Source organism: Schistocerca piceifrons, chromosome 2, assembly GCF_021461385.2.
Source record: "Schistocerca piceifrons isolate TAMUIC-IGC-003096 chromosome 2, iqSchPice1.1, whole genome shotgun sequence".
In the NCBI taxonomy this organism is placed as follows: Eukaryota; Metazoa; Arthropoda; class Insecta; order Orthoptera; family Acrididae; genus Schistocerca; species Schistocerca piceifrons.
In genome coordinates, this window is record NC_060139.1 from 279,418,021 (window position 1) to 279,490,109 (window position 72,089).

Genomic DNA, 72,089 nt, shown 5'->3' on the forward strand with positions numbered 1-72,089 from the left:
AAGTGACTTTTATTTCTGTATTCCCGAATTTCCCTGAATATTTTTGTACTTCGTACTTTCATCGATCAACTGAAGTATTTTTTCCGTTACCCATAATTTCTTCGTAGTTATCTTCTTTGTACCTATGTTTTTCTTTCCAATATCTGTGAAGGTCCTTTTTAGAAATGTCCATTCCTCTTCATCTGAACTGCCTACTGAGCTATTACTTATCGCATTATCTACAGCTTCAGAGAACTTCAGGCGTATCTCATCATTCCTTAGTACTTCAGTACCCCATTCTTTGCGTATTGATTGTTCCTGACTAATCTCTTAAATTTCAACCTACTCTTCATCACTACTATATTGTGATCTGAGTCTATATCTGCTCCTGGGTACGCCTTACAATCCAATTTCTAATTTAGGAATCTCTGTGTAACCACGATGTTATCTAACTGCAATCTTCCCGTATCACCCGACCTTTTCCAAGTAAACCTCCTTTTCTTGTGATTATTGAATAAAGTATTCCCTAATACTAGTGAAATTTATTACAGAACTCAATTAGTCTTTCTCCTCTCTCATTACTTGTCCCAAGCCCATATTCTTCTTTAGAAGTTTCTTCAAGTGCGACCCCTGCAACTGCATTTCAGTCCTCCACGACTATTAGATTTTCACCTCTGTTCAGGTACTGTATTGCTCTTTCAATATCCTCATGTACTTTCTCTATGTCTTCACGTTCAGCGACGTCGGCAAATATACCTGAACTATCATTGTCGGTGTAGGTTTGTTGTCGATACTGATAAGAACGACCTGGCAGTAAACTGTTCACAGTAACACACTCTCTGCCCTACCTTCCTATTCACAACGAATCCTGTTCTCGTTATACCATTTGCTGCTGTTGATGTTACCCTGTACTCATCTAATCAGAATTCCTTCTCTTTTTTCCATTTCATTTCATTGACCCCTACCACCTCTAGATTGAGCCTTTGCATTTCCCTTTTCAGATTTGCTAGTTTCCCTACCACGTTCAAGCTTCTGACATTCCACGTCTCAACTCATAGAACGTTATCTTTTCGTTGATTATTCAGTCTATTTCTCATGCTCGCCTCACTCTTGGCAGTCCCCTCCCGGAGATCCGAATGGTTGGCAATTCCGGAATATTTACCAAAGGAGAGGTCATCATGTCCTGTGGATACACGTTATGTGTCCTTAAGGCAGTGGTTTCCATTGCCTCCTGCATCCTCATGTCATTGATCACTGCTGATTCTTCCCCGTTTAGGAGTAGTTTCCCACCCCAAGGACAAGAGAGTACCCTGAAACTCTGTCCGCTCCTCCGCCCTCTTTGACAAGGCCTTTGGCAGAATGAGGGTGACTTGTTATTCCGGAACTCTTCGGCCGCAAATGCTGATTATTAATCGATATTTAAGCGACGGCGGGTTTCGAACCCGGGACCGAGGACGTTTTGATAACAAATCAAAGACGCTACCCCTGGACCACTGGTTGTACTCTATTCATATTTATGTGTGTTACTCCGTGAGGTGTTGAAGAAACTTTCAAATCATAACAAAATCTGACTGAATATTTATCCAGTTTTCACTAGACAGTAATTCATTATAAATAGCTGCATCATCCGCTGATATTCTAAGTTTATCCGCCAGATCATTTATATAAAGACTCTGATTTCAGCAGCCAGAGACTGTGGTCCTGTGTGTGTGAGAGAGAGTTGTGTTTACATGAATGTGTGTGTGTGTGTGTGTGTGTGTGTGTGTGTGTGTGTGTGGGTGTGTGTGGTCTATTTTCTAAGAAGACCTTGTTGGCCGAAAACTCACTTTCTGACAGTCTTTTTGTTGTGCCTATCTGCGACTCAGCATCTGCGTTATATGGGGATAGCAACTATCCATTTCATAATTTTGTCACATTCCATCCTGGATTTTCCATTGTCCTATTATATGTCACATTTACACTGTTCTGAATGACATAACGTCGTTAGTAAAAACAAATGACTCTCAGTGACGGAAATGTTGTGTGATTACAATAGCAACCGTCATTCTCATTAACGAATGGTTTCATTGCGTTGTAAATAAAATGAAATATGTTCATTTTCATAACTAGAAGACAGAAAAGTGAAGACCCTGTCGATTTCATAGGAAATAATTCAGTAGTTTCTTGTCCACAGCGTTTTAATTAAATTTTCAGTATCTGCTGTGATTGTAATTTCTCAGTACAACTAGCCTTTTATTTATTTATAGTCAGCAACCATGGGAACATCTGTTCCTGACGTTCTCGGTATGAACTAGTAATACTGTAACACGTCTTTTAATTAGTCACTGAATACTGTTAAATGTGTTTAAAAAACATTAAAAAATACTAGAGAAAAAAGGTTTCCCAATGTAAAAGTTTAGCTGAAGAGAAAGGATCTAAACTATTGCGAGTACCTCACGAACAAAATAAAAGTGGTGACCCCATAAGGACGTTTCTCAACTCAGAATTGCATATCTCAGATTGGTACACCTTCTTTTCCTTTTGCCTCTTCTTGTTTGCATGCGGGATAGGCTGATCACCGTTATGACGTATTATCGGTTTTGGCCGCGTTAGTGGCATTTGGTAGCTGGGTGCCCTTTCTGAAGCCACCATCTGTGTACTTCCACATATGTGTGTAAAGTAGATGTCATGTTCAAATGTGGCAACGTTTTCTAAATGTTTGTGCAACATGTTTCTGAAGTGGAAAGTGTATACGAGTCCGATATTTATTGTTGTTGTGGTCTTCAGTCCTGAGACTGGTTTGATGCAGCTCTCCATGCTACTCTATCCCGTGCAAGCTTCTTCATCTCCCAGTACCTACTGCAACCTACATCCTTCTGAATCTGCTTAGTGTATTCATCTCTTGGTCTCCCTCTACGATTTTTACCCTCCACGCTGCCCTCCAATACTAAATTGTTGATCCCTTGATGCCTCAGAACGTCCTACCAACCGATCCCTTCTTCTAGTCAAGTTGTGCCACAAACTTCTCTTCTCCCCAATCCTATTCAGTACTTCCTCATTAGTTATGTGATCTACCCATCTAATCTTCAGCATTTTTCTGTAGCACCACATTTCAAAAGCTTCTATTCTCTTCTTGTCCAAACTATTTATCGTCCATGTTTCACTTCTATACATGGCTACGTTGTTGTTGTTGTGGTCTCCAGTCCTGAGACTGGTTTGATGCAGCTCTCCATAACATACAGTAAAGCTGCATGCCCTCGGGAAAAATTACGGCCATAGTTTCCCCTTGCTTTCAGCCGTTCGCAGTACCAGCACAGCAAGGCTGTTTTGGTTAGTGTTACACAACCAGATCAGTCAATCATCCAGACTGTTGCCCTGCAACTACTGAAAAGGCTGCTGCCCCTCGTCAGGGACCACACGTTTGTCTGGCCTCTCAACAGATACCCCTCCGTTGTGGTTGCTACAATCCATACAAATACTTTCAAAAATGACTTCCTGACACTTAAATCTATACTGGATGTTAACAAATTTCTCTTCTTCAGAAACGCTTTCCTTGCCATTGCCAGTCTACATTTTATATCCTCTTTACTTCGACCATCATCAGTTATTCTGCTCCCCAAATAGCAAAACTCCTTTACTACTTTAAGTGTCTCATTTCCTAATCTAATTCCCTCAGCATCACCCGACTTAATTCGACTACATTCCATTATCCTCGTTTTGCTTTTGTTGATGTTCATCTTATATCCTCCTTTCAAGACACTCTCCATTCCGTTCAACTGCTCTTCCAAGTCCTTTGCTGTCTCTGACACAATTACAATGTCATCGGCGAACCTCAAAGTTTTTATTTCTTCTCCATGGATTTTAATACCTACTCCGAATTTTCTTTTGTTTCCTTCACTGTTTGCTCAATATACAGATTGAATAACATCGGGGAGAGACTGCAACCCTGTCTCACTCCCTCCCCAACCACTGCTTCCCTTTCATGTCCCTCGACTCTTATAACTGCCATCTGGTTTCTGTACAAGTTGTAAATAGCCTTTCGCTCCCTGTATTTTACGCCTGCCACCTTCAGAATTTGAAAGAGAGTATTCCAGTCAACATCGTCAAAAGCTTTCTCTAAGTCTAGAAATGCTAGAAACGTAGGTTTGCCCTTCCTTAATGTAGCTTCTAAGATAAGTCGTAGGGTCAGTATTGCCTCACGTGTTCCTACATTTCTACGGAATCCAAACTGATCTTCCCCGAGGTCGGCTTCTAGTAGTTTTTCCATTCGTCTGTAAAGAATTCGCGTTAGTATTTTGCAGCTGTGACTTATTAAACTGATAGTTCGGTAATTTTCACATCTGTCAACACCTGCTTACTTTGGGATTGGAATTATTATATTCTTCTTGAAGTCTGAGGGTATTTCGCCTGTTTCATACATCTTGCTCACCAGATGGTAAAGTTTTGTCAGGACTGGCTCTCCCAAGGCTGTCAGTAGTTCTAATGGAATGTTGTCTACTCCGGGGGCGTTGTTTCAACTCAGGTCTTTCAGTGCTCTGTCGAACTCTTCACGCAGTATCGTATCCCCCATTTCATCTTCATCTACATCCTCTTCCATTTCCATAATATTGTCCTCAAGTACATCGCCCTTGTATAGACCCTCAATATACTCCTTCCACGTTTCTGCATTCCCTTCTTTGCTTAGAACTGGGTTTCCATCTGAGCTCTTGATGTTCATGCAAGTGGTTCTCTTATCTCCAAAGGTCTCTTTAATTTTCCTGTAGGCAGTATCTATCTTACTCCTAGTGATACTCGCTTCTACATCCTTACATTTGACCTCTAGCCATCCCTGCTTAGCAATTTTGCACTCCCTGTCGATCTCATTTTTGAGACGTTTGTATTCCTTTTTGCCCGCTTCATTTACTGCATTTTTGTATTTTCTCCCTTGATCAATTAAATTCAATATTTCTTCTGTTACCCAAGGATTTCTACTGGCCCTCGTCTTTTTACCTACTTGATCCTCTGCTGCCTTCACTACTTCATCCCTCAGAGCTACCCTTTCTTCTTCTACTGTATTTCTTTCCCCCATTCCTGTCAATTGTTCCCTTATGCTCTCCCCGAAACTCTGTACAATCTCTGATTTAGTCAGTTTATCCAGGTCCCATCTCCTTAAATTCCCACCTTTTTGCAGTTTCTATCTACAGATAATAACCAATAGATTGTGGTCAGAGTCCACATCTGCTCCTGGAAGTGTCTTACAGTTTAAAACCTGATTCCTAAATCTGTGTCTTACCATTATATCATTCTATCTGATACCTTTTAGTATCTCCAGGATTCTTCCATGTATACAACCTTCTTTTATGATTCTTGAACCAAGTATTAGCTATGATTAACTTGTGCAAAATTCTACCAGGTGGCTTCCTCTTTCATTTCTTAGCCTCAATCCATATTCACCTACTATATTTCCATCTCTCCCTTTTCCTACTACCGAATTCCAGTCACCCATGACTATTAAATTTTCGTCTCCCTTCACTACCTGAATAATTTCTTTTATCTCATCATACATTTCATCAATTTCTTCGTCATCTGCAGAGCTAGTTGGCATATAAACTTGTACTACTGTAGTGGGCGTGGACTTCGTATCTATCTTTGCCACAATAATGCGTTCACTATGCTGTTTGTAGTAGCTTACCCGCATTCCTATTTTCCTATTCATTATTAAACCTACTCCTGAATTACCCCTATTTGATTTTGTGTTTATAACCCTGTAGTCACCTGACCAGAAGTCTTGTTCCTCATGCCACCGAACTTCACTAATTCCCACTATATCTAACTTTAACCTATTCATTTCCCTTTTTAAATTTTCTAACCTACCTGCCCGATTAAGGGATCTGATATTCCACGCTCCGATCCGCAGAACGCCAGTTTTCCTTCTCCTGATAACGACATTCTCTTGAGTAGTCCCCGCCCGGAGATCCGAATGGGTGACTATTTTACCTTCGGAATATTTTACCCAAGAGGGCGCCATCATCATTTAACCATACAGTAAATCTGCATGCCGTCGGGAAAAATTACGGCCGTAGTTTCCCCTTGCTTTCAGCTGTTCGCAGTACCAGCACAGCAAGGCCGTTTTGGTTAGTGTTACAAGGCCAGATCAGTGAATCATCCAGACTGTTGCCCTTCAACTACTGCTGCCCCTCTTCAGGAACCACACGTTTGTCTGGCCTCTCAACAGATATCCCTCCGTTGTGGTTGCACCTACGGTACGGCTGTCTGTATCGCTGAGGCACGCAGGCCTCCCCACCAACGGCAAAGTCCATGGTTCATGGTCCGATATTTACCTAATAGAATGTGAGAAACCGCCTAACTTGGACCTGAGGCTCTCTCACCTCCCTGTATGCGGAAAGCGTGCGCGCTAGCGCTCTCGACTATCCGCAGGGGTGGGGGGGGGGGAGGAATTTCAATACCCTATTATATTTATGTCTGCTGGAAGCCCATTGAAAATGATACGTTGCGGGAAGTGACAGGAAGTTTAGGCGCGACCACTCATGAGGTGGGACGGCCTGATGAGCTGTGGAAGACGCAATACGTCCGCACCAGGCCCGGCAGCCGCCACGGACTGCTGCTACTGGTAGAGAGGGGCGGGGGTGGGGGTGGGAGTGAGGGTGGGGAGGGTGGGAGGCCCTGCTCTGCTATTGTGAGGAGGCGCGTGCGTGGCCTGCCGCTGTCAGCGGGGCCCTCCGTCGTCGTGGCCTGCCTATTAATAGAAAACCCGGTTAATACGGCCGCGTGCCCAGCCCAAATGTTTGCGTCCACCCCTACTGCTGGAGGGCGGAGGGGCAGCAAGTGGAGCGGCCGATGAGCGGTCCACTCTCCGCCCCCAGGCCGGCGTAATCGCTTAAGCGCGGCCCTGTCCCTGGCTCGGCAGTCTGAGGGTCCAGCCAGTTTCGCTGCGTGTCCTCTGGCGACCTGAGGCGTCAAACCGTAAGAGGCGCACACTAAGACGACAGGTCGCAGTTCACTCGGCCGATCCTGCACGACGCGGCCGGCGACTCACTGGACGATCGTCTAGAGCAGGCCTGGCCAAGATTTGTGCTTCTGGAGTGAGCTCACGCTCTGCGACCGCAGTCGAATCTAATCAGCGCTAGAGGTATTTCTCGACGAACGTCGTAACTTTTGCACATCATGCACAGAAAGCAGGCGGGAAAGGTAGTAACGTAAAGAATAAAATAGGCAATAGGCAATTTCGGCTTCCTTTGAAGAAAAAATGGTTCAAATGGCTCTGAGCACTACGGAACTTAACATCTGAAGTCATCAGTCCCCTAGAATCTAGAACTACTTAAACCTAACTAACCTAAGAACATCACACACAGGATTCGAACCTGCGACCGTAGCGCTCTCGCGGTTCCAGACTGAAGTGCCTAGAACCGCTCGGCCACAACGGCCGGCTCCTTTGAATACAATTAGAGTATACAACCTCTGAACACACTTCAAAAAGAGTTTTGTGTCACCTCGGTTCCGAGAGTTCCGGAACCTGTACAGAAAATTGGAATAGAGATCAACATAAACATCATTTCCGCCCTTTTGATTGCTCATGAAACCACACATTGCATGTTGTACCACCATACAGCGAGACCTTCAGAGGTGGTGGTCCAGACTGCTGTACACACCGGTACCTCTAATACCCAGTATCACGTCCTCTTGCATTATGCATGCCTGTATTCGTCGTGGCATACTATCCACAACTTCATCAAGGCACTGTTGTCCCACTCCTCAACGGCGATTCGGCGTAGATCCCTCAGAGTGGATAATGGGTCACGTCGTCCATAAACAGCCCTTTTCAGTCTATCCCAGGCATGTTCGATAGGGTTTATGTATGGAGAAACATGCTAGCCACTCTAGTTGAGCGATGTCGTTATCGTGAAGGAAGTCACGGACAAGATGTGCACGATGGGGACGCTAATTGTCGTCCATGAAGACGAATACCTCGCCAATATCTGCTGATATGGTTGTACTATCGGTCGGAGGATGGCATTCACGTATCGTACAGCCATTGCGGCGCCTTCTATGACCACCAGCAGCGTACGTCGGCCCCACATAATGCCACCCCAAAACAGCAGGGAACCTCCACCTTGCTGCTCTCGCTGGACAGTGTGTCTAAGGCGTTCAGCCTTATTGGGTTGCCTCCAAACACGTCTCCGACGATTGTCTGGTTGAAGGCATATGCGACACTCATTGGTGAAGAGAACGTGATGCCAATTCTAAGCGGTCCATTCGGCATTTTGTTCGGCCCATCTGTACCGCGCTGCATGGTGTCGTGGTTGCAAAGATGGACCTCGTCATGGACGTCGGGAATGAAGTTGTGCATCATGCAGCGTATTGCGCACAGTCGTAACATGACGTCCTGTTATTGCACGAAACGAATTATTCAACATGGTGGCGTTGCTGTCAGGGCTCCTCCGAACCATAATCCGCAGGCAGCGGCCATCCACTGCAGTAGTAGCCCTTGGGCGACCTGAGCGAGGCATGTTCCTGTATCTCCTCCATGTCCGAACAACATTTCTTTGGTTCACTCCGAGACGCCTGGACACTTCTCTTGTTGTTAGCCCTTCCTGCGGACGCGATCGAACCGCGGTATTGACCGTCTAGGCATGGTTGAACTACAGACAACGCGAGCCGTGTACCTCCTTCCTGGTGGGATGACTGGAACTGATCGGCTGTCGGACTCGCTCCGTGTAATAGGCTCTGCTTATGCATGTTTGTTTACATCTCTGGGTGGGTTTAGTGACATCTCTGAATAGTCAAAGGGACTGTGTCTGCGATGCAATATCCACAGTCAATTTCTATCTTCAGGAGTTCTGGGAACCGGGGTGATGCAATACTTTTTTTTGTATTTGTGTATATTAGCATCGGTCGTAGGATATGGTGCGAGCGTCTGGACTCATAGACTGCAGCTAATGAAACTAGCCTCAATAGTGAGAAGAGTTAAACGAGGCGTGCGACTAAGGTTATCGGGGGCCTATGGCACTACCCTGAATGATGCTTTGTTAGTAATTCTAGGTATGTGACCACTGGACTTGGAAATTAGCAAAAGGCGGACTGGTTAAATAATGAGGATGGAAGTACGAAGGGTGCTTGGAACTGATGTCAGTTCGAAATAAGCAGTAAGTCATCGCATATTACAACTGTGGCAAAATGAATGGGACACTTCATGCACTGGCAGGAGAGCATACGAATTTCTCCCTAACATCAGGGAGGTATTACAAATGAGCTTTCTTAAACGATGGAGTGGATTGATATATTATCTAACTGTCCATGGCCCTTATGTCACGTATCTACACAAAATCAGATGACAGATAAATGATAGCTACGCCTGCGTCAATGTGGGCACATCACAATACACATTGTGGGACTAAGCGGTCTATGAAGATGCAGTGGGTAATGGACGTCAGGTGTTAAGGATGTGGGATCACAAAGCAGCACTAAGGAGCGAGTCGAACTGGTGCGTCTTGAACGATACTGCAGTCGCAGTATCCATGAACACCAAGGAAGACTTCACAAAGCATTCCACCATAAGTCATCAACCTTCCGTTTGGGCTAGACAACATACTTTGCAGATGAAGAGAAGATGACTGAGGTTGGCGAACACCCAGTGAAATGCTGTCCCAAGAATATATATTGCGTAGCTGCAAGTGATCATGAAACTGTGGACTTTAAGAAGTAACGGTGGTGGGTGGAATGATTCGCTACGGTGGAAACGCTGCTGATGTGCTGCCCGACACCCAAGGAATCCATCAGACTATGGCTGTTAGCTGGGGTACCGTGAGGGCGGATCCAGTAGCAGAAACAACCACGTACAAGTTAAATGCACCACAATAAATGAAGAAACAGAGAACAAATTGTAGTATTTGTAGTAGATTAGTACCTGGGTAATTGATTAAGGATTTTGATTTAATTTTGTAGTAGGAGAAGTAGTAGTAGTTTTTTTAATTTCTCTTCTTTTTTCTTTAAAAAATTATTTAGTATCAGAAATAAATAATTAAAACATAACTTATAACTATCCAAGGAAATGTGATTTGTATGACCTATTTGAGCTTTTAGATAATAGGCAGTAATTACGAAGAAGAACAAATAAATATATCTATTCAGTGCTCCGTCTTCCCACACCACTGCGCTATTCTAAGCAGGTGTGTCAGTGAGACGGCTACTAGTGTGAGGAAGGAGAAGTTTGGCTGTCATCCCCTAGTGGGACTACCAGTACAAAGAGGTGCCCACAGGGCTCCGCCCTGCAGCCGATTTTTTTCGGATCTTAACACGAAGGCATTGCTGAAGAACCTGCAGAACAGTGAGGATGTGCAGGAGGTGGTAACTTATGCGGACGACCTCCTCCTGCTGGTTGGTGGCCACGAGGATCTTGAGCTCAGAATAGAGAGGGCAGTAACCTTACTGAATGGTGCCATGAAGCCAAAATGTATGTTGCTCTGAATAAATCGACATATTTGTTATTAAAAGGTCAACTAGTAAGAAATCCAACTGTCAGAATTGAGGGGTCACTCGTACCTGGGCGTCATGAGGCTCCACGCCTAGGCATCATTGTTGACGAGCGCTGGAACTTCACAGCTCACAAAGATCTAGTAACTCAGAGATCCGTCAAAGTACGACATAAACTAACTGGAATTGACATAAGAGATTTCACTTACCTCCAGACTTAATTAAACTATAGCATAACAGTATGCTGAGATCTACTGGGGTTTACAGCTCTGACATCTGGGCACACAAGTTCACGAGTGTCATTTCTGCCATGGCTGTGAGGAGGGTGCAGCAGAATATGATACGATACACTCGTGGGGCTTATAGAACGTCTGTGGGAGAGGCTCCATTACTGCTACATCAAAATAAGGGAATAGGCTGCATGGTACTGGGTTAAAAAAGGGCAAATTGAGAAGATGGCTGAAATTCTAGGGGTTCTAGTTGGGGATGAGATAACGACCAAAAGGTGGAGGGAAGAGCTTTGGCAATAATTTTGGGACTCAGAGGAGGCTGGGGGAGAACCTTTCAACTGTTACCAACCATCAGAGAACATTTGCAATTAAAGTATTCCAAACCAAGCAGGGAACTGCTACATCTCTTTACAGGGTATGGACCATACCTGACATATTTATGTCCTGCATGTGGCTATGGAGGAGTAAGGTTACTCCCGGCCACGTTGTCTTTGAGTGCCCCATACATGATGATGTAGCAGCCGAACTTGAACGAGTTACTGGTTACGACACATATGACCTGCTTTGACATGAGGAAAATTTTGACATATTAAACACTTCGGCTAATGTGATTTCATAAAGGATCTTGAGAGAATTTATGAGAAAATACCAATAGAAGAACACAGAAGATGTATCTAGGTCGCACCTGTCTGTTGAGCGCCGGCCAATACATTGTGATAGGCTTGTATATTCAATGGTACAACCCGTAATGCTCCAGGTTGTAGATGTAATTCTTAAAAAAAGTCATAAAATATAATAATTATTATTATTACTTGTGTTTTGATTCTGTTGGAATTGTAATATCGCTGAAATTGTATGTGTACTAATAGGAGCCACTACTTAGTTTAGGTAATGGGTTTATTTTAGATTTGTACAAATAAAGAAAGAATAAAGGCTTCATAAGTGGGAAACATAGGAAGCTGTTTTTGCAACACAGAGAAACTACTTGTAATAAGCGATAACTGCAGCATACTTGTAGAAGCAGGATTTTATAACATGTTTATTTTTGTCAAAGCAGTAAGTTTTATTACTTCGTGAGCATATACGGGGGGTCAATTATTGAACTATACGGAAAAAAACGTAAATTAGTTGCAAACTGCTGCGTACATACACTTTGTTCAACATGTAAACGTCACAACAGGCACTCGGATTTGGGTTATGACATGTCCAATATGCCTGCCATCATTTGATATGATGTGGTGAGAACGAATAGTGATATTCAGCATGACTCGCTGAAGTGTCGGGATATCAATGCTGTCGATGACCTCCTGAATGGCTGTTTTCAGCACATCAATGGTTTTGAGGCTATTGTTGTACATCTAATCTTCAATATAACTCCACAAAAAGAGTTTGCATGTGTTCAGATCTGGAGAATGTAGCAGCCAATCGAAACCAATACCACTGACATCTGGGTACTCCCAAGTCAGAATGCGGTCAGAACATCAACCACTCTCCTGCTTCGAGGAGTCGAGCTCTGTCTTGCATGAACCACATCTTGTCGAAATAAGGATCACTTTGGATAATGGGGATCAAACCAACTTCCAAAAGCCTTCACAAACCATTCGATAGGCACTGTGTCATCTAGGAATATGGCACCAATTGTTCCATGACAGGGCATTGCACACCACACTGTCATCCACCCAACACCCACAAGTAGCGGAACAAAAAGGACATCAGCGCATTTTGTTAGTGCGGGCTGCCTACATCAGGGGCAGGTATGCACTCAGGGGCAAACCTATTGTTCTTTGATTGACAGGTCCTTAACCTATTGTTCTGCTAAAAGGATCCTTCCTTTTGACTGACAGGTCCTTAACCTTTTGTTCCTGTGCAACTCCCCCTCTCCATACACCTCCCCCCCCCCCCCCCAATCCTCAGAAAAACCTCCCCCGTTGCTGCTGCTTGTTTTGAGGTCTGAGATCTTGCAATAGCCCCTCTCACTCTTATCAATTTGATTGATTACTTAATTAAATTAATCAATTATTAACCCCTCCCCCTCTGGTAAACACTCTCGCTTACCACCCTCCCTCCCTCCCAGAAATTGGCATGAAAAAGCCTCAGTTGATTGGTCATTGGGAGGGTATTCGATATAGTGTATGGAATATTGTTTAAACAATTTAGATAATGGATAGAATATAGTTTAGTTATTTATGGCAGTGTAAGGTATATAGTTTTTTATTTAGTTAAGGAATTTGTCTGGAAATTGACTGCTGTGTAGGGAATATTGATTAAATAATTTAGATAATGTGTGGAATATTGATAATTTAAACAATTTAGGGGATTCATTGCAGTGAATGAAATATAGTTTATTTATTTATGTAAAGGGTTTTTCAGGAAATCGATCACTACCTCAGTCTCCCCTCAGCCCCCTCCCCTCCTTTACCTGGAAATTGATGGCTCTGTGGTGGAGAGGAAGTATCTCACGAAGGGAAAATTAAAGGATATATTACCTTTTTTTTAAAAAAAAAACAGTTTTTGGGGGCTTGGATTTCTCTTGCTCATAATTCTCTGCTGTTTGGAAAGATGCAGGTCTTGTGAGAAGTAATTACATCGATCACATTTCTTTTTTTTATTCCGATTGCGCAAGGAATACCATCATGAAACACATCACACGTAATTACAAAGTTAAAAATCTGTCGATCGTGAAGCATTAACTGCCCGCCACCCCCCTGTCCATTGGACCACACAGAACGCCACCGCACATGCCCACAGGAGACAGGATGCACCGGCGGCCCCGCAAAATGACGACGCGGTTGTCAGCTACCAAGACATGAACAGGTGTCAGTTTGGATCCTGCAAGCCTGAGGCAGTGGCATCCCTTTCATACTTGACACTTGAGAAATTCCTGTCGAAATACGTGTTCACCTAGGCACTGTTGCTGGCATGATGACATGTCCTTTGTACCTTACAGTCCAGCTAGATGTTTGCATAGCGGATCACTCTCAGCAAACTTCCAACGCGCACACGCTCCGACGCCAGACGAACACAGGGGCGTGAGCTATTGCTCCCAGGCCACTGCTAATGGCACCCAGAAGGTAAAATCGCATCTATTTTCACGTATACAGTTATAGTTCTTCGGGTGTTATACTGACATCACATATCTATGTAAATAAGAGCCAAGTCACCCTCTGGGGCGCACGCCGAAGTGTACCATTGCTGGCGTGACACCTCTCTACCTGCGGATGCTGACATCACAGGTCGCACTATAGAAATCTGTTCCAGTGCTTCCCAGAACAGCACAGGGTGCATTGTTCTTTGCGATCCGAATGGGACATGAGAGCTGTGTCTAGCCATGCACGTGTTTTACCCACGCAGCATGGCTGATGCATCGTCACGAAATGTTCGGGTAGTGACTCATCTAGAAGGGTCTCAGTGTCATACAAACGTCACATGGCTATGTAAATAAGAGCCAAGTCGACATCTCGGAAATTGTAAAGTGTTGCAGACATAGTTAACGATCGCTTTTGTAGGAGCCTTTGTGATGTCTCAGCTTGTCTGCATGGAAATTCTTGTCCTAACAAGACCTGTTTACGAAAATAGCTCAGTAACACTGAATGCATTCTTCCTGATGGTCCCTTCCTGGAAATCGTGACGTCCTGCTTTCCATACATCTTAGAAACGGTAAACGTTCTCACCACTAAAAGCCCTCATCATGTCTGTGCATGCTTGTGAAAACACCATCAATCATAAAAGCATTCTTGTTTGGAAAGAGAGCACTGTCTAAGCACAGATGGGAAAATCAGAACAATTACGCAATCAGAATTCGAAGCATTGTTCTACAGAAGAGAAAAATGGCTGGAATTTTTGATGTCTTACAGCTACTGGTTTGGAGATGTCCTAATGCCACAGTGGCAGACGAGTGACAGCATCCCCATCAGAGATGGATGGTCTGCTTCAACTTGTCTTCGAACACTTGCTTTTTCAGAACTTTCCATACATACCTTGCCTCCATCTTGTTCGAATCAGTTTGTAGATGCTCCAGCGTCCTGGCACAAAGGATGTCTTGTCAATGAATGCAGCATTATGATTGGATCTTACTGAATTTACCCTCCAAATTACTGATGCTGCAAGTGCAGAAGCACTGTCCCCCCTTTTTTGTCTGCAGACGAGACTTTCAGAGGCAAAACAATTTTGTACAGATCGCCATATTGCACTGACTATTAAGCATGCAAAGTTGCCTACAGATCGTCAAATACAGAAAGACACTCAGTTACACTGCTCTACCACTGAGGACAGAAGCTTGAATATTAGAGCGTGAAACCGGTCTCCAAGCAACAATATATCACCGCATACTGTGTCGAAGTAGTAAACATACAATTCGTATCCTGTGCCATACAAAATCGGTCCTTTTGCATCATGCATATAGCTATCGATGATCAGACACTTGTACATACACTGTGAATACAGACAGCATTAGCACATGCACCGTAGGTATACTGTTCGCTCCACTAGATATTTCCCCCGAAGTCAGGCTGTCATCCACTCCCAACACATGACCAGAGCCCCTCAGCAGACAAAAGGTACTCTCAGAATTGTTGTACAAAGTCGGGATCGGCTCTCTCGGCACAAAGACACTGTTTCTGACCCCGACCTGCTTGTTTGCTTATTTTTCACATCCATCTCCAGACTCTGGCATTACAAGAACACATGTGTTTACACTTGGTTTGCCAGAATATTATATACCATTTACACGATACTTCTCGATATCAAGCACATAGCAATGTCACTTGTTTAGCAGTATCGCTCGCACAACATAATTCCGAAGACGTAGACTGGAAATTATTTCTCTAGAAACCCAAAACTTTAACGAGGTGGAGTGTGCTGTAAACCACTGAGTAACTAGAAACTTATCCCGTCTGCAAAGACCTTTATGTGAAAACTCAAAGAGGAAAGTGATATTTCCACTAGCGAATACCAATATTGGTGATTTAACAGATTCCAAATATTCCCTATAATTTACAACTAAGGTGTTTCTCACGTCTAGAGAACCAGCATGTGTGTCTTCCATCTGTCTTTCACCTGCTAGATGCACACACCACAATCGATGTTCTCTCAAATAAATAAAGACTGAAAATGTAAAGGGAGGGAGGGAGGGAGGGAGGGAGGGAGGGAGGGAGGGAATAGTTGTCCAGCGCAAACACACACGTCCCTATCGAATCTTCTCAGATTTCGACCCGATCACGAAAGCTATACAACACATACTAAGTGTTAATTCGCTATTCGGCCGTCTAGAGGACGAAACAGTTAAGTCAGCTACATTCCTGCATCCCAACAGGCCTCTCCATTCAGACAGCTCCTGCCGTCACCCGAAAACGTGAATCATTCCCGCCACAGACCACCGCCGGCGTGCCACGCACCCCTAGATAGAATAATCCAAGGAAACCAGTCCCAAACATATTTGATCGCTATACTTACAAGTAAATGTTATGATCGCGGTCTCAATTGGATGACATTCAACAATGTGCGAACTTCTATTCAGTGCAGTAGCTTGCTAAGTCTAACAAATAGTGTGTTACAGTGCAGATTTTGTGAAGTTTGTTTTGTAAGAACCTACCGGAAACTTGTTTGTTGTGAGAAAAAAAGTTATGCGAAAGAAACTAACACAAAGATGTTTATTCCAATGCATTTTTGCGTCAAAATATCTACGTTTTGTAGATGAGCTGACATGCATGTAAAATAGAAATAAAATGTCAGATTGTAATATCTACGTTCTATGAACAAGGGCATCGAGAAATCTTTTCCCTAAGAAGATGCACAAGGGATGCCTCTGCATTTTTGTTCTTGTGTACTTTCTGGAAGTTTTACATCTTTGAATATCTACACATTATGTCTGGCTATAAAGCCGTTAAAACAAAGCTTTTAAGATATGATGCAAAGACCTGCACAAATTTTGAAGAAATTTATTCCGAATTAAAAAAGTTAATATCAGCTTTGACTGCATTTTGGATTGCCTGTGTATAAAATTAGATAGAATTTTTCTTCATACAGTTGGAGTTCTGATGTTTACCTTACTCCATTTTCATATGTATGTCTGCTACCCCTTTAAATACCTTACACAGTATCACTATTGCAAAAATGAGACTGCGCAATACACATCGCTTTGTTACAGTTTTTCTGGCTTTTTGTGCACACATTTAGCTTGTTTAGTTTTGGAGAGTTGGCAACGCTGGTAAGAACGGATGGCGACTCGTGGCAAATGAATTCGAGCCTACCGTCTCTATGGCCGATGTTAAGTAACTGTTTCAACAGTGATAAGCGTTTTCATCTGTTTACCATGTCACCGTTTCTCGTTCGAAATTACTACTCGACACATTACTCTTAAAACAATGACAAGATTAATAGCGTGTGGATGCTATACGTGTATAATTTTGATTGTGAACAGTGCGGACAGTTTAGTGCATCTGCGGATTGTCAGGTTAAACTAGAAACTCAGTGATGCTCTTTCTAGTCATGAAATGATATTCAGAACGTTAATACTGAATGTACGGTGTCGCGAAATCCCACGTGATTGGTGTGAGCGTGTAGTGACTTTGGCCGATATTGAGGATTGTTAAATGAAATTATAAATATAATGATGTTTACTTACTATGGACTGAGGTACTGTGAAATGTTCAGAGTCGCGGACGAAAGAGAAACCGTAAATTCAAAACTGGCTTAATGCCTAATAAGTATTATGACGTTGGGATTCGTCACGTGTTAACTGAATGAAGCGTGTCCTCGCTACGTCGCCGCTTGTAGATACGCTGAGGGGACTCCAACTACGCGTGCTGCTCCTGCATGCTCAACTAGCAGCTACGATTAAGACGATCAGCTTGAGCATAGTAATTAGTGGACTGCACGCTCGTGGAGCCCGCCGACAGCACCGATTAAGTCACTTATCCCACAAGAAGTTCAATGCACGTGAAATTTGACAAAAGCGTTTCAAAATTGTGTTAAAGCTATGTTACTCTCTCACAGTCATTGTCTTCCAAGTAAATGATACTTTACTGTGAACGGCATTCTCCGCTATCTTTCCGAATTAAAAATTAAAATCAATTTCGTTCATTGAATTAATTTACAGATGTTTATTTGAACGTCTGTTATCTTCCTATAGCGTTTTCACGATTATTAGCGTAGATAGCTAGTCCTCGTTCATTATTTCTCCATTTTGTTACCGCACTTACGGACATTTATCGTTTTTCTGCATTTACATGTTACCTTGTTTTACTGCCAATTTTCATGTAATTAGTGTCGTAAGCAGAAAAGATACGTGCGTTGTGCAGTGTTAAGCTAGCAGATACCAACAAATCATTACAGGTCCATGCACGAGCTTTCACACATTTTAACAGTTTCATTATAGAAATTTGTTAAGTGATGTTTTCGGTTTAGTTGATTATGTAATATTAAGGAAATTCCAACGATCTAAGTATTTTTACTTGCGAGGTTGACTAACTTATGGGACAAAGTAATACAAAGCAAAATAATACAAAGTACAATTTCGGAATGAGACGATTTATTGTCTTAAAACACATGCTTATACAGAGCCACAAGGTAAATACTCTGTAGTTTTTAGATGGAATGTAGTTTAATCGCCTCATTTAAGCGCTCTTGCCAACGCACGTACGTCTAAATGCATGCAAACAACGATTTTTCACAACTGGTCTTTTCTCGTCCTGTAGTGCCTTTTCTGCACCAAAGACTGCCGAACATGCACTGCAGAACATGGTTCCTATATGTCATCTTTTGATCACAAAGTAAAATTCCCGTAAGGACTCTTTACATGTGCTGTAATGACTTAAGTATGAAAATAATTATGTCACTGATTACACGACAAATCTGATTAGTTCTGTTTTTCAGTAATTACATTGCAACTGTAATACTCATGATCGTGTCAAATTTAAAACTGCTTTATATTTTGTGATGTCATAATAAAACTGGGTTTTCCAAGTAACATGAGAAGTGAACAATGCTAATTTACCAAGCGAAAGTAATGTATAATAACTTCAGTTCTGGCACGAAGTCCTGGAATATGCCTTGGTGTTTGCGTTTTAAAACTGCTGAACTGCAGCTTTTGGACCACGCACTGCGATTTTTGTGTGGTTCACAGATCCTTAGTGCACCAAATAGCCTGGTATCTGTGTGTACTTTTGTCGCACTTCATGTTTGACATACAAATGTTTACTTGTGGTGGGGCCAAAACGCTAAAAACTTTTTGTAGTCTAATGTAAATAAAATACTATGATTAATTATAAATGTTGCGTCGAGTGATAAAAATTCGTAAAAATTGTGCAGTGTTTGAGCAGAGGAGAAGACGTATCGTGACGTGGCTGGTGGCGGTCGTGCTCGTGGTCGCAGTCTGCTACTGGCGGCGCGGGATGCAGATGAAGCAGGAGCAGAGCACCCGGAGGAACCGACCACACGAGTGTTCGCCGGCGTCCCGCCCATCCTGCTGACGTGGAGGAGAGAAAGACGGTGGCAGCTGCAGACCTCCAGATAGGTTTAAGCCTGCGCCGCCTCCAACCTTCACATGGGACAAAAAGAAAAGTACCATGGATTTCAGTTCAGTGCGCCATAGAACTGTTGAAAGAAGATGCCCTTATATAGGATCATTCGGTGGAAACATTTCTATATACCTCGATACTTTAGAACTCTTTATGGGAAGCAGGGCATCTCCAAGATAGAAGGGTCTGTACATCTCGCAACATTAGTGAAAAATCTAGATCTACTTCTGCACTCCACAAACCACCTTACTTGCGGTGTGGGACGGATGGTACTTTAGCACACACACACACAAGCACACACACAAGCACACACACAAGCACACACACAAGCACACACACAAGCACACACACAAGCACACACACAAGCACACACACAAGCACACACACAAGCACACACACAAGCACACACACAAGCACACACACAAGCACACACACAAGCACACACACAAGCACACACACAAGCACACACACAAGCACACACACAAGCACACACACAAGCACACACACAAGCACACACACAAGCACACACACAAGCACACACACAAGCACACACACAAGCACACACACAAGCACACACACAAGCACACACACAAGCACACACACAAGCACACACACAAGCACACACACAAGCACACACACAAGCACACACACAAGCACACACACAAGCGCACACACAAGCGCACACACAAGCGCACACACAAGCGCACACACAAGCGCACACACAAGCGCACACACAAGCGCACACACAAGCGCACACACAAGCGCACACACAAGCGCACACACAAGCGCACACACAAGCGCACACACAAGCGCACACACAAGCGCACACACAAGCGCACACACAAGCACACACACAAGCACACACACAAGCACACACACAAGCACACACACAAGCGCACACACAAGCACACACACAAGCGCACACACAAGCGCACACACAAGCGCACACACAAGCGCACACACAAGCGCACACACAAGCGCACACACAAGCGCACACACAAGCGCACACACAAGCGCACACACAAGCGCACACACAAGCGCACACACAAGCGCACACACAAGCGCACACACAAGCGCACACACAAGCGCACACACAAGCGCACACACAAGCGCACACACAAGCGCACACACAAGCGCACACACAAGCGCACACACAAGCGCACACACAAGCGCACACACAAGCGCACACACAAGCGCACACACAAGCGCACACACAAGCGCACACACAAGCGCACACACAAGCGCACACACAAGCGCGCACACAAGCGCACACACAAGCGCACACAAGCGCACACACAAGCACACACACACACACACACACAAGCACACACAAGCACACACACACACACACACAAGCACACACACACACACACACACACACACACAAGCACACACACACACACACACAAGCGCACACACACACACACACACAAGCACACACACACACACACACACAAGCACACACACACACACACACACAAGCACACACACACACACACACACAAGCACACACACACACACACACACACAAGCACACACACACACACACACACACACACAAGCACACACACACACACACACACACACAAGCACACACACACACACACACACACACAAGCACACACACACACACACACACACACAAGCACACACACACACACACACACACACACAAGCACACACACACACACACACACAAGCACACACACACACACACACACACAAGCACACACACACACACACACACACACAAGCACACACACACACACACAAGCACACACACACACACACACAAGCACACACACACACACACACACACACACACACACACACACACACAAGCACACACACACACAAGCACACACAAGCACACACACAAGCACACACACACACAAGCACACACACACACAAGCACACACCGCGAACCTAACCTTTCTGACGCACAACAGCTTTCATAACATCTGCCATGGAGCTTATGAAAGTCAGTAAGGTCTCGAGTTTGCTGAACTGCCCAGTGAAGGAACGTTCCTTCTCCGTTGGATATTCTCTTTCTGTTCGTTCACTACGCTGATAGTCCCAGGCATTACTTACGAACGGGTCTTACAAGTGTGCTGAAAATACCGTCTGGAATACACTAAGATTGCTTGCGAATTATACATACACTTGGTGTCTTTCCTGTGAGTCTTAAGGCACATTTTCTCTGGCGTTTTTGTATATTTTGCAGTTTTGTTTTTGCGATATGTGGCTGAAGTCGATCCAAACAACAAAGCTTGGGTTTGTTTGTTGATTTTTAAATCAATTTCAACTGCCTATTTGATACAGTGGCCCCAGATCAATCTACTGCGATATTCGTATTATTGATGTGTGTTAATAGCGACCGAAAATACGAGGAGTACCTTGTATTCCAGCAGCGAATGGGTAGCATTTTCCGGCACTATCTGTTACCGCCATGCTGCAGCACTACCCAGTCGCTGCTGGAGTATCTGCTACTCTTCAGATTATACTGTCCCTCGTAATACATCGGTGAAACGAACATCGCACTACAGTAATTTCGCCGGCCGTTGTGACCGAGCGGTTCTAGGCGATTCCGTCTAGAACCGCGTGACAGCTACGGTCGCAGATTCGAATCCTGCCATGGGCATAGATGTGTGTGATGTCCTTAGGTTAGTTAGGTTTAAGTAGTTTAAGTTCTAGGGGACTGATGACCCCAGATGTTAAGTCCCATAATGCTCAGAGCCATTTGAACCATATGAACTACAGTAACTTCGACCACTATCGAATGGGTACTTAAAATTTCATTTTAAAAATTGTTATTGTTTGCAACAGGAAAGAAATCTACGGTTTCCTTCGACACTGGGCGTCGCATGAGAGACGTTGTTTAGACTAACTCCAGGTACACATTGCAAAAACGAAATAGCAAATATCTTCCTAAACACCCAGAGTAAATGTGGGACAACAGTCAGGAGATATCCTGTAGATGAACTGCGAAAATTACAAATGTACGTGGTTTGGTGACCAAATTTTTAGGAACGAATATTCATCAGTTGAAATGGCGTGGGCACAAAGGTATTAAGAAATTACATATTGTGCTCAGAGTCCGGTCACCCATTTGTAATGCAAAGGCTGTCTCGAACCTAACTACCTTAGGTTGTTGTTGTTGTGGTCTTCAGTCCTGAGACTGGTTTGATGCAGCTCTCCATGCTACTCTATCCTGTGCTAGCTTTTTCATCTCCCAGTACCTACTGCAACCTACATCCTTCTGAATCTGCTTAGTGTATTCATCTCTTGGTCTCCCTCTACGATTTTTACCCTCCACGCTGCCCTCCAATGCTAAATTTGTGATCCCTTGATGCCTCAGAACATGTCCTACCAACCGATCCCTTCTTCTGGTCAAGTTGTGCCACAAACTTCTCTTCTCCCCAATCCTATTCAATGCTTCCTCATTAGTTATGTGATCTACCCATCTAATCTTCTGCATTCTTCTGTAGCACCACATTTCGAAAGCTTCTATTCTCTTCTTGTCCAAACTATTTATCGTCCATGTTTCACTTCCATACATGGCTACACTCCATACAAATACTTTCAGAAATGACTTCCTGACACTTAAATCATTACTGGATGTTAACAAATTTCTCTTCTTCAGAAACGCTTTCCTTGCCATTGCCAGCCTACATTTTATATCCTCTCTACTTCGACCATCATCAGTTATTTTGCTCCCCAAATAGCAAAACTCCTTTACTACTTTAAGTGCCTCATTTCGTAATCTAATTCCCTCAGCATCACCCGACTTAATTAGACTACGTTCCATTATCCTTGTTTTGCTTTTGTTGATCTTCATCTTATATCCTCCTTTCATGACACTGTCCATTCCATTCAACTGCTCTTCCAAGTCCTTTGCTGTCTCTGACAGAATTACAATGTCATCGGCGAACCTCAAAGTTTTTATTTCTTCTCCATGAATTTTAATACCTACTCCGAATTTTTCTTTTGTTTCCTTTTCTGCTTGCTCAATATACAGATTGAATAACATCGGGGAGAGACTGCAACCCTGTCTCACTCCCTTCCCAACCACTGCTTCCCTTTCATGTCCCTCGACTCTTATAATTGCTATCTGGTTTCTGTACAAATTGTAAATAGCCTTTCGCTCCCTGTATTTTACCCCTGCCACCTTTAGAATTTGAAAGAGAGTATTCCAGTCAACATTGTCAAAAGCTTTCTCTAAGTCTACAAATGCTAGGAACGTAGGTTTGCCTTTTCTTAATCTTTCTTCTAAGATAAGTCGTAACGTCAGTATTGCCTCACGTGTTCCAGTGTTTCTACGGAATCCAAACTGATCTTCCCCGAGGTTGGCTTCTACTAGTTTTTCCATTCGTCTGTAAAGAATTCGTGTTAGTATTTTGCAGCTGTGACTTATTAAACTGATAGTTCGGTAATTTTCACATCTGTCAACACCTGCTTTCTTTGGGATTGGAATTATTATATTCTTCTTGAAGTCTGAGGGTATTTCGCCTGTTTCATACATCTTGCTCACCAGATGGTAGAGTTTTGTCAGGACTGGCTCTCCCACGGCTGTCAGTAGTTCCAATGGAATATTGTCTACTCCGGGGGCCTTGTTTCGACTCAAGTCTTTCAGTGCTCTGTCAAACTCTTCACGCAGTATCGTATCTCCCATTTCATCATCATCTACATCCTCTTCCATTTCCATAATATTGTCCTCAAGTACATCGCCCTTGTATAGACCCTCTATATACTCCTTCCACCTTTCTGCTTTCCTTTCTTTGCTTAGAACTGGGTTTCCATCTGAGCTCTTGATATTCATACAAGTCGTTCCCTTATCTCCAAAGGTCTCTTTAATTTTCCTGTAGGCGGTATCTACCTTACCCCTAGTGAGATAGGCCTGTACATCCTTACATTTGTCCTCTAGCCATCCCTGCTTAGCCATTTTGCACTTCCTGTGGATCTCATTTTTGAGACGTTTGTATTCCTTTTTGCCTGTTTCACTTACTGCATTTTTATATTTTCTCCTTTCATCAATTAAATTCAATATTTCTTCTGTTACCCAAGGATTTCTACTAGCCCTCGTCTTTTTACCTACTTGATCCTCTGCTGCCTTCACTACTTCATCCCTCAAAGCTACCCATTCTTCTTCTACTGTATTTATTTTCCCCATTCCTGTCAATTGCTCCCTTATGCTCTCCCTGAATCTCTGTACAACCTCTGGTTCTTTTAGTTTATCCAGGTCCCATCTCCTTAAATTCCCATCTTTTTGCAGTTTCTTCAGTTTTAATCTACAGGTCATAACCAGTAGATTGTGGTCAGAGTCCACATCTGCCCCTGGAAATGTCTTACAATTTAAAACCTGGCTCCTAAATCTCTGTCTTACCATTATATAATCTATCTGATACCTTTTAGTATCTCCAGGGTTCTTCCATGTATACAACCTTCTTTCATGATTCTTAAACGAAGTGTTAGTTATGATTATGTTGTGCTCTGTGCAAAATTCTACCAGGCGGCTTCCTGTTTCATTTCTGTCCCCCAATCCATATTCACCTACTACGTTTCCTTCTCTCTCTTTTCCTACACTCGAATTCCAGTCACCCATGACTATTAAATTTTCGTCTCCCTTCACAATCTGAATAATTTCTTTTATTTCATCATACATTTCTTCAATTTCTTCGTCATCTGCAGAGCTAGTTGGCATATAAACTTGTACTACTGTAGTAGGTGTGGGCTTCGTATCTATCTTGGCCACAATAATGCGTTCACTATGCTGTTTGTAGTAGCTTACCCGCATTCCTATTTTCCTGTTCATTATTAAACCTACTCCTGCATTACCCCTATTTGATTTTGTGTTTATAACCCTGTAGTCACCTGACCAGAAGTCTTGTTCCTCCTGCCACCGAACTTCACTAATTCCCACTATATCTAACTTCAACCTATCCATTTCCCTTTTTAAATTTTCTAACCTACCTGCCCGATTAAGGGATCTGACATTCCACGCTCCGATCCGTAGAACACCAGTTTTCTTTCTCCTGATAACGACATCCTCTTGAGTAGTCCCCGCCCGGAGATCCGAATGGGGGACTATTTTACCTCCGGAATATTTTACCCAAGAGGACGCCATCATGTAATCATACAGTAAAGCTGCATGCCCTCGGGAAAAATTACGGCTGTAGTTTCCCATTGCTTTCAGCCGTTCGCAGTACCAGCACAGCAAGGCCGTTTTGGTTATTGTTACAAGGCCAGATCAGTCAATCATCCAGACTGTTGCCCTTGCAACTACTGAAAAGGCTGCTGCCCCTCTTCAGGAACCACACGTTTGTCTGGCCTCTCAACAGATACCCCTCCGTTGTGGTTGCACCTACGGTACGGCTATCTGTATCGCTGAGGCACGCAAGCCTCCCCACCAACGGCAAGGTCCATGGTTCATGGGGGGGAACTACCTTAGGCTGTAAGTCAAATACAGTAACAAACTTATTAGTAAAATTTAAAACGTCACATTTTGCATCACTTCTCTAAAAATCACCGTTCAGATTCCAGTATTTTTCATATTTCTTAACGATATGACAAATACACTCTGCATGAATTATTGTTTCAGCGTAGCGAGCCTGAACTCGCTTTCTTCGCTAAAATCGAATCGCTGGCCGTCTTTTCACTGTTACAATTGTAAGATGATGGAAGTAAGTTACACTAGTTCTATAGGTCACTTATTCAGTGAGGTCCCAATTCAACAGAGGCAACAATTCCACTTTTTGGCGTCAGAGTGTGGCAGAATATTATCGTGCAGAGACCACCACCTGTAGTTAGCTAACCTCGTCGGTAGTTTTGAACTACGCTACAGTTTTCTTAATGTCTCATTTACTCCAGTGCATTTCATTATCTCGTGTCATGATCAACCACAGACCTCAGTCACCGTTCCCTATGCTACTGTTTCCACGTATCCAGTGGCAGAACCTAAGTTTATATCAGACCTGGAAGAATAGGCAGATAGACTAATACTTTAGGCAATTTCTCATGAATGGTAGATAAATAGAGTGAGTCCCAGTCTGGCACACATTTTATTATAAATATATCTATGGAATTCCGTACATTTTTTTAAAATTTCAGACTCTTTGTCCTTTAAGACTCAAACACCCCCAGTGCCTGCATACTGAGAGCTGCAGAGCTGGCACCAAGCAACGTCTCTTGGTGGTTGTAGAAGTTTGCATCACATCACATCTTTCAGCCCTCTGCTGAATGTACTGCATATCCAAGTTACCAGCTTGCCACGGGGAGACGTGAGAGTCCCATTCGTGGTTGCTGGGTGGTCACAGAGCAGAGGACAGTTGGTACACTCTTTGTCTCCAGCTTTCAGACAGAGCAGACTTATCTCTTGGGAGGCAGAGCGTCTGGCTCTGCATTCTAAGGCAGGCCAGCAGCAGAATTTTACTTTAACTGCCACCTCTCCTATTCGACTGCATTATCCTGCAACTTCCTCCCAGGGCGAACCGCATGTAGCCCATATAATGTACGTTTGTTTTTGCAAAAACGTCTACTACTTTACTTTTATTATTTTTATTATTATTTCTTTACTTTCTCAGACGTTAAGTCTGGTTAAAAATGGAAAGTGACGCGGATCTTCATCAAGCGTGACTTCCTTTTAACTGTATGGTATATGTTACATTGTATTTATGAACTTACGGGTTATTGAACACGTATCAATAATTACGGATTTCTGTAGTTTTATATATATGTTTGGATGTAGCTGTATTGCATTGATGTACTGGTGGATATTGTGTGGTATGACTCCTGTAGTTGATAGTATAATTGGTATAATGTCAACTTTATCCTGATGCCACATGTACTTTACTTACTCAGCCATTTGTATGTATTTTTCAATTTTTTCTCCTGTTTTCTTCTGTATATTTGTTGTATTGGGTATGGATATTTCGATTAGTTGTGTTAATTTCTTCTTTTTATTGGTGAGTATGATGTCAGGTTTGTTATGTGGTGGTGTTTTATCTGCTATAATGGTTCTGTTCCAGTATAATTTGAATTCATCATTCTCCAGTACACTTTGCGGTGCATACTTGTATGTGGGAACGTGTTTTATAAGTTTATGTTGTAAGGCAAGCTTTTGATGTATTATTTTTGCTACATTGTCATGTCTTCTGGGGTATTCTGTATTTGCTAGTTTTGTACATCCGCTTGTGATGTGATCTACTGTTTCTATTTGTTGTTTGCAAAGTCTGCATTTCTCTGTTTTTGTACTGGGGTCTTTAATAATATGCTTGCTGTAATATCTGGTGTTTATTGTTTGATCCTGTATTGCAATCATGAATCTTTCCGTCTCACTGTATATATTGCCTTTTCTTAGCCATGTGTTGGATGCGTCTTGATCGATGTGTGGCTGTGTTAGATGATACGGGTGCTTTCCATGTAGTGTTTTCTTTTTCCAATTTACTTTTTTGTATCTGTTGTTGTTATGTGATCTAAAGGGTTGTAGAAGTGGTTATGAAATTGCAATGGCGTAGTCGATGTATTTATATGAGTGATTGCTTTGTGTATTTTGCTAGTTTCTGCTCGTTCTATAAAGAATTTTCTTAAATTGTCTACCTGTCCATAATGTAGGTTTTTTATGTCGATAAATCCCCTTCCTCCTTCCTTTCTGCTTAATGTGAATCTTTCTGTTGCTGAATGTATGTGATGTATTCTATATGTGGCATTGTGATCGTGTAAGTGTATTGAGTGCTTCTAGGTCTGTGTTACTCCATTTCACTACTCCAAATGAGTAGGTCAATGTTGGTATATCATAAGTATTTATAGCTTTTGTCTTGTTTCTTGCTGTCAATTCTGTTTTCAGTATTTTTGTTAGTGTTTGTCTATATTTTTCTTTTAGTTCTTCTTTAATATTTGTATTATCTATTCCTATTTTTTGTCTGTATCCTAGATATTTATAGGCATCTGTTTTTCCATCGCTTCTATGCAGTCGCTGTGGTTATCCAGTATGTAATCTTGTTTCGTGTGTTTTCCCTTGACTATGCTATTTTTCTTACATTTGTCTGTTCCAAAAGCCATATTTATATCATTGCTGAATACTTCTGTTATCTTTAGTAATTGGTTGAGTTGATTTGTTGCTACCAGTAGTTTTAGATCATCCATGTATAGCAAATGTGTGATTTTGTGTGGGTATGTTCCAGTAATATTGTATCCATAATTTGTATTGTTTAGCATGTTGGATAGTGGGTTCAGAGCAAGGTAGAACCAGAAAGGACTTAATGAGCCTCCTTGGTATATTCCACGCTTAATCTGTATTGGTTGTGATGTGATATTTGAATTTGTTTGGATATTAAGTGTGGTTTTCCAATTTTTCATTACTATGTTTAGGAACTGTATCAATTTAGGATCTACTTTGTATATTTCCAATATTTGTAGTAACCATGAGTGGGGTACACCATCAAAAGCTTTTTGGTAATCAATGTATGCATAGTGCAGCGACCTTTGTTTAGTTTTAGCTTGATATGTCACCTCTGCATCTATTATCAGTTGCTCTTTACATCCTCCTGCTCCTTTGCAGCAGCCTTTTTGTTCTTCATTTATAATTTTGTTCTGTGTTGTATGTGTCATAAATTTCTGTGTAATGACTGAAGTTAATGTTTTGTATATTGTTGGTAGGCATGCTATGGGGAGATATTTTGCTGGGTTTGCTGTGTCTGCTTGATCTTTAGGTTTCAGATACGTTATTCCATGTGTAAGTATCAGGGAATGTGTATGGGTCTGCGATGTAACTGTTAAATAATTTAGTTAGATGTGAATGTGTTGAGGTGAACTTCTTTAGCCAGAAATTTGCTATTTTATCTTTTCCAGGGGCCTTCCAATTGTGCGTAGAATTAATTGCTTGGGTGACTTCATGTTGCAAAATTATCACTTCAGGCATTTGTGATATCATCTTGTATGTGTGTTTCTGCATGTATCCACCGTGCGTGCCTGTTATGTTGTACCGGTTTTTTTTTTTGTGGTTTTCGGGCGCACAACTTCAATGGTCATTAGCGCCCTGACTACTCTAAGAATGCACCGCGAGGCATAAGTTGACAACAACAACTAAAAGGGAAAACAATAAAAGACAGACTGACAGGCATAGGATTAAAAAACATCATCAAATGTCCTTAGCGAGGTTTGTCAAATTGATAAAACAAAGAACACGAGCAGCTGCTCGTGGGTCATCCGCTAAAATGGCATCTAAAGTATTAGGCAGGTTAAGATCGAGGCGCAGTGTGTTAAGATCTGGACAGGACATTAAAATGTGTCTAACCGTCAGCAAGTGCCCACATGGGCAGAACGGCGCCGGCGCAGCCGTCAGCAGATGGCGATGGCTGAACCGGCAGTGTCCAATTCTCAACCTTGCTAAAACGACCTCCTCCCGCCGAGAAGGGCGTGAGGAGGACGTCCAAGCCACGGGAAGAGGTTTTAAGGCCCGAAGCTTGTTGTCGGTAAGTGCAGCCCAATCGGCATGCCACAGCGACACAACGCGCCGACAAATGACCCTGCTAAAATCGGACGAAGGGACACAACAAGAAGCTGTCCGAGGCTGGAGGACCGCAGCCTTGGCCGCGGCATCTGCAGCTTCGTTCCCAGGGATACCGACATGGCCAGGAACCCACATAAAGCTAACCGGCGTACCGACGTCCACCAGCTGCTGAAGAGAGCGTTGGATCCGGTGTACGAAAGGGTGAACCGGGTACGGATCACTGAGGCTCTGGATGGCGCTCAGGGAATCTGAGCAGATGACATAAGCAGAACGTCGGTGGCGGCAGATGTAAAGAACAGCCTGGTAGAGGGCAAAGAGCTCAGCTGTGAAGACCGAACAATGGCCATGGAGCCGGTATTGGAAACTTTGTGCCCCGACAATAAAGGAACACCCGACCCCGTCATTGGTCTTAGAGCCATCTGTATAAATGAAAGTCATGTTGTTGAACTTCGAACGAAGTTCCAAAAAACGGGAGTGGTAGACCGAACCGGGGGTGACCTCTTTTGGGAGCGAGCTGAGGTCGAGGTGAACGCGGACCTGAGCCTGGAGCCAAGGTGGCGTGCGGCTCTCGCCCACTCGAAAGGTTGCAGGGAGTGAAAAATTAAGGTGTTGAAGGAGGCGACGAAAGCGAACTCCAGGGGGTAGCAAGGCAGAGACATACAACCCGTATTGAAGGTCAAGAGAGTCGTCAAAAAAGGAACGATAAGACGGATGGTCGGGCATTGACAGTAGCCGACAGGCATACCGACAAAGCAGTATATCGCGCCGGTAGGTGAGTGGCAATTCGCCAGCGTCAGCATGAAGACTCTCTACGGGACTGGTATAAAATGCTCCGATCGCAAGTCGTAAACCCCGATGTTGTATGGAGTTGAGGCGGCGTAAGATGGATGGCCGTGCAGAGGAGTATACGAAGCTCCCATAATCCAGCTTGGAGCGGACGATCGACCGATATAGACGAAGTAGGACGGTTCGATCCGCTCCCCACGACATACCACTGAGAACACTGAGGACATTTAAAGAACGGGTACAACGGGCGGCCAAATATGACACATGTGGAGACCAGCTAAGTTTCCTGTCAAATGTAAGGCCTAAAAATTTGGTTGTCTCCACGATTGGGAGAGCAACGGGACCGAGTCGTAAGGACGGTGGGAGAAACTCTTTGTAGCGCCAGAAGTTAATACAGACCGTCTTCTCGGCAGAAAAACGGAAGCCATTGGCGACACTCCAGGATTAAAGACGGTCAAGAGAACGCTGAAGACAGCGCTCCAGGACACGTGTACACTGCGCGCTGCAATAGATGGTAAAATCGTCCACGAAAAGGGAGCCTGATACATCAGCTGGGAGGCAATCCATTATTGGATTGATCGCGATGGCGAAGAGAGCGACGCTCAAAACTGAGCCCTGTGGCACCCCATTCTCCTGGCGAAAGGTGTCGGACAGGACAGAACCCACACGTACCCGAAACTGTCGATCCATTAAAAAGGAACGAATAAAAAGAGGGAGGCGACCGCGAAAGCCCCATGTATGCATGGTGCGGAGAATGCCCGCCCTCCAACAGGTGTCGTAAGCCTTCTCCAAATCAAAGAACACAGCCGCGGTCGGGCGCTTCCGCAAGAAGTTATTCATAATGAAGGTCGACAAGGTAACCAGATGGTCAACAGCAGAGCGGCGCCTTCGAAATCCACATTGTACATTGGTAAGTAGGCGTCGAGACTCGAGCAGCCAAACCAATCGAGAGTTAACCATTCGCTCCATCGCTTTACAGACACAGCTGGTAAGCGAGATAGGTCGATAACTGGAAGGCAAGTGCTTGTCCTTCCCCGGCTTAGGAATCGGGACAACAATAGACTCGCGCCAGCATGCGGGAACATGTCCCTCAATCCAGATGCGATTGTATGTACGAAGAAGAAAACCTTTACCTGCAGGAGAAAGGTTCTTCAGCATCTGAATATTAATAGAATCAGGCCCTGGAGCGGAGGACCGTGATCGGCCAAGTGCGGTTTCGAATTCCCGCATGGTGAATGGGGCATTATAACTTTCACAATTCGGGGAGCGGAAGTCAGGTGGCCTAGCCTCCTCTGCCTGTTTGCGGGGGAGGAAGGCAGGGTGGTAATGAGCGGAGCTCGAAACCTCGGCGGAAAAGCGGCCGAAGGCATTGGAGACAGCCTCAGGGGCCACAAGGACTTCATTCGCGACCTTCAAGCCAGAAACAGGGGAGTGGACCTTAGTGCCAGATAGCCGGCGCAGGCTACCCCAGACAACAGAAGGAGTAGAACTGTTGAAGGTGCTTGTGAAAGCAGCCCAGCTGGCTTTCTTGCTTTCTTTAATAATACGACGACACTGAGCACGTAATCGTTTATAATTAATACAATTCGCCACTGTAGGGTGGCGTTTAAAGGTGCGTAAAGCACGTCGACGAGCACGTAAAGCGTCTCTACATGCTGCGGTCCACCAGGGGACCGGTACGCGACGAGGAGAAGAAGTAGGGTGAGGGATGGAATATTCAGCAGCAGCGAGAATGACTTCCGTGAGGTGTGCGACCTGACGATCGCAGCTTGTGAAGGTTTGATCCTGAAAGGTCGCCCTGGAAGAGAAGAGCCCCCAGTCTGCCTTGGAGATGGTCCAACGAGAGGAGCACGGAGAGGGAGTATGCTGCAGGAGATGGATAACACACGGGAAGTGGTCACTCGAATATGTATCAGCAAGTGCATACCACTCAAACCGGCGTGCAAGTTGGGGAGTACATATAGAGAGGTCTAAATGGGAATAGGTATGAGATGTGTCCGAAAGAAAAGTAGGGGCGCCAGTATTGAGGCAGACAAGATTGAGCTGGTTGAAAAGGTCTGCTAGCAAGGAGCCCCTCGGGCAGGATGCTGGAGAGCCCCAAAGAGGATGGTGGGCATTGAAGTCTCCAGTTAACAAAAATGGTGCAGGTAGCTGAGCAATAAGTTGCGTCATGTCTGCCCTGGTAACGGCAGATGACGATGGAGCGTAAACGGTACAAAAGGAAAAAGTAAAAGTGGGGAGAGTAATGCGGATGGCAACTGCCTGCAGGCCGGTGTGCAACGTGATGGGATCGTAGTAAATATCATCCCGGACCAGCAACATAACCCCTCCATGAGCTGGGATACCTACCACAGGGGGTAGGTCAAAACGCACAGAGGTGTAGTGTGCCAAGGCAATTTGATCGCATGGGCGTAGCTTCGTTTCCTGGAGGGCTACGACGAGCGGACGATGCAAGCGGAGCAGCAACTTCAAGTCCTCTCGGTTGGAGCGAATGCTGCGAATATTCCAGTTAATAAGTGCCATCGTAAGAAAAGGAAGATGAGAGAAGGGGTCACCTCGAAGGCCGCTTAGGGCCTGGCTTCGAGCGAGCACTGCCGCCGCTAGCAGGAGGCGGACAGTCATCGTCCATGGGGTCTATAGGGTCATCGGCCATCTCGGGAGGATGGCCGGGAGGGGGAGCGTCCTCCGTCGGTGAACGGCCAGGTGTTCGGCTACCAGCGGTGCGGCCAGGCGAAACGGATGACGGCCTGGGGCGGCAACCGCTGGGTGGCGCAGGAGAAGAAAGGCGCCGCGGCGGAGAAGGAGAACTGTGCTTCCTATGCGCCTTTTTAGAAGGACGTTTGGTGGAAGTACCAGTCGAAGGCTGGGAGGTCGAGGGACGGAGGAAGTCTGCACGGGATGGTTCCTTCTTGAAGGCCCGGGCATCTGACTTCGGGGTCTGCGACTGAGCAGAAGCTGAGGAAGTGGCTGGTGTCTGTGGGGTGATGGGAGGAAGAGGAGACGTCGACCGCGCGATCTTAGCACTGGCCGAACGGACGACCGTGCTGCTGAAGGTCAGATCGCATGTCTGGGTTGCTACCTCCCGGGTAGTCCGAGGAGAGGCGAGGACAGTGCTGTATTTCCCCGCTGGGAGCAGCGTGGGCTTCCTACTAGCCAATAGCTTGCGAGCAGCCGAGGTGGACACTTTCTCTTTGACTCGAATTTCCTGGATACAGCGTTCTTCCTTATAGACAGGACAGTCGCGGGAGGATGCGGCATGGTCACCCTGACAGTTCACACAACGAGGAGACGGAGGTTGACAGTCACCCTCATGGGCATCCCTGCCACAAGTGACATTTAGCCGCATTGGAGCAAGACTGTCGAGTGTGATTGAAACGCTGACACTGGTAGCAGCGCGTAGGTGTCGGGACATAGGGGCGAACAGAAATAACCTCGTAGCCCGCCTTGATGCGCGATGGCAGCTTAACACTATCGAAGGTTAAGGAAAGTGTCCAGGTCGGTACAAGGTCATTGTTGACCTTTTTCATGACCCGATGGACAGCCGTCACGCCCTGCTCAGCGAGGAAAGATTGAAGCTCCTCGTCAGTCAATCCGTCGAGAGAGCTACTATAGACTACACCACGAGACGAATTCAAAGTGCGGTGGGCCTCCACCCGGACAGGGAACGTGTACAAGAGTGTGGCCCGAAGCAGTTTTTGTGCCTGAAAGGCACTCTCAGTTTCTAGTAATAAGGTACCGTTACGCAACCTGGTACAAGATTTGACAGATCCGGCTATGGCATCTACGCCCTTCTGAATAACTGAAGGGTTGACAGAGGAAAAATCCTTTCCGTCCTCAGATCGAGAAACTACGAGGAACTGTGGGGCAGGCGGTAGTACTTTTGTCACTGTTGGCTGGTCACGTTTCCGTTTGTGGGTCGAAGTCGAAAGCGATGGAGTAGAATCCATTGCGGAGGAATCCCCCATGATTGCCAGCGTCTCCGATGGCGCGCTCCTTCCTTGTGGGGACCCTCTCAGAGGGCACTCCCGCCTTAGGTGAATGTTTACACCTCAGGTCACACCTCCCGAGAAACAGACGGAGGGACCAATCGGCACGGTCAGAAGGTATCAGCTCAGGCAATCACCCCTCCCCGGGCCTGGCCTTTACCAGGGGGTACGCGCGTGCCTTACATGTCTACCCAGGGCGGGGACTTACGCGTTACCCCGTCACCGGCTACGCGTGCGAACGCGTGGGTCGGCCTTCAGACACGCACAGGGAGGAAGGAAGAAGAGGAAAAAGAAGAGAGAGGGAGAAAGAGGACAGACTGTCTCAAACGCCGAGGCGGAGACCAGAGAAGGCAAGGAGAAGAAGGCAATGAGAAAGCAAGGAGAAGGAGGCAATGAGAAGGCAAGGAGAAAAAGGCAATGAGAAGGCAAGGAGAAGTCAAGGGAAAGAGTAAGGAAGACAGTGAAGTGGAGAAGAGCAAAGAAAGGAACCAACAAAAGGAAGGAAGAAACGAGAAGTGAAAAACCAAAAAGACCACGATTATAGGTCGTGAAACCGTCCGTCTCCGGACGCAGGCGCTAACTACCCCCGTGAGGGGGATGGACTCCTTTTAGTCGCCTCTTACGACAGGCAGGAATACCTCGGGCCTATTCTAATCCCCGAACCCGCAGGGGGGGTACCGGGTTTGACCATATGTTGCTCCAGAAGTGTTTCATGTCTTATGTTTGGTGGAATGTCTATTTTAATGTGTGTGTCTGGTAAAATTTCTTTTGGTTTGTGTTGAATGTTTGGTTTTGTTTCCTTCTATTTTCACTTTTTTGTATCTTTTAAGTCGTTTGGCCAATGCTTGTAATTTCTGTTTCTTTTCATCTAATTGCTCTATCGCTTCTTGGTGTGAGATTTTACCTAACCTTTTTCGCTTTTTTTCTGACATTTAATTTCTTGTAAATTGTGTTATCTGTCCGATGTCTTTTCTCAGTTTTTCTATTCTGATCTGTAGCCTGTGTTGCCATGCTGGTTTTGTGGGTTTCTTCTGTGTGTTGGTTGGTTCTGATCTCTGCCTAGTGTGTATATTTAGTGTAGTGAGTGCTCCTATATAAACCAGCAGTTGTAACTCTTCCATAGTTGTATTTTCATTTATTTTGTTGTGTATGATTGTGTCGATAGTTTTTATTGTTATTTCGACTTGTGGGTTATTTGGCAGTCTTTGCAAGAATGGTCTAATGTCTGTATTTGTGTCTTTATATTCTATATATGTCAGCTGAAATTTTTCTTCTATATCTAACATGTGTGTCACTTCGTGTTCTATTTGTGCTTGTTCTGGTGGCTGTCTTAAGATTTCGTTTTCCTCTGATTGTTTAATTGATGCATGTTGTTCTTTGTTTGTTTGCTCTGGGATGTTTGAGTCCATTACTGTATTTTCTTTTTCTTCTGATTGCACATTATTTTGTTCCAGTATTTGTTGTACTTGCTTGATTTTTCTAATTCCGACTGGGGTATCCTGTTATTATTGATTATTACACGGATCTGGTCAGCTAGTCGTCGTTCTGTTAAAAATTTTAATTCTGGGTATCTGGTAATAAATGTTTTGTATACTTGTGATCTGTATCTAGTTGTGTTGGTTCCTAGGTTTGTTGCTTGGTAATAACAGAACATGAGGTGTCGATTAACTTCATCTGACCATCTCATCCTCTGTCTGTTTTCCTTCTAGTGTGGTTGCAGGAAGCATATCCTGCAAAACACCTCTATTTGGATTTAAATCATTTTCCAGTCGGCTAGCAGTGTCGTTACCACTGTGGGCGGGCATAGGGTTCAAGCGTCGTCCCCGACCATGACGGAGCTTGTCCGAGGCTTCTTTAGTTATGTCCTGAACCAAGTAATCACACTAAAAGCGGGGTTAGCCCTATTAGTGGTTTGTTCTTTTCGTCGCCTTTTACTACTGACAGAACATACCGGAGGCCTATTCTTTTCCCGGGCCTCCACGGGGTTTATGTTTATTATTATTATTATTATTATTTTTATTATTATTATTATTATTATTATTATTATTATTATTATTATTATTATTATTATTATTATTATTATTATTATTATTATTATTATCATTATTATTATTATCATTATTATTATTATTATAAACAGTCTTTCTGGACTTCCACTGAGTCCTGACTCCTTTACATCCTGTACGGATCCATTTAAGTTATCAGTGCATTTAATCCATGTACCACACAATACTTCAAAATTTATCATACCACATTATATAAAAAATGCAAACAAAAGCCTTTTAGCTTAAAAAATATAATCATAACCTTTCCAGCAGACAATTTATGTTTGTTGTGGCAAACGCTATAGCTGCCCATAGTAAATCAACTGTTTATCAAGTTCGTAGCCACATCGTAACGAGGAACAAGTTTCATAGACGCAGTAATCTAAGTTTCATATTATTCAGTTTTTGGTACCCAGCGCGAGCGAAACTCACTGGAAACATTCTAAGGCATATGTCAGAATTCGTCCGATATTCGAGATATCTTTATATGCCTCGTTTGACCAATTCGTACGAGATCATTGCTGACTACAGGTGGTACGCCACTTCTGTTTCGACGAGGGTTAATCCTTCCTTTTTTTTGATACGCTACTTCTTCACTCATCACATTCAGTTCTTACACGGAAAGTATGAAATTTGTTGCCAGAAACTATTTTAGAATGGACTTCATTTGGCGGTATTTATAATTTCTAGGATTATCTGGAACAAAATACAGGGAACAAGCAGCTATGTGAAGAATGAAATTTTCACTCTGCAGCGGAGTGTGCGCCGATATGAAACTTCCTGACTGATTAAAACTGTGTGCCGGACCGATAGTGACTCAGGAGCTGTGCCTTTCGCGGGAAAGTGCTCTACCTTCTGAGGTACACAAGCACGACTCACGACCCGTCCCCACAAGATCCCGAGTTCGAGTATTGGCCAGGCACACAGTTTTAATCTGTGAGGAAGCTTAAGAAGGTATGTGACTTTCTGGCTGTCATCTCAAACAGTGCTGTGTGAGTCAGTGTAGTAAATGCAAACTGAAGGTGGAGAGGGGAAGGAAAGGGATGAAATCACTGCTGTCAGCTGCATCAGGACATTTCGCGGAATCAGCAGTGACGATTGAGAATTTATACTAGAACAAGATTCCAACGTGGGCTCTCCTGCTTACTATGCAGATGCGTTAACCACAGCTCCATCCGGGACAACACTGTAGCAACTGCGTGCGCCATCTCGGCACGCCTCACGGCCGATCCACACTCCCACAGAGCGCCACCTACCCGCAGCCCATGTCCATTTCTTACATGTTCCTTCTCAAATTCTCCACAGAAGGTCGGACGTATTTGTGCATCAGCCCAGTTAGGCTAATCAAATTGTATGAAATGTCCAAAAGAACTGATACCACACTGCAGTGCTACTTCCCAAGTGTTCAGTACGCCTGTGTAAGTGATCCACGAGCGAGTTACGAGTGTTGCTGCCGCTGTCGACAGTACCTGGGTAGCGAGGCAGGGTGGCCGGCCAGACCAAGCGGAGTCACCGAGCGCGGCGACGTAGTGCGACCTGCGCTCCATCTGGCGCTGGGCCTCGCGCAGCTCCACGTCCACGTGGCTCAGCGTGTCCCGGAAGCGGCTCAGCAGCGCCTCCTTGGCGTCGAGCGCGGCCGCGGGCACCACCTCCGTCTCCGGCCGGCCCCTGACCTCCAGCCAGAGGCGGTTGGCGTGGCGCAGCAGCGCGCTGCGGAAGATGCCGTGCTGGCGCTGCACCTCCTCCAGCACCTCGCGCGCCGTCGAGTACGGCGTGATCGGCCGCCGACCCACTGACGGCTGCCGGCATAAAGGAAGAAATGCTTTAGTCATTGGAATAGTCTACGTACGTGCGCTGTACAAATCCCGTGGGCAGGGCGCACAAAGACACGACGACGTCAAATTAGGAGTACACAAAGATTTCCACTCTTCGTCATAAAGAAACAGTTTGTAGACGTTATCTATTTAAGGGACACAGTGTTAGTTTGACAGCTTTGGAACACTACTTAAGCAAGACAGAAAGACTAAGCAATATTCCTCCACAATTAATACAGTTATTAGATGATGTGGCTACCAAACCATCGTTCTCTTCAGTGTGTAGTGTGCATCCACACATTCCTGAGGACAGCAAGTACAGGAAGATGATCAGTAGACCGTGCATCTAAGCTATTGACCAGAATGACATACAAAAGAATGGAAGACTAAATTGATTGATTTATTAATTGAGAGGAGTTATGGGACCAAACGGAGAGCTCTTCATTCCCGCGCTACCGAAGTTAGTCACAAAAGAAAGAGGGGAATCAAATTATAAAATAATGAAGATTAAACACACATTAAAAGGCATAGCTGAGACCAAATCTAAAAACTGGAAAAAAGGGGGGGGGGGGCAGTCTTTCCATGGGGTGCTAGACCGAGAAGACTGGAAAACAGATCCCAGCCACAACCATACTGCCCCTGCGCGAATACTATACATGGAAATAAGCATTTTCACGCAGGAAACTGAGGACTAATTCAACCCTCCACGAACCGTCTGCTAATATTAAATTTAAGGAATCGGGGAAACTATACTTAGCACAAAGGGCCAAAAGAACGGCACAATATGTGGGATACCATCAGTCTCACCTCGCAGCCACATAAGGGGGGGGGGGGGGGGGGGGGAATCGTTACAGATGAGGAAGCAATGGGCGAGCCTTGTATGGCCAATGCATAGACGGTATGAAACAGTGGACTCCTTCCTAGAGGAGCGGAGTTTATTATTATGAGTAGCAGCACACTAGATGTCATTCCATTTTCGGGCAAAGAGAGATCTGACGTAGATTCGCATGTCCACAGCTGGATTCATGGAAGAAAATTGGGGTAAGTATTTTCTTCTCTAGCCAAACGGTCTGCCTGTTCATTCCCTGGGATGCCCACATGACTTACGACTTAGAGAAAGGCTACATAACAGGAAGTACAGCCAGGGCAAGAGAAATAGTAGAGACCAAAGGGTGACGCGAAGAGTATGGGTCGATAGCCTGCAGGCTGCTCATGGAGTCTGAACAACTTTAAACACGCTGTAGGGAAGCCTGAGAAATAAAAACGAGGGCTGTGAATGGCTAGAAACTCTGCTGTCAACACACTACATGATCCCAGTAATGAATGATGTTTGAAACCAGTAGGAGACATGAAAGCGTATCCCACCTTATCGATTGTCTTAGAACCATTAATGTAAAAGATAGTAGCCTACTGGAACTCTGCAAGGATGGCACATACACCAGAAAACCCATAGGGGTGACAGATCTTAGGACCCTGGAATAGATAGGTCCTAATCCGTGGTCTTGGTGCAAGGGGGTATGGGAGGAAAGACACAGGCTGCAAGCCAGTGAGTGGAGAGATCACAATAGAGGGAGTGAGACATGCCAACCGGCAATCCCACCATGGGCAGGTGTCAGGAGGGAGACATCCCTCGTTGGCAGAGCGCACAGGGTTCACCGGATGCTCAGGGAATTGACAAATGGCGATTGCGTAGGAAACCAGAAGTTTGCTTCGTCCTGCACCCCAAAGATGTTTGGGCCAGTAGGTGGAGAGCATTAAGCTTCCACATCCATGTAGTCTTAATGGGGCGAATATGGGGCAGCCATGACAGCTTGTTATCAAAATAAAGGCTCAAGAAACTGAACTGTGCTACAACATAGAGGAGCTGGTCGCCTAAATAAAGTTCTGGATCGGAGTGTACTGTGGGTCGACGACAAAAATTCGTAACTCCAGTCTTGGAGGGAGAAAACTAAGCCCTCTGAGGTAGCCCACGCAGAGGCCTATCAGATGGCGCCTTGGAGTGGTCCTGGACAACGACTGCAACATCCTTGGTCCACCATGACACTGGTCAACGACAGGGGGGATGGGGGCGACATGTGGATAGGGGGGACAGCAGTGCCAGCAGCATGAAGAATAGTGGCTGGGACGCCTTTCCCGACTGCATCAATGGAATACGAAAGGGAGATGTGCACAGCAGACTTATAGAAGGGCTAATTGGCCCTGCAGAATGCCCAACGCAGGAGACTGTCTGCCTGGCAGCAACATGGGAATGAAATAATCACCAAAAGTGGTCACTGTCACAAAGTTCATCATGCGCTGATAAATGTAGGGAACCCATGAGAGCAGAGTAGGAGATCGTGAGATCGGCAGCAGTAAAGATACCGTAAGTGGCACTGAGGTGGGAAGGGCAGCCATCATTGAGGAGACACTGAGGTCTATAGTAAGTTGGTGAATTACGAGACCCCTACCAGTTGAAGTGACACTCCCTCACAGTGGGTGGTGGGGATTGAAGTCCCCAAGGAGGAGAAACGGCAGTTGCTGGATTAAGGTACACAGTGCAAAATAATTAAGTCACCGACCTGGAGGGAGGTAGACATTGCAAATGGTGATTGTCAGACTCATTTGAACTCTAACCACTATTGCTCCAGTCACTAATAACGTCAGAGTAAATCAAAGTGCAGTCCCCACCAGATGATACCTTCGGGCCAACACAGTTCCGACAGAATGCCCAATAACCACAAAATGTTGGAGAGTAGGCATCACTGAAATGTGTTTTTGAAGAACAAGACGACGCAGAAGAGGAGGAGACAACAAGTTGCCTTTCCTGTAGGTGACTACAGTATCTGTTGCAATTCCACTCGATCATGTGGTGGGAGTCCAAGTTAGACATAAAGAAGCCAAGAGTGATAATGTCGCTGTCAGTAACTGTCACCAACGAGGATGGGGATACATTCATAAATATGGTCAGACGCAGGTTGCAAGGAGGGGGGGGGGGGGGAAGGAAGAGAGCACCTCTGGTGATCTTATCCTGGCACTACTACTACTTTGGTGGAGGAGGGCAGGACTGCATACAGGGGTCTTCAACATCTGGAACTGCAGGAGTGATGACTTTGGGGTGCACAGATAGTGTGTCTCGTGGCCGAGTGGTGCTAGGAGTCATCTGGCATGGGAGATGTCAAGGAGAGGGGTCCTGGGAGGGAATCTGATCACCAGCATGTGCCGAAGAAGGGAGGCGCTTCTTTGACTGGGGAGGGCGAGGGACTCTAGGATGAGAGGTGGTGGGAAAAGCTGGGGATGGGGAGGGGAGAGGGGGATGGGGTAAGGCAGAGGTAGGAGGAAACAAAGTAACAGAGGCAAAAGCTGAAGATAGTGACACAGTATGGAGTGTCTCTTACTTTTGGCGAGCATCAGCATAAGACAGGCAATCCAGGGACTTTCAGTCTTTGATCATCTTTTCTCTTTTCTAGGCCAGGCAATCTGGTGAGCGAGGGGATGGGCTGTCAGCACAGGTGACACGACGACGACACACGACGACACACGACGACACACGACGACACACGACGACACACGACGACACACGACGACACACGACGACACACGACGACACACGACGACACACGACGACACACGACGACACACGACGACACACGACGACACACGACGACACACGACGACACACGACGACACACGACGACACACGACGACACACGACGACACACGACGACACACGACGACACACGACGACACACGACGACACACGACGACACACGACGACACACGACGACACACGACGACACACGACGACACACGACGACACACGACGACACACGACGACACACGACGACACACGACGACACACGACGACACACGACGACACACGACGACACACGACGACACACGACGACACACGACGACACACGACGACACACGACGACACACGACGACACACGACGACACACGACGACACACGACGACACACGACGACACACGACGACACACGACGACACACGACGACACACGACGACACACGACGACACACGACGACACACGACGACACACGACGACACACGACGACACACGACGACACACGACGACACACGACGACACACGACGACACACGACGACACACGACGACACACGACGACACACGACGACACACGACGACACACGACGACACACGACGACACACGACGACACACGACGACACACGACGACACACGACGACACACGACGACACACGACGACACACGACGACACACGACGACACACGACGACACACGACGACACACGACGACACACGACGACACACGACGACACACGACGACACACGACGACACACGACGACACACGACGACACACGACGACACACGACGACACACGACGACACACGACGACACACGACGACACACGACGACACACGACGACACACGACGACACACGACGACACACGACGACACACGACGACACACGACGACACACGACGACACACGACGACACACGACGACACACGACGACACACGACGACACACGACGACACACGACGACACACGACGACACACGACGACACACGACGACACACGACGACACACGACGACACACGACGACACACGACGACACACGACGACACACGACGACACACGACGACACACGACGACACACGACGACACACGACGACACACGACGACACACGACGACACACGACGACACACGACGACACACGACGACACACGACGACACACGACGACACACGACGACACACGACGACACACGACGACACACGACGACACACGACGACACACGACGACACACGACGACACACGACGACACACGACGACACACGACGACACACGACGACACACGACGACACACGACGACACACGACGACACACGACGACACACGACGACACACGACGACACACGACGACACACGACGACACACGACGACACACGACGACACACGACGACACACGACGACACACGACGACACACGACGACACACGACGACACACGACGACACACGACGACACACGACGACACACGACGACACACGACGACACACGACGACACACGACGACACACGACGACACACGACGACACACGACGACACACGACGACACACGACGACACACGACGACACACGACGACACACGACGACACACGACGACACACGACGACACACGACGACACACGACGACACACGACGACACACGACGACACACGACGACACACGACGACACACGACGACACACGACGACACACGACGACACACGACGACACACGACGACACACGACGACACACGACGACACACGACGACACACGACGACACACGACGACACACGACGACACACGACGACACACGACGACACACGACGACACACGACGACACACGACGACACACGACGACACACGACGACACACGACGACACACGACGACACACGACGACACACGACGACACACGACGACACACGACGACACACGACGACACACGACGACACAATGCCCAAAACGCAATCACCTAAAGCACGACGGCTTCATGTGACATCTGTAGGACATAACCTTTACTTTCTCTGGGTGGGTACCCCTTGGAAGCCAGAATGAAGGCCCCAGTATCTGTGTGGTTGTCTTTGTGACACTTCTGCACATGTCGGACAAAACGAACACTCCCTGAACCGTATTCAAAGATCAATGAGGAGTAATAGACACTGGGGCATTGCCAAGACGATCGCAGGCACGAAGGGCTGCGGATTGGGTTACAGAAGAAGCTTTGATGAGCAGGGAGCCCGACCGCATCTTACTAAGATCCTGCTTCACCAAACTTGTCCTCTATATTTTCCACAGAAAAATTGCTTTCTGGCTATGAATATGTTCCCATCTGTCAAGGTACAGACAAGGCAGCAGAGAAAGTATTTCATCCAAAGACGAAAGATGGTATAGCCAAGGGAGAGAAGATTGCCAAGTCATATGAAGCAGCATTCAATGAACCTTCATTCGAAGACAGCTGTTTGAGAATGTCAAGATTTTTGCAGCTTAATACGCTTCATGCGCCAAGCACCCTTCCTGATGGCACCCACTCCGACCAAGAGCACACGACATGGGTGCCACCCAGCCACAGCAAGGGCCATCTGGCAGGAGTTCTGACGCTCCAAGGAGACAAGCAGCCACTCCTTGGCGTAAATGGGGAGGGAGCAGCTCAGTTATCAGTAGTGTGATCCCTATGGTGTCAGGGGGCTCAATCATATGGGCACGTAACAGCCCCACCACATGGACTGGCTACATGTGCTGGTGACCTAGCAGGGTGGATAGAGGGCTACAGCAGGGAATGGAGAGGGGAAGGAAGGGGGGGGGGGCGAGGAATCGACACCATAGATGCTAGGGAGGGAGGGAGTTCTCCCCCACATGGCTCACACTAAGAACAGAAAATTCCGATAGGAAGGTCAAACCTCAAGCGGGAATCTAAACGCCAAAAAGGATGAAAGAGTAGGCAGAAGGAACAAATTTGCCAACAATACAGGAAACCAGGTGGATAGGCAGGTCGACATAAATCAGGACACCGAGAGAGGTGAAGGAGAGGCCAACGGGAAAGGAGCGAAGACAGGGAGGGAGGACAGGATGAAGGAAATGTAGCCAGGGAACGAAGAATTGGCCGCAATAACGCGGGGTCCCGTGTGCGCTATGCACCAACTCACGAAAGAACCATGAGCCACCTGGGGGAAACAACTTTAATTGGATGACGATTCATTTGGTTTTAGAGAAGGTACGACAGCTCTGACGTTGCACTTTGTAAAGAAAGAAAGGTTTAAGAACAATCTAAACACCTTCACACAATTTCTCCACGTAGAAAAGGCGTTCCGCAACGGAAAATGGTGAACTATTTGAAACTTCCGGAAGAAATAGGTATGAATTACAGAGAGGGACAGGTAACACACAGTAAGTTTGCGACCAGCAACAATGAGAATGAAAGCGCAAGACAGAAGCTCCAACTTTAAATGGTTTAGTGCAATGATAACGATTCTCCTATATCCTGTTTTCAGTCTAAGTAGTAGAGAATCAAATAGAGATCTGATAGTGGGATTCAAATTTACTGTCAAAGGTTATCATTGATAACATTTGCTAATGATATTACTACATTCTATCACAGTGAGGGAGAATTGCAAGATCTGTTTAATGGATTTATCCTATTCAGCACAGAGTATGGGATTTACAGTGAACTAAAAAGATTGAAATAATGAGAATCTACTGAAATGAGGTTAATGGCAAACCTATCAAAATATTAAACGATATAGCAGACTAAGGGAGAAATTCTGTCACCTTTTAACGAAATCAGCACTTTACGGACGATAAAAGGCTGATGTGGCAAGCAGCCTGGCACAGAACGAGTATTCCTCGCAAAGAAACGTCTGCTCGTATCAAACATAGCCCTTACTATGTTTAGTTAGTTTTGGGGTTTGATGGGGGCTAAACATCGAGGTCATCTGTCCCCAGTTCCAGACAGACATACTTTTAAAAGACCCATACATTAAAAGCGTAACCTCTGCACCCAGAGGGAGGGAACATCAAGGGGTACAGAGCTAAAATGAACACCGCAGGAACACAAAATAGAGCACACTTAAAAGGAGCAGAGTAAATAGTTGACTAGAGTAAAACAGACTACAGTGGTTGATGGATCAGGTAGAAGGTCAATCACTCAACTACAAACGAAGAACCTCCAGCTGGAAAGCGTTGATAGAGGTACCATAAAAGGCACTATTTTGGTATCCACGTCACAATTAAAAGTCGCTGGAGTGGGTGTAGCCTGAGAAACCATGCGAGAGCACCCACACTACAGAATGATGAAACCCAGCCGCATGGATAAAACGTAAAACTGAGTAAGCTATAGAGGCATCGTCACCGAGAATGAAAGGAAGTGCAGCTGGTAAATTAAAGGACTACCGCAAGCGGGCAGTCCATCAGAAGATGGACCACTGTCAGCCCTGCATCACAGCGACACTTGGGCGGGTTCTCACGGCGAAGGAGATAGCTGTGGGCCAACCGCGTATGTCCAATTCGGAGACGGCAGAGAACAACTAAGTCCCTACGCGTGCCCCTCAAGGATGAGTTCCATACGGCCGTGGACGACTTGACCATGCGCAGCTTATTTGACATGTTCAAGACAGACCATTCAGAGCTCCAGACATCGCGGACCTTGCGAAGTACGGCTCACCGGAGGTCTCTTTCCACGAGACCTAGCTCCAGGGGTGGCGAAGTGGTGGCCTGCTTGGCCAACCGATCGACACGTTCGTTTCCTGGAAGCGCCTTGCTCTGAAAGAAATTTGAGAATGTGTACACAATCTGTAGAAAAACTGGAAAATAGATTCATGCCATTTGAACAAATGTCCCTGTCACTACTAATCATCTCTGCTGTTGAGATACGTTCCCACAAAATGCTGGAAAGAATTGTTGAGTATAAACGCTTCACCAAATCTGCCGTTATTGATGGAGGAGTGGCTGCAAGTGAATTACTTTGGGAAGATGAGTGTGCTCACTTTTTCCCTTAGGATTTCCTGCTAGTGTATCCTGTCTGACCATTTTCTATGTTGGAAATAATAGTAATGAAATGTCATTTCAAGAGACACCACTTACCATCTTAAAGATTTGAAGAGCCATAAATCTTCATTGAGACAAATCTTTAAACCTCTGTTCACTTGTCGAAACTCATTTACCGAAGAAACTATTTCAGATGTGTTACATGTTAGTGTAGACACGACCGGCCAGGAACATGTTGGAGCCGCTAGTCTAAACTGCGGCAGTTGGCGCACTTACCGGTTTTATAGCAGAAACGGCAGAACTTTCAGTTCCGTCGCCATCTCCACTGCCGTTGCGATTGCCATTGCCCCTGCCGTTGCCCTGTCCACTGTGCGTGCCCTCTGTGACGTCACCCACAGCAGGTGCCTCCGCCACGGCTGCTGCTACTCTGAGCATCACTCCAGCCGCTACGCTGTCTGCAGGGCTGTCAGGGGCAGAGGCCGGCACGGACGGGCGCGCAGCCCGCACCACTTGCAGCAGGGTCGACATCACGCCACGGACTGAAACACAAATGAGAACTTACTAAACCAAGCTGTATCCAGAGGACCTTGTTGACAGGCCGTAGTTTGACTAACCACAGTGCATGGACATCAGTTTCCCGTCTTAATGAAAAGCAGTTCTGTAAACGCTAAAATAAAGTCTGAAGATTGTAAGCACTATTACATACAGAACAGTTCCACTTAACGTTGTCACTCTTAAGTGAGGACGTCGCATGTCAATCTTACATCATGCGATCGCTGCTTTGATTCTCATTAGAGACAATTTAACATTTATTTGAATTCAATATATCTTTCCTAACTGGAATGGTAATAAAATAATGTGATTCCTAATTCTCTAATCAAAATATCATCCTCTGTTTTAATTGCTAATTGCATGGGACAGCGAATGTTAATAATAAATAATTTCAGTAATATATGCTGTAAGCAAGGAAAAGGTTTGAGAAACACTGAAAACGAATACAGAATGACATGGTACACATGATATAGAATCTGTACGAAGATTCATTACAATCAAAACCCCGCAAGAACGGTAAGCTTTGGCATGAAATGTGGGTTAATGCAAGGTAGCGTTCTGTCTTCTCTTTTCATTATTGTAACGAACGAGACAGAGGAAAGTACACCAAACTATTGAGGGTGAAAAAAAAAATCCATGTTTGCTTATGACAAACGTCTGGAGAGACCAAATAAGACCAAGATCGCTTAAACGCGTGGGCTGAAGGTGCTTAAGTATTTGGTCTTTACCAAGGAGAAAAGTGAAGTGTTAGTCAAGAAAAGCTATTGGCAATCGGTGGCTCATGTCTCATGTCAAAATGGGCAGGGGTTGGACGGACAGCGTCAGGTGACTCATTTCAGATATCTTGGCAGTGTTCTCCGATACTGGCAGTATAGACATGATTCAAGCAACTATTAACTTCTATCGGATAGTTGAAGACATAATGCTATGAAACTTATTAGATGCCCATTTTGACTTGTTTGTGAAACATGGACCATGAGAAGTGAAAGACATCAGCAGAATTCAGGCAGCTGCCTCGAGTTTTGTTCATAGTACGGTCGGAAACACGTGAAGGGATACAATACGGATTGAGAAAATCCGAAAACAGGCTCAAGTTTTAAGACTACAACGCAAAATAACCTCGCCGCGGCTGAAGTGGTACAGACATATGCGACACGTGGACGCTAACTGGCTATCAAGACTATTTCAGGATTTGAAACTCATACAAAAGCCTTTCACGAGGATGTGGTATAATCTGACATCGAGCAGACAGGACATACCTGGGAGAGCATTTGTGAAGGAGTGACGTTTAAGGACCTAACTCGTGAAGAAGCTTCGTATAAGATGGAACGACATGGGCTTGATGATGAGTATTGTATCTGTGTTATTAATACGCCTGTAGTGTAGTAAATTCAAGGAACCAAAAAAATGGTTTCATTTTCTATTTTACGTTTCCCACTTTTAAACCAAATTTTATTTCATTATAAGTACTCGTCTCGTCATGCAAGTTGTTATTAAAAATGAAAATGGCATTGATTACAAAGGTATGGCGCATGTCAATGGTACATTTGAATATAATAACTACTGAATTACAAGGAAAATTGATTCTTGATAGAGGCAGATTTCTTCAGCGATTTCGTGATTAGGAGGTTACATCGCTTCACAATCAGCAGGTCATCTAACTGCTGAAATGTTTTGCACGTAAGAGCATTCGGAAAACTTCGGTGTCCATTTTCCCGTGTGTTTTTGACAACTGTGTCTTCCTGATTTAGGAAACTGATGCCCGCGCACTGACCAAGCCTTGTGTATGAAGAAAATACGAGCGGGTCTAATCTGCCGTTGAGAGTCACATTCTAACCACACTCCCTCTACAGCCACAAGCTGTTATCCCAAAAAATTGGCTTGTTTCGGTTAAAACTTCCGGATCGTGGTCCATACACGGATCTTTTGTAGCTTCTCGTACCCAACTGTGTATCACATTTAGAGACAGAACTGACGAATGCAAGGAAAGCTTGAGAGATCTGAACTTCTAGAGAACACCATTCGTCACCTCATACCGAATGTACGATTATTTCTTACCGGTGATTTTTTCGATTAATAGTACCCCATTATTACCTTTTTCGTACAAAATAGCCATTCGTATTGCATTTAACACTTTCTTTCTGCTAAAATTATCACCGTGTTTATTGTCTTTGTACAAGCGCTGTCTTGGCGAGTACTCTAGTCCCACGAACTTTTATTTCATGTTCTCTACACGGGCACGCATGCCCCGCTACAACCAACTTTCAAGTTTCCATAATGAAACAGTTACTCATGTTCGGCTAAGATGACGTTAACACTAGTTTATGCTGTTCTCATACCCATTTTCCTATACCCGCAAAGCCCTCCTTCCTGTTAATGTTGGGCGACTGCTTTTATTTCCTTGAAAGCCTCTTCAAGATCTTTAATTTGTTTAAAAATTCGTTGGTTCCATTGTAGAACATCCGTCAACTATTCTCGATAAAGCTCCACATCATCCAGTTACGACGGGTACGTTTCCATCTCGTCCTTCCGAAAGTAATATATCGTGCAAGTGATACTTCAGAACAAAGTAACCTTTGGCGACAAACTGAAAAAGAATATCCACCAGAATGTGTGTCTCCCCACAAGCCACAGCTCCGATCTTCCGTCACCGAAGAGCCTACGTAGGTGCACGTCGTTTCTTCAGATCACCAAACGTGTTGCCAACATTGCTCTGAGGCAACACTTAAATACAGAAGTGTAAGGGCACAATTTATATAGAACTAAAATCAGGTCTAATCCCACTACTTAGAGATGCGATGCGTTCTGTACCCTCATCGCCATGTACTAACGAGCAAGTGTATTTATGGTAAAATCTTTATAAAATCTGAGAGATTTAAACAACACATTTTTAATATATCAAGTGTTTTCTGTCCTGAGATAACAATCCCAAATTACACGTCTGATTAAAAACCCCCACCCCCACCCCCACCCCCACCCCCACCCCCACCCCCACCCCCACCCCCACTCCCTTCATGGCGTGCACCTCGTCCCTCATTTCTTGAATACTTTCCTTCATAACTGCGCTGTGCTATTTATTACAATGCAGGCTATACGATAGAAAACTGAAGTGGGTTACATTTAGGAAGAAAGTGGTAGGAATGTATTATGCTGTAGCCCTTTATGCTCAACGTTTTCTAAATGGGGTACAATCGCGTGCTTTTTGTCTGGTTAATGAACAGTTCTCCACCGAGAAAAGTTTACAACCACTAAAAAAAAGGAACCACTGATGGACAGAATAAACTGCATTTAATCGTAATCCCCACACCAGCATTCCTCAAGACGTGAATCGGTTATTAGATTACCGATTGCCGAATTTGAAATTTAGAAAATAATATCCGTTTCATATTGCCTGTCTTGGAAGTGATTTCTAGAATCGAGTAACATTTTGCCAGGGGTCGCAAATCAAAATGCAATTCAGCAGATACAGACACCCCGGTTTCTTTGCTCGTGTATTTTCTGACTATTCGACTTTCACAAATCAAGAATCGACATAACAGCCGAGCAAAGTGGCACAGTAGTTAGCTCCTCTCATTCGATAGGACGATGGTTCAAACCTGGTTCTGGCCATACAGATTTAGGTTCTCTCTGATTTCCCTACATTGCTCAAGGAAAATGCCAAAACTGTTCCTTTGGAATGGCACAGCCAATTTTCTCTCCTTCCCTGACACCATCTGAGGTAGTGCTCCATCGCCCACACCAGCCCTTATTCCACACAACATGCAGTGTTGGACTGGTTACGTTAAGTTGAAAAATCAGTGTTCCAGGTGTGGAATAATTGGTGACCAACTCGCTGTCCAATCTTTATCGATGGCATCTTAAATGGTAATATCTAAAATTCTTTGAGGGCGATATTCCAGTACTGCAGGCATACCTTCACTTGGACTCACGACAGGCAGTGTCGTTCCAACATGGTTGTCCAGCACATTCTGTAGCAGTGTGGGAAGCAGAATACTCGTACAGTTGAGTGGATCTAATGAGATGGTCCAGTGTCTTAGCCTGGAAGATTTTTTTTGGTGGGGTTTAAGGGCGCTCAACTACTGAGGTCATTAGCGCCCAGTCACAGTTGTTAGAGCACATGGAATCTAGTAAAACTCAAGGGGAGGGGGGGACACCAGAAAGTCCTGACAAAGATGCAGATAAAATAAGTAAAAAAGTTAGATGTCTTTGGACAAGCCAGTCAAAGTTATAAAACGCAGAACAGGAGCAGCTGCTCGAGCGTCATCAGCTAAAATATCCGGTAAAGTAGATGGCAGGGACAGGACAACACGAGATTGACTAAAGCAGGGACACGACAATGAAACATGGTGCACTGTTAATGCCTGACCACAAGGGCGCTGCCGGGCTGGGTCACCGGAGAGCAGGTAGCGGTGGCTAAACCGACAATGCCCAATCCGCAACCTGGTCAGAAGGACCTCTTCTCGCCGAGATGGTCGGGAGGAGGTTGTCCAAGCAGTTGGGAGCGGTTTTACTGCCCGGAGCTTGTTTCCTTGGAGGGATGACCAAGCATCCCACCACAACGACACAAGCCTCTTACAAACAACCCCACGAACGTCAGATGATGGGACACAATGGGAGGCTGGCCAAGGCAGGAGGACTGCAGCCTTTGCTGCAGCATCTTCAGCCTCATTCCCAGGCACTCCTACATATCCGGGAACCCACAGGAAGCTGACAAGAGAACCATTATCAGCGAAAGAATGGAGGGACTGCTGGATCCGTTGAACCAAGAGATGGACTGGATAGGGAGCTCCAAGGCTCTGAAGAGAACTGAGTGAGTCAGAGCAGAGTACATACGATGAATGGCGGTGGCGGCGGGCATACTGAACAGCCTGATGGAGAGCAAAAAGCTCGGCCGTAAAGCTGGAACATTGGTCGAGTAGCCGGTATTTAAAGGTGGCGGCCCCGACGACAAAGGCACAGCCGACACCATCGTCAGTTTTGGAGCCATCGGTGTAAATAAAGGTGTGACCGGCAAGTCGAGCACGAAGTTCGACAAACCATGAGCAATACACTGCAGCCGGAGTACCCTCCTTCGGGAGTGAGCTGAGGTCGAGATAAATATGAACCGGAGCCTGGAGCCAAGGTGGTGTCGGGCTCTCACCCTCTCTGACGGTGGTAGGGAGGGCAAAATCCAATTGTCGAAGCAGGCGATGGAAGCGGACTCCGGGGGGGCAGCAGGGCAGACACACACAACCCGTACTGACGACCGAGAGAATCGGCGAAGAAGGACTGATAAGAGGGGTGGTCGGGCATAGACAACAGCCGGCAGGCATACCGACACAGCAGTATGTCGCGCCGGTAGGTCAATGGTAATTTGGCAGCTTCAGCATAAAGACTCTCGACAGGACTAGTGTAGAAGGCTCCGGTCGCAAGACGTAACCCCCAATGGTGGATGGAGTTGAGATGGCATAAGAGGGATGGCCGAGCAGACGAGTAGACGAAGCTCCCATAATCCAGCTTCGATCGGACTATGGACCGATACAAGCGAAGCAGGACAGTGCGATCCGCTCCCCAAGATGAACCACTAAGAACTCTGAGGACATTAAGGGAACGTGTACAACGGGCCGCCAAATAAGAGACATGTGGAGACCAACACAGTTTCCTGTCCAACGTGAGCCCTAGAAACTTAGTTGTTTCCACGAATGGGAGAACAACGGGACCGAGATGTAAGGATGGCGGAAGGAACGCTTTATATCGCCAAAAGTTGATACAAACAGTCTTCTCTTCAGAGAACCGGAAGCCATTTGCCACGCTCCATGAGTATAGGCTGTCTAGACAACGCTGAAGGCAGCGCTCCAGGAGGCATGATCTCTGGGCACTGCAGTAGATCGTGGAGTCATCGACAAAGAGAGAACCTGAGACATTAGGTGGAATGCAATACATAATTGGATTGATCGCGATGGCAAAAAGGGCTACGCTCAAGACGGAGCCCTGAGGCACTCCGTTCTCGTGGAGGAAGACGTCGGATAATACGGAACCCACACGTACCCTAAACTTTCGATCCGTTAAAAAGGAATCAATAAAAAGGGGCAGGCGACCGCGTAGGCCCCACCTGTGCATAGTGCGGAGGATACCTCCTCTCCAACAGGTATCCTAAGCCTTCTCCAAATCGAAGAACACGGCTACCGTATGGCGCCTTCGCAAAAAGTTGTTCATGATGAATGTCGACAAGGTCACAACGTGGTCAACAGTGGAGCGGCGGCGACGGAAGCCGCATTGGACATTGGTAAGTAGCCGTCGAGATTCAAGAATCCAGACTAACCGAGCATGAACCATGTGCTCCATCACCTTACAGACACAGCCTGTAAGAGAAATGGGGCGGTAACTAGAAGGAAGGTGTCTATCCTTCCTGGGTTTGGGTATAGGAACAACGACGGCGTCACGCCAACGCATGGGGACCTGACCTTTGGTCCAGATGCGATTGTAGGTACGAAGAAGGAAGCTTTTGCCCGCCGGAGAAAGGTGTGCCAGCATCTGAACGTGAATGGCATCTGGCCCCGGAGCAGAGGACCGGGACAGTGCAAGCGCACGTTCGAGTTCCCGCATAGTAAAGGGGGCATTATAAGTTTCCAGATTCAGCGAGTGGAAGGAAGGTCGCCGAGCCTCTTCTGCCTCTTTCCTGGGAAGGTAGGCAGGGTGGTAATGGGCGGAGCTTGAAACCTCCGCGAAAAACCGGCCGAAGGCGTTGGAGACAGCCACAGGATCAATGAAGACCTCATTAACTGAGGTCAGGCCAGGTACCGAGGAGTGGGCCTTAATGCCCAACAGCCGGCGCAGGCCACCCCAAACGACAGAGGAGGGAGTAAAACTGTTAAAGGAGCTGGTGAAAGAGGCCCAACAAGCTTTTTTGCTGTCTTTGATGACTCTACGGCATTGCGCTCGGAGTCGTTTGTATCCAATACAATTCGCCAACGTAGGATGGCGGCGAAAGGTGCGTAAAGCACGTCGTCGAGCACGGATAGCGTCTCTACAAGCCTCGTTCCACCAAGGGACGGAAACGCGACGTGAAGAAGAGGTAGTATGAGGAATGGAACGTTCGGCAGCATTGATGATAACAGCCGTGAGGTATTCGACCTGACCGTCACAACTAAGAAAATCGTGGTCCGGAAAGGTCGCCAGGGAGGAGTAAAGTCCCCAGTCAGCTTTCAGTATGTTCCAGCTCGAAGGACGTGGGGATGGGGTGTGGTGCAGGAGACGGACGACACAGGGGAAATGGTCGCTCAAATAGGTGTCAGAAAGGACATACCACTCGAACCGACAGGCAAGAGTGGTAGAACAGATCGAGAGGTCCAAGTGGGAGTAGGTATGAGTAGAGTCCGAGAGGAAAGTCGGGGCGCCGGTATTGAGGCAGACAAGATTGAGATGGTTGAAGACATCCGCCAAGAGTGAGCCTCTTTGACAGGATGCAGGAGAGCCCCAAAGGGGATGATGGGCATTGAAGTCGCCAAATAATAAAAACGGCGGGGGAAGCTGAACAATCAGGTGCATCATGTCAGCCCGACTAACTGCAGATGACGATGGAGTGTAGATGGTACAAACTGAAAAGGTAAAAGCAGAAACAGTAATACGGACAGCTATTGCTTGGAGTGGGGTGGTCAATGGGATGGGATGGTAATAGACATCATCCTGAACGAGCAACATGACCCCACCATGAGCTGGGATACCGTCCACAGGGGTGAGGTCATACCGCTCCGAGGTATAGTGGGTAAAGGCAATACGGTCAGTCGGGCGCAACTTGGTTTCCTGGAGACCAAGGATGAGCGGACAGTGTAGGCGGAGGAGCAGTTTTAATTCCTCCCGATTAGATCAAATACCTCTTATGTTACAATGTAACAAGGCCATCGCTAGTCAAAAAAGAGGGGGAACCAGATGGGGAAAGAGCTGGTCACCTCGACGGCCGCGGAGGGCCAGGTTTCGAGGGAACAACGCTACAACCGGCGGGAGGCGGATCCTGTTCCATCGAGTCGTCGCCAGCTGCGGCCGCAGTCCCGGGTTGTGTAGGAGGGGCAGCATCATTTGCCGACGAGAGGCCAGCTGAGCGCCTGGCAGCAGAGCGTCCTGGCGAAACTGAGGACAGCCGGGAGCAGCGACTCACGGATGGAGTGTCAGACGAAACGCGCTGGGGTGGAGAGGGCGATAGACTTCTTGGAAGTGCGAGGAGGCACAGGGATGGTGGACTGGACCCGAAGAAGGTCCTCATGTGCAGGGTCAGTTAGGAACGCCGGACCTCGGAAGCTGGGGTCCAGAACGTTTCCCCGATGGACGCCTCGGAAGAGGATCGCTTCTCAGGCGGTGGGGGGGGGAGGAGGAGGAAGGGTGGCCCCTGGGGCAGAGGGGGGCAGGAGCCGCAGGGGAGGAGGATTTGGAAGGGAGGGATTTGGGAGGTGGAGGCATAGACCCCGGATGGGGGGAGGAGGTGGAGGGGGGACAGGATAGGGGTGAGGATACCATGGAAGGAGTGGACATGACTGAGGCAAACGAAGTGGTCAATGTCACAGAATGGAGGCGGTCATACTGGCCTCAGAATAAGAGAGACGATCCAAAGTTTTGAGTTCTTGAATCTGCTTCTCCTTCTGATACGCGGGGCAGTCTAAGGATCTAGGCGAGTGGATGTCAGGACAATTAACACACCGAGGTGGTGGGGTGCATGTATGCTCCTCACGAAGAGGAGGTCCACAATCGCCACAAAGGGGCTCAGCCTCACACCGTGACGACATGTGCCCAAAGCGCAAACACCGAAAACAGCGCATAGGAGGCGGGACGTAAGGTCGCACGTCGCACCAGTAGCACATCACCTTTACCTTCTCCGAGAGAACGTCCCCCTCGAAGGCGAGGATAAAGGCCCTGGTGTCGATGCGACGGTCTTTGGTGCCGCGCTGGACTCGCTGGACTAAATGCACGCCTCGGCGCTCCAGGTTGGCCCTGAGCTCCTCATCAGATTGCAGCATGAGGTCACGATGAAAAATAACCCCCTGCGTCCTATTCAGTGCCAGATGCGGGACAATGGACACTGGGATGCCCCCTAGTCGGTCGCACGCCTGGAGCGCCGCCGACTGTGTGGCGGAGGTGGTCTTTCTAAGAACGGACCCTGAACGCATCTTACTGAGAGCCTCCATTTCCCCGAAGGTGTCCTCGATGTGCTGAACAAAGAACATGGGCTTGGAGGTGGTGAACGTCCCCCCATTGGTTCGAGAACAGACCAAATAGCGGGGGAAGTACTTCGCCCTAAGCCGGCGGGCCTGTCCCTCCTCCCAGGGAGTGGCCAAGGGGAAAGGGCAGGAGAACCAGAACCAGAGACAGTACCTTTCCTTTTGAAAGACTCGGCCGCAGAGCGACCTGATAAGTGTTGACGTTTCATCTGTGAAACGTCCCCCCCGATACCACCCACTCCGACCAGGGGCTCTCCCCACGGGCGCCACCCAGCCTCAGCAAGGGCCACCTGGCAGGATGACCGTTGCCGGGAGTCCTGATGCCCCAAGGAGACGAGCATCTACTCCTTGGCCGACATGGTGAGGGTGCAGTTCAGGTATCGGCAGTACGATCCCTGTGTTGTCAGGGGGCTACAACCTAGAGGGTACATGACGACCCCACAACAGGCTGGCCACCGTGCTGGATTTCGGGTGCCATGGAAAGTCCATCAAGATCGTAGGTGCAGATGGGGACGCACTATGGGCGTAACTTTTACAACCCATCAGGCGTTTAGGCCCAATTTGAGGAATACTGGGTATGGTGACAACGCCATTACAATGCTGAGTGCCTAGGTCGTAGTGCAGTGAGGACCAGTGGTACACCACATAAGACGTCCTTCCCCAAAAGGCTCGTACTTTTGTAGAATTTTGAAAAATGGAGGTCAAACCCTAAGGGGGACCATCACATGGAAGGCCAAAACGGTTGAAACTCCTTTTAGTCGCCTACGACAGGCAGGAATACCTTGGGTCTATTCTTACCCAGGACCCGCAGGGGGAGCCTGGAAGATTGCTGGTTGTTTCTTTGCCTTGCTTTTGATAATGAAATTACTTTCGGAGTGAAGTTTGTATTGAAGTGGGAACAATGCGCGATTACATGATTCAACGTAACACCAACTCGTGTCAACAGACTGCACTGGAAACTTCTCAGATGTGTAGAATTGTGTCAGTGCGGAGATAAGTGCATGGAAGTAAACGTCAACTTTTTTTACTGTCAATTCTCACGAAGAAACACTCCACAGGTCAGAGATAAGGACACCTCAAGCTTTCTCACAATTACTGAACACATGTATTCTCTTTCTTCTCCACTCATTTTTTCTCGAGATAATATATTTTGGAACTCAGTTGTGTTATTTGTCTATTGCAGCTCCATCTATTGTTTAATGGCAGTAGTACTACATTCAAAACTTATTTTGTCCCCACAAAATCCAAATCTCCAATCACAATAGGATATTCCATTTAAGATTTCAATTTTGCACTCCACTCCACCTCAGGGGTGGGGCACAGGTGTCAACAATAGTATCACAGTCCAGCACTTTTCAATATATTGAACCCGTTTTTCCTTATTAATCCGATGCGTGGTTTGTGATATTTCGTCTCCAATATAAAAAAACATATTGTATGGTATACCCTCTATCAGTATGGTTTAAACTTCCACTCAAAATGTTCGTAGTTTTGTAATAGATGTTCATGGTTCCATTAACTACGGTAGTTTAAACGCATTTCAAGACATGCTGGAAATTGATTAATAAATATTTTATCAAATTAAACCTTTATAAAGACACTTGCGATTTTGCCTCCCAGAACCTAGCACCTAGTCTCCAGTAGTGCCAAGGAGCGTAGATGCGATAACTCTAGCGCCACGTCACAAATCAAGAAAGCGGTTTCTATCACAGTAAGCTACTCGGCACAATACAAGAATGAGGACTAAGAAAGCAATTAGTTATGAGGTTCAGACAACATATGCTAGAACACTAGCTCTGGGAATGTTAATGACCTACCAGAAACTCACTGTCGTTTGACCTCCTTGCACACTGGCTCTTGTGTAAGTGATCTGTCTTCTGCCATTATGGCAGACAGAGGCTTTCGTCGAAGACAAAGTTTCGCTCCACACTTCTTGGCTACATCTGTGATAAGGGTCACAAGTCTAAGGCTAGTGCCTATAGATTCTGCCATCATCATGCAGATCCTTGGGTAAACTTTGTCAATAATGGAAGATAAACATATCAATCAGAAAACTACAAAGGGTTTTTACATCTAATAAGACCACTTTGAAATACGTGTCTACTAAGCATTACATGCGTATAACATCTGTTGCAAGAGGAATTAAAAAATAGAGGTTCTCAAACGACGTCTACGCTTGGTTAATACAAAAAAATCAGGACACGTTCATGTAATGCGAAAACAGTAGATAGCAATCTAGACTTGTCTCAGTCGGCAATTATTTTTAGTTTGTAGAGCTACCACATAAAAATTTAAGACATTTAGGTGTTGCAAAAATCCTTTATACAGCCATGTTCATTTAATTGTCTGTGGACTGCACTGTGAAAGCAGCTAAAGGATAGCTATTATCCAAATTGTAGTTTCTCTCAAATGCTGTATAAAATCTAAATTTATAGCTTCTGAACACGTACGTAGATCTACTCAGTATGTATTTGAAATTTTGACAAAGTCTCTGAATATCAAACGAGACGAAATATTCAAACCTATCATTTCGCCGAAAACTCACTAACGGTAGCCTGCGAATGTCAACAAGAATTACTCGTCAAACACACTGCATCCACCAACCATTTAGTCAGTCACCGCTTTAACGACTGGATTAAATTTCCAATTTTATGAATGGCATGCACATGTGACGTTTCTACAGAGGAAGCGATACCATACGTCGTGCGCAGGTGATGAATTAACACTGCAGCACAGACGAAATTTAAAAATTGGGGAAGTGATACAAGACGTTTCAACTTCCATACGTCGCCACCTGGATATCTGCAATGAAGGTTATCGACCTACGTCCTTGCCACCTAAACAAGTAGTACTATTGGATAGTACACAAGAGTATTGCGTGATGCGTTTTAAAGATGGGTAGCAAGCTTGTGAGCGATGGTTAAGACTCGTCATGATTTAGTAACCATGTTTATTATGAAATCTCTAATTCCGGAGCCTCTAATATTGGAGTGAGATTTGAAGTTATATGATGCACTTGTGTACGACACCTCATTGTTTGGAACTCGACACGCAAAAATTCTCTATCATGTGACCTTTGAGTCTTAGCATGCAGAAGATATATGCCACGACCAATAAAGGGTCAACTAAAATTACAGTTCAAGTAACGTTCTAATTAAATCGTCTACCTGACTACACACAGTGTGCAGCAGTTTGCTAGAAATAATTGTACGGTAGGTATAAACAGCAGCCTTCAAAGTGGAAAGCACCTTTAGAGGCACCCATTAACTTTATTGGACTCTTCGCCAAAAAAGAAGCTACAAGTCGCGTCATCTTCTGATGACCCTCACAGTGTACTGCTTGTTTGTAAGTAAACATTAAGAACTAACTCTTGCACTCTATACCTGTTCTCGTCCTCCATGTCAATCTTCTGGGTATATCTAGTGTACGTCTCTCAGCATTGTATGCAACATCGTTACCATAATAAATTTGTTCCCCAAACGAGCCCGAAACTAATAAAAATAATAGCTTTCCTCACATCTGCCAAGGAATCAATTTTGTATGTTAGAAAGCTCTCACTGATAAACATACAAATATGATTTTGCCAGCTTCAAGCTGCTCCTGATTTTAGTATTAACAACAACAAATATTTATCCAATTTTTATAAGATACTATTCAGTTTTAACACAACCCATTACTTTGAGAAGAAAACTGAAGGTTTGCATTATATCCGCCACCAGTTCACATTCTGCATGGAGAGCTGTGGATTACAAACGTATTACATGTGGCACTTTAGCGTATTTCACAATATGTTAAAGTGCCACATGTAATCTTGTACAATGTCATCTGAAATGGGTTGGCTCGATTTCAATGGAGTTATAAATACGTTTTTCCAGTGTAAGCCATAACCATAAGACAACCTAATAATAAAGTAAATTAACCTCCTACATATGAGAAATGTACAGGGCCCGACAACAAAATAAATCTCCAGTATTATTTTGACGATAAATCTGACGAGTATTCGTTGGTACTGGAGTAACTCCAACTTCAGAAAAAGTAAGTCATCAAGTCTTTCCAACACAATCTTAATTCAGCAGAAAACCAAAGTAAGGATAGATGTTAACATTCTACACAATGGTAATTTGAAAACTTACCCCAAGTACGCGTTGGCCCAGCTTCATGAGGAATGAGCATTGGCCCCACTCCTCCTGCACTGGCTCTGATGGGCATGGGTGCTGTTACTGGCTCAGCTCCTTCCCCAGTGGCACCAACAGACATGGGCAGCGGCACTGGTTCAGCTCCTTCACCAACAGCCTCAAAGGTTTTGGGATGTGGCACTGATTTTGCTCCTTCCTCTCTGACCCTAACGTGCATGGATATGGGCACTGTCTCTTTCTCTTGCCCAATGGCCCCAACGCACACAGGTGCTGGCGCTGGCTTGGCTTCACCCTCAATGGCACCACTGGGTGCTGGTGCTGACACTGCCTCAGCTCCTTCCCCACTGGTACCAATGTGCACTGTCACTGGCTTGGTACCTTCCCCACTGGTCCCAATGGGCTTGGGTGCTGGCACTGCCTCTGCTCCTTCCTGACTTGCACCAATGGACATGGGCCCTAGCTCAGTTCCTTTCCCATTGGTCCCAACATGTACAGATGTTTCTTTAGTAATAGGTTGACTGACAGTGGCTGAAAGTAATTGGACTCCAATGGCCAAAGCTGGGGTGTGGTGTTTTGTGGTTCTAGGTGGATCACTGCCTTTTGACTCGACTGGTGACTGCTCGTCTTGACTTATGCCTTTAGTTTCATACCATGCCTGTGCTCCTTCACCTTTGCTGTTATCAGCACTGGCTGGTTTATTTCCAGAAGCATCAACAAATGCAGTCTCATATGACAGTTGACTTGATTCACTACCAGAGCCAGTGATTGGTGATGGTGGTGGTGGTTGGGTTACTGTGCTACTTGAGCCTTTACCATTTGTGGGTGCTGCTGGTGGCTGTGCTTCAACACCAGTGGCCTGTTCTGTCGATTCTATATCCTCCTCCAACTTTTTATAAGATTTCCACTGTGGAGGTTTCCTCATCTTAACAATTGTTTTGGTTTTCTTTTCTTCTCCTCTTCGCTCATTGTCCCTGTAAACAAAATGATCTATGGACTAACAACTCAGTTTTATATTTGGCGATATTTCGTAAAATGTGAAACTATAATATGGTTGAAGAAAACTGCTTATAATGAAACTGCTTTAAAGGTGACTACTTTCGGTAGGATGTACAAAGTTGTAAGAATAAAAACGTCTGGGATAGATGATCACTTAAAATATCAAATTAAGTTATCAGTGTATTGGTGAAGAAAGTTTACACCAAAACCTACTCTGTTATGTGGCCTCCACTTCCAATAAGATCTCTCTACCTCAATAGGTCTAATATTTTCATTGGAGCTTCAGTTATTTTGGGGCAACTCAGAGGCCTTAACCATATCTCATACCTCGTTTAGAATCCTCTGACTATAGACCTAAGCAAAGCAAAGTTGTCCTCAGCTCCAATCCTAAGATTGGTTCATACACTTGTGTGCTTTTACTAGGCAGAGTCTTGCTCATGGTAATGTGCTGTTGCCTTCCTCCGCTCTTCGAACTGACTTACCCAGCCAGTTACAAGCGTACCTACTGTCTAACATGGACTGCAAATATCATCACACAAGGCTTTTCAAATTAAATCGTTTTCAGAGGTGAAAGAGCTAAATAGAAGGAAATGTACTTGTAAACAACACAGGTTGCCATTAAAATTTCAACACTGCGAGAAAAATCAGGTAACGAACTTTCACTTCACATGCCAATCACTGTAGTAAGAAGAAAAAGGATTAAGCATACGTGATTTGGTACATACAAAATTCAATACAAAACCTGCCGCCTATAGCAGCAAAAATGGCGCTGACGTAACTGGGCACTAACTCTAACTGAACTTTGAAGGCATTGTGATGTGTCAGTTAAGCATTTGGCATACCCCCAAGATGCTAGAAGATGGAAACACGATGACCTTTACCATGAACCGAGTGCCCCCACAAGATAATGAGGAATGTAAAAGCAATGTCACAAAAGTGATAACAGAATATTTGAATTGAACAAGGATGCCCAACTGAAGACAGGTACCATAAATCAGAAATATTGATAAGTGTTTCCATAAAGTTACTAAATGCAACTGAAGGTCATTACAACAATGATTAATTGCTAGATGCACTAACGTGTTTCTAGTTATTGAACAGACGATTTAATTACAAAAGGCGAAAAGCATGCAGAAACATACGAAAAACATTGGCACAGATTGGTTGCTTTCAGATAGAATGATACGAAAATTGTGTTCATGAAAATCCGCAATGATTGCTAAATAAGTAAGTTTATAGCCTAAGGAAAAGACTCAGGAAAGTACCAACAAGCACCAGTTCTCTCATCTAAGCACATATGGAGTGCAGATAGCCGGCTGCAAGAATTCAGCAGAACGAAACTGACTTTAAAGAAAAATTCTCTGTCCTCCTAATGGTGATGTATATGTGGCTCAATGTAAACACTCATCTGATACTCAGGGGCAGAGGACGGTTGCAATAGTGGCCAAGAATTCAGTCCTGGTACCCGATCTGTTCTCAAGCGAAGCCATCTTCCTCTGCACTACTAAGGTATACCTTACTGTAACGCCCCAATATAGTATATTCAGCAGGCACTAAAAATTCGTCAGTTCTAGCCGGCAGTTCCCAAAAGCCGAACCACCTTTGTCAATGACTAGTAGACTGCCAGCTAGGGACGAATGCTGAGCAAGTTGCGACAAACATGGAAGCCACCGCAGCACAGGGTAACAACCGAGCGCACACTTCAAGTGAAGCATAATGACATCATGGAAGCCGAGAGATAACGTACTTGTGAAAGCAGAATGTCCGAAGAAAGACTAACCGTAACAATAAGTAAGTGTTGAACCAGTAGGAAAGATCCTCTGAAAAAGTTTTCCGATGTCACTAGGAGATCAGACAGCGAGGAAAAAACTGGACACATGAGATTTTCACTCTGCAGCGGAGTGTGCGCTGATATGAAACTTCCTGGAAGATTAAAACTGCGTGCCGGACCGAGACTAACTCTCGTACCTTTTCCTTTCGCGGGCAAGTGCTCTACCAACTGAGCTACCCTAGCACGACTCACACCCCATCCTCACAGCTGTACTTCTGCCAGTACCTCGTCGAGTCTCGGTCCGGCACACAGTTTTAATCTGCCAGGAATTTTCGTATCAGCGCACACTCCGCTGCAGAGTGAAAATCTCATTCTGGAAACATCCCCAGGCTGTAGCTAAGCCATGTCTCCGCAATATCCTTTCTTTCAGGAGTGCTAGTTCTGAAAGGTTCGCAGGAGAGCTTCTGGAAAGTTTGGAAGTAGGAGACGGGTAGCACTGGTCGATAGTTGGTTGGTTTAAGGATCAAAGTGTCCAAACTGCAGAGGGCATCGGTCCCTTTTTCCAAAATACTAAAAATACCCACAGAGAATAAAAAATGTTCAACGGAACAGGAGACAGACGACACAGAACAAAAGAAACAGACAAGGACCAGACAAAACGAAATAGAATCACACTGAGTGTGACGGTGGTTGGCCGACCATAGGAACAAAAAAATGGAAAAGCTAACCACCGAAAACACATTAAAAACTTAGTTTAAAACCATAGGCCAAAGGCCAGAATCAACACAAAACAAAATAAAACAGAAACACTCAGATTAAAGAATAAAAACTCCCTGCCCTAATAAAACGTAAAACTAAGGCAGCCATAACAGGGTCATCAGATAAAACGGCAGGGAGCGTATCAGGCAGCGCAAATGTCTGCCTGACCACAGCTAAAAGGGGCAGGCCAACAGAATGTGGGCCACTGTCAAAGCCGCCCCGCAGCGACAGACAGGAGGGTCCTCCCGGCGCAGTAAATAACTGTGTGTTAGCCGGGAGTGGCCAATGCGGAGCCGACAAAGGACGACTGAGTCTCTGCGGTTGGCTCGCATGGATGACCGCCACACAGTCGTCGTTTGGTCGTTTGAGGTTAAAGGGACCAAACAGCAAGGTCATCAGTCCCTTGTTTCAAATAGACTCCATTCTGCTAACGGGATATCTCAGAAAAGTCAGAACAATAAAACGGAAAAAGGGGAAACGTAAAAGGGCAGTCACGTTGTCAATAGTAAAAACAAATGAGGGAAGTTGGCAAGAGAACGAACCCAACACTATGCTGAAGCAGCATAGGCAAGACCACCTGTGACTGAAAAGGTACAACTGCTATAATGCAGAAAGTACGTATGGGAATAGAAAAACTAACCAAGCCTTAAAAAGAAGGGGTAAAAACAGAGTAAAAGGGAAAGAAAAGAGGATTCCGGTCAGGGAGGTGAATCGGGAATCTCTGGACACTGCCTACAGTGGGAGACACCCAAACACTCACCGCCCTGCCCCAACACCAGAGGGAGATTAAAAACTTTAAAACTGAGAATAAAAACCACTCTCCCGGAGGAAACCTAGAACCAGAGAGACCATCCGGGAATCGTCAGCCAACATCAAAGGTAAAGTGTGGGGGAGTCTGTACTTAGCACGCAGAGCCAAAGAAGGGGGCATTCAACCAAAATGTGGGCCACTGACTGGAAGGCTCCACAATCACATAGCGGGGGTGGCTCATCACGCAAAAGGAAACCATGGGTCAGCCTGGTATGGCCAATGTGGAGACGACACAGTGTGGTCGAGTCCTTGCGGGAGAGGCGAAAGGAAGAACGCCATGGGCCTGGATTCACCTTAAAGGCACGAAGTTTATTAGACAGTGGAGTAGCCTCCCAAGAATTGGCCCATGACTGTGCAAAGTGGGATTTGATGTGAAGCCGTAAATCCGCTGCAGGAGGGGTTACAGAAAACGGGGGGTAAGTAACTGCTCCCCCAGCCAAACGATCAGCGAGCTCATTACCCGGGATACCCACATGGCCCGGGACCCATAGGAAGTCAATGGAACAAGCAGCACGGTGAAGATCAGCGAGATGGTCATGGATGGCAGAGACCAAGGGATGGCGCGAAAAACACCGGTCAATAGCAAGAAGGCCACTCATCGAGTCCGTACATAACAAAACGCGGTTGTGGTGGGATTGTTTAATAAAGGTAAGGGCCCGGGAAATTGCCATCAATTCCGCAGTAAACACCCAACATGAGGGTGGCAGTAGATGATTTTCCGTTCCAACAAAGGACGTGAAGGCATACCCAACATGATCAGCAGATTTAGAGCCATCAGTGTAAAAAACAACAGCATCCCGAAACTCCCATAAAATTTGGCGGAAAAAGGTACGGAACACCACCGGGGGGATGGAATCTTTCGGACCGAGGCGGAGATCCATCCGAATTCGAGGCCGAGGAACTAACCAAGGAGGGGTGGAGGGGAGGGAGCGAGGAAGACAGGACAAAGAAGGAAGCCGAAAATCACGGTTAAGAGACGCAAGGCGCAGTCCAACCAGTAAACCCGCCCGAGGGCGGGAGTCAGGCGGGCGACGTCCATGGTCTGGGAATAGGATAGAATAGGAAGGATGAGCGGGAGAAGAACGGATAGTAAGGGCATAAGACACCAGAAGCTGGGACCGCCGAACAGAAAGGGGGGGGGATCCCAGCTTCAACCAGGAGACTATCAACAGGGCTAGTAGGGAAGGCACCGGTGGCCAAACGGATACCACGATGGTGGACCGGATCCAGCACGTGCAGCGTGGAAGGAGCAGCTGAACCATAAACTTGACAACCATAGTCCAAACGTGACAGAACTAGAGCACGATAAAGACGGAGGAGGAGGGAACGGTCCGCACCCCAAGAGGAGTGGGCAAGGAAGCGAAGGACATTGAGTTTACGGAAACATCCTACCTTCAGGAGTCTGATATGGGGCAGCCAAGTGAGCTTGTTGTCGAAAAGAAGACCTAGGAAACGAAACTGTGGAACCACAGGCAATCTTTGTGCAGCGAGATAGAGCTCTGGATCAGGGTGGACCGTAGTACGGCGACAGAAGCGGACCACTCGCGATTTTAAAGGAGAGAATTGAAACCCGTGTGAGAGGGTCCATGCAGAGGCACGCCGTATAGCCACCTGGAGCTGCCGTTCTGCAGATGGCATCGAGGAGGAACTAACCCAAATGCAGAAATCATCCACATACAGGGCAGGGGCGACCAAGGGACCGACAGAGGCCACAAGTCCATCGATAGCAATGAGGAAAAGAAGGACACTCAAGACAGAACCCTGTGGGATGCCCGTCTCCTGGGTCCGTGGAGAACTAAAAGCAGTACCAACTCGAACTCTGAATGACCGATGGATCAGGAACTGGCGGATAAAAATCGGGAGTGGGCCCCGAAGACCCCACTGATGAAGGGTTAGTAAGATGTGATGGCGCCAGGCCGTGTCATAGGCCTTGCGAAGGTCAAAAAACACTGCAACCAAATGGCGGCGCTGGGAAAAAGCCTGCCGAACTGCGGATTCCAAGCGAAGTAAATGATCGATTGGAGATCGTCCCTCTCTAAAGCCACACTGGTAAGGGGACAATAGATCCCGAGATTCGAGGACCCAAGTGAGCCGACGGGCTACCAGCCGTTCAAGTAACTTACAACCAACATTGGTCAAACTAATTGGCCGATAGCTGTCAACAGATAGGGGGTTCTTACCAGGCTTAAGGACAGGAACCACAATGCTATCCCTCCACTGAGAAGGGAAGTCACCCTGGAGCCAGATACGGTTAAACACCCGAAGAAGATGGTGCCGTTGTGGAGCACTGAGATGTTGAAGCAGCTGGTTATGAATGGAATCTGGGCCAGGGGCCGTATCGTGAGAAGAAGATAGAGCAGACAGAAATTCCCATTCAGTGAAAGGTTCGTTGTAAGATTCTGACTCACAAGTGGTGAAACATAAGGTGACAGCTTCAGCCTGCTGTTTTTGATGAAGGAAAGCAGCTGGATAGGAGGCCGACGCTGTTGCCACTGCAAAATGGGTCGCAAGATGTTCTGCAAGAACTAATGGGTCCGTACAAATGCCATCTGGGAGGTGAAGGCCTGGGAGGGTGGACTGCCGATGGCAACCTTGGAGAGAGCGAAGTGTAGCCCATACCCGTGACAGAGGGACAGTGGAACCAAGGGAAGAAACGAATCGTTCCCAACATATCCGCTTGCTCTGTTTGATTAAATAACGGGCTTTAGCGCGAAGGCGCTTAAAGGTAGAAAGGCTGGCTACAGATGGGTGCCTCTTAAAGTGTTGCAAAGCTCGACGGCGATCACGGATGGCAATGGCAATGGCCGTACTCCACCACGGGACTTGCCGACGACGAAATTGTCCAGATGAGCGCGGGACAACAAGGTTAGCAGCGCGAACAATCGCGTCAGACACGTCACGTAGGACGTCATCAATACAACCCGACAAAGAGGGAGAAAACTCGACCTGTTCAGTATATAGAGGCCAATCGGCGCGGTGGAAAGACCAACGAGGTAACCTCTCCATCGGGGAGCGGCAAGGGAGCGTGATGATCAACGGGAAATAGTCACTATCACAAAGGTCGTCGTGTGGCGACCAGTGTAATGAAGGGAGGAGAGAGGGAAAAGAAAGAGAAAGATCAATGGCAGAAAAGGTACCATGACCAGCACTGAAATGAGTAGGGGAGCCATCATTAAGAAGGCACAGGTCGTGGTCTGCAATAAATTGGTCTATAAGAAGACCTCATCTAGATGGAAAGGCACTGCCCCACAAAGGATGATGAGCGTTAAAATCCCCAAGGAGGAGGAAGTTGCTGAAGAAGGGTGGTTAAGGCAGCAGGTGTAAGAGTCCTGTCAGGAGGGAGATAAAAATTGCATACTGTGACTGCAGAGTCTAAGTGGACCCTAACAGCAACCGCTTCCAATGTAGTTTGGAGAGGAATCCACGTGCTAGCAATGTCTGTACGGACCAACGTACAAACGCCACCAGAAGCCCGCAAGGCTCCGACCCGATTTCGACAGAAAACACGGAACCCACGGAGGGTCGGTGAGTGAGCATCAGTAAAATGAGATTCCTGGAGAACCACACAAGCTGCTGAGTAGGACGAAAGAAGGGATTTCAATTCCGGAAGGTGACGATAGTAGCCATTACAATTCCATTGGAGAACCACAGAACGATGGTTTAAATGAGGGCTGAACACGCTAAATTCAGTCATACCGCCGGGTCCCCACCCGTCACCGACAAGGAGGGGGCGACATCCATAAACGACAGGTCAGAATCCGGTTGTGAAGTCGGGGAAGGGACCTCCGGTGACACCAGAGGCTCTTTGTCCTGGGACTTATGTTTCTTCTTCTTTTCAGGCTGAGATCGAGGAGGGCTGCATGGCAAAATGGAGCCAGCTGCAGCAAGATCAGGAACAGAAAGAGACCGGGCGACCTGGGGGCCGATAGACCGCGGCTCTCGCGGTCGCCGCGCTGCAGCAGACCTTTGACCTGGAAGGTGCCGGGAAGGGGCATCCCGGGAGAGGCGCCCTTGACCGGCAGACGCCGAAGGAGTGGGACACTTCTCCAGCTGGGGAGGGGGAGCAGCGCCCAGAGGAGAAGGTGTGGGAGCCACAGGGGAGGGGGGAAGGAGAGGGGTCCGGAATGGGGGTAAGGAAGGGGGAGGAAGGGATGAAGATGTAACCAAGGCGTAACTAGATGTCATGGACACAGGGTGCAATCGTGCATATTTCTTACGGGCCTCTGTGTAGCTTAAACGATCAAGGGACTTATACGCCTGTATCTTTTTTTCTTTCTTATAGACTGGGCAATCTGCTGAACGTGGAGAATGACTACCATGACAATTGACACATACAGGAGGGGGAACACAGGGACTCCCCTCATGGAGTGGACGTCCACAGTCACCACAGAGAGGGTCCTGGGAACAGCGAGAAGACATGTGGCCAAAACGCAAGCACTTAAAACACCGCATAGGAGGTGGGATGTACAGCTTCACATCACAGCGATAGACCATAATCTTAACTTTCTCAGGAAGGGTATCCCCTTCAAAGGCCAGGATAAAGGCACCAGTATCAATACGATTATTTTTAGGACCTTTCTGAACACGCCGAAAAAAGTGAACACCCCGCCGTCCGAGATTGTCCCGAAGTTCCTCATCAGTTTGAAGGATGAGGTCTCTGTGAAAAATCACACCTTGTACCATATTTAGAGACTGGTGAGGGGTAATGGACACGGGAATTGTGCCAAGATGGGTACAGGCACGAAGGGCCGCAGATTGGGCAGCCGAAGCAGTTTTTATCAGCAACGAACCCGACCGCATCTTGCTCAGGGAGTGCACTTCGCCGAACTTGTCTTCAATGTGTTCCACAAAGAATAAAGGTTTGACACTGGTGAAAGTATCTCCATCAGTCCTGGTGCAAACTAGATAACGGGGGAAAGGTTTTGCCCCTAGACGACGGGCCTGACCCTCCTCCCAGGGGGTAGCCACGGAAGGGAAGGCCGAAGGGGCAAGAGAAGCAGCACTTGAGGAATCAGTACCACGCAGAGATACGGCCGCAGAAGAGCGGCCAGAGTTTTGGACCCGTATGCGTTTCATCTGCATAGCGTCCGCCCTGATACCACCCACTCCGATCAGGGGCTCTCCTCACGGGCGCCACCCAGCCACAGCAAGGGCCGTCTGGCACGGCGGCCATTGCCGGGAGTTCCGATGCTCCAGGATGACGAGCAACCACTCCAAGGCATGCATGAGGAGGTCACAGCTCAGGTATCAGAAGTGTGATCCCTGTGTGTTCAGGGGGCTCAACCAAAAGGGTACATAGCGACCCCACCACACGGGCTGGCTACTGTGCTGGCTATGCACCCTAGCATCAGACAACGACGTAAAAGAAAAGGTGGAATGGACTAGGAGGGCACACGTCGGAGACACTAGGTAAGGTGCTCTTCCCCAAATGGCTCACACTACGGAAGAGAAATTTTGGAATGGAGGTCAAACCCCAGAGGGGGACCAAGGAATGCCAAAAGGAGGAGATGATTACGCAACGAAGCCGGAGTGTAAAACCAACAGAACCAGGAGGATAGCGGGGGCCAACATAAGCAAGGACACCAATAGAGGGAGAGGAGAGGGCGAGGGGAAAGGGGTATGGAGGGGAAAGGAGGGAAAGGGAAAGGAAATGCAGCCCGGGAGAGAAAGAAGGCTGCAATGGCTCAGGGCCCCGTGCTCGCCACGCACGTATCCACGAAAGAGTTGTGGACCCCCTGGGGGGGCCACACAGTCGTCGTCTCCTTAATGGCACGGAGTTTATTGGGTGTGATCCGATCGCGCCATTCAGCGTCCCAAAGCGCAAAAACTTTTCGGCGGAGGACTGCCCGCAAATCAGTCTCTGGGTGGCCAACATCCAGAGATGGTTTACACGTGGCCTCTTTCGCCAGGCGGTCAACATGTTCATTGCCCGGGATACTGACATGACCGGAGGTCCACACAAAAACCACAGAGCGGCCGCAACGCGCAAGAGTATGCAGGGACTCATGGATAGCCATCACCAGACGAGAACGAGGAAAACACTGGTCGAGAGCTCGTAAACCGCTCAGGGAATCGCTACAGATCACGAAGGACTCACCTGAGCAGGAGCGGATATACGCTAGGGCTCGAAAGATGGCGACCAGCTCAGCAGTGTAAACGCTGCAGCCAGCTGCCAAGGACCGTTGTTCGGAATGGTCCCCTAGAGTTAGCGCATACCCGACACGACCAGCAACCATCGAACCGTCGGTGTAAACAATTCCAGAGCCCTGATACGTGGCAAGGATGGAATAAAAGCGGCGGCGGAAGGCCTCAGGAGGGACCGAGTCCTTCGAGCCCTGTGCCAAGTCGAGCCGAAGGCAAGGGCGAGGAACACACCACGGGGGTGTACGCAGAGGCGCCTGGAAAGGAGGTGGAGCAGGGAAAAACCCAAGCCCGCAGAGAAGCTCCTGGACGCGTACGGCGATCGGACAACCCGACCGGGGCCGACGGTCCGGCAGATGGACGACCGACTGCGGGAACAAGACACGGTAATTTGGATGCCCGGGTAAACTAAAAACATGGGCAGCATAAGCAGCCAGTAATTGTTGGCGTCGTACCCGCAGTGGAGGGACACCTGCCTCAACAAGGATGCTGTCCACAGGGCTGGTGCGGAAGGCACCAGTGGCAAGTCGGATCCCGCTGTGTAGTATTGGGTCCAGCACCCGCAACGCAGAGGGGGATGCTGAGCCGTAAGCCAGGCTCCCATAATCCAGATAGGATTGGATTAACGCCTGGTAGAGCCGCAACAGGGTAAATCGGTCGGCGCCCCAGCGGGTGTGGCTCAAGCATCTCAGAGCGTTTAGATGCCGCCAACACGCCTGTTTAAGCTGCCGGATATGAGGCAGCCAAGTCAACCGGGCATCGAAAACCACCCCCAAAAACGTGTGTGATTCCACCACTGAAAGAAGTTCGCCGGCAAGATAAAGCCGCGGCTCCGGGTGGACAGTGCGTCGCCGGCAGAAATGCATGACGCAGGTCTTGGCTGCCGAAAACTGGAACCCATGAGCTACAGCCCAAGACTG